We start from the raw sequence: 53,838 nt of genomic DNA, 5'->3' as shown, positions 1-53,838 counted from the left end.
GGGGGAGGGTTCAGCAGATACAGAGTAAGTCCTCTGACAGTATTGGGGGAGGGTTTTTTCAGGCAGATTACAGTAAGTCCTCTGACAGTATTGGGGGGTGAGGTTTTCAGCAGATACAGTAAGTTTCCTCTGACAGTATTGGGGGGAGGGTTTGTTGCAGCAGATACCGTAAGTCCTTCGACAGTATTGGGGATGAGGTTCAGGCAGATACAGTAAGGTCCTCTGACAGTATGGGGAGGGTTCAGCAAGATACAGTAAGTCATCTGACAGTATGGGGGGGGAGGGTTCAGCAGATACAGTAAGTCCTCTGACAGTATGGGGGGAGGGGTTCAGCAGATACAGTAAGTCCTCTGACAGTATGGGGGGGGAGGGTTCAGCAGATACAGTAAGTCCTCTGACAGTAGGGGGGGGTTCAGCAGATACAGTAAGTCCTCTGACAGTAGGGGGGGGTTCAGCAGATACAGTAAGTCCTCTGACAGTATGGGGGGGGGTTCAGCAGATACAGTAAGTCCTCTGACAGTATGGGGGGGGGTTCAGCAGATACAGTAAGTCCTCTGACAGTATGGGGGGGGGTTCAGCAGATACAGTAAGTCCTCTGACAGTATGGGGGGGGTTTCAGCAGATACAGTAAGTCCTCTGACAGTATGGGGGGGGTTCAGCAGATACAGTAAGTCCTCTGACAGTATGGGGGGGGTTCAGCAGATACAGTAAGTCCTCTGACAGTATGGGGGGGGTTCAGCAGATACAGTAAGTCCTCTGACAGTATGGGGGGGGTTCAGCAGATACAGTAAGTCCTCTGACAGTATGGGGGGGGGTTCAGCAGATACAGTAAGTCCTCTGACAGTATTGGGGGGGGGGGTTCAGCAGATACAGTAAGTCCTCTGACAGTATTGGGGGGGGGAGGGTTCAGCAGATACAGTAAGTCCTCTGACAGTATTGGGGGGGGAGGGTTTCAGCAGATACAGTAAGTCCTCTGACAGTATTGGGGGGGGGGGGGGGGGGTTCAGCAGATACAGTAAGTCCTCTGACAGTATTGGGGGGGGGGGGGGGGGGTTCAGCAGATACAGTAAGTCCTCTGACAGTATTGGGGGGGGGGGGGGGTTCAGCAGATACAGTAAGTCCTCTGACAGTATTGGGGGGGGGTTCAGCAGATACAGTAAGTCCTCTGACAGTATTGGGGGAGGGTTCAGCAGATACAGTAAGTCCTCTGACAGTATGGGGGGGAGGGTTCAGCAGATACAGTAAGTCCTCTGACAGTATGGGGGGGGAGGGTTCAGCAGATACAGTAAGTCCTCTGACAGTATGGGGGGGGAGGGTTCAGCAGATACAGTAAGTCCTCTGACAGTATGGGGGGGTTCAGCAGATACAGTAAGTCCTCTGACAGTATGGGGGGCTTCAGCAGATACAGTAAGTCCTCTGACAGTATGGGGGGGGGGTTCAGCAGATACAGTAAGTCCTCTGACAGTATGGGGGGGGTTCAGCAGATACAGTAAGTCCTCTGACAGTATGGGGGGGGTTCAGCAGATACAGTAAGTCCTCTGACAGTATTGGGGGGGTTCAGCAGATACAGTAAGTCCTCTGACAGTATGGGGGGGTTCAGCAGATACAGTAAGTCCTCTGACAGTATGGGGGGGGGGTTTCAGCAGATACAGTAAGTCCTCTGACAGTATGGGGGGGAGGGTTCAGCAGATACAGTAAGTCCTCTGACAGTAGGGGGGGGAGGGTTCAGCAGATACAGTAAGTCCTCTGACAGTATGGGGGGGAGGGTTCAGCAGATACAGTAAGTCCTCTGACAGTATGGGGGGGAGGGTTCAGCAGATACAGTAAGTCCTCTGACAGTATTGAGGGGGGGGGGGTTCAGCAGATACAGTAAGTCCTCTGACAGTATTGAGGGGGGGGGGGTTCAGCAGATACAGTAAGTCCTCTGACAGTATTGAGGGGGGGGGGGTTCAGCAGATACAGTAAGTCCTCTGACAGTATTGAGGGGGGGGGGGTTCAGCAGATACAGTAAGTCCTCTGACAGTATTGAGGGGGGGGGGGGGTTCAGCAGATACAGTAAGTCCTCTGACAGTATTGGGGGGGGGGGGGGGTTCAGCAGATACAGTAAGTCCTCTGACAGTATTGGGGGGGGGGGGGGTCAGCAGATACAGTAAGTCCTCTGACAGTATTGGGGGGGGGGGGGGGTTCAGCAGATACAGTAAGTCCTCTGACAGTATTGGGGGGGGGGGGGGGTTCAGCAGATACAGTAAGTCCTCTGACAGTATGGGGGGGGGGGGGGGGTTCAGCAGATACAGTAAGTCCTCTGACAGTATTGGGGGGGGGGGTTCAGCAGATACAGTAAGTCCTCTGACAGTATTGGGGGGGGGGGGTTCAGCAGATACAGTAAGTCCTCTGACAGTATGGGGGGGGGTTCAGCAGATACAGTAAGTCCTCTGACAGTATGGGGGGGGGGGGGGTTCAGCAGATACAGTAAGTCCTCTGACAGTATGGGGGGGAGGGTTCAGCAGATACAGTAAGTCCTCTGACAGTATGGGGGGGGTTCAGCAGATACAGTAAGTCCTCTGACAGTATGGGGGGGGGGTTCAGCAGATACAGTAAGTCCTCTGACAGTATGGGGGGGGGGGTTTCAGCAGATACAGTAAGTCCTCTGACAGTATGGGGGGGGGGGTTCAGCAGATACAGTAAGTCCTCTGACAGTATGGGGGGGGGGTTCAGCAGATACAGTAAGTCCTCTGACAGTATGGGGGGGGGGGGGTTCAGCAGATACAGTAAGTCCTCTGACAGTATGGGGGGGAGGGTTCAGCAGATACAGTAAGTCCTCTGACAGTATGGGGGGGAGGGTTCAGCAGATACAGTAAGTCCTCTGACAGTATGGGGGGGAGGGTTCAGCAGATACAGTAAGTCCTCTGACAGTATGGGGGGGAGGGTTCAGCAGATACAGTAAGTCCTCTGACAGTATGGGGGGGGGGGGGGTTCAGCAGATACAGTAAGTCCTCTGACAGTATGGGGGGGGGGGGGGTTCAGCAGATACAGTAAGTCCTCTGACAGTATGGGGGGGGGGGGTTCAGCAGATACAGTAAGTCCTCTGACAGTATGGGGGGGGGGGGTTCAGCAGATACAGTAAGTCCTCTGACAGTATGGGGGGGGTTCAGCAGATACAGTAAGTCCTCTGACAGTATGGGGGGGGGTTCAGCAGATACAGTAAGTCCTCTGACAGTATGGGGGGGGGGTTCAGCAGATACAGTAAGTCCTCTGACAGTATGGGGGGGGGGGTTCAGCAGATACAGTAAGTCCTCTGACAGTATGGGGGGGGGGGGTTCAGCAGATACAGTAAGTCCTCTGACAGTATGGGGGGGAGGGTTCAGCAGATACAGTAAGTCCTCTGACAGTATGGGGGGGAGGGTTCAGCAGATACAGTAAGTCCTCTGACAGTATGGGGGGGGTTCAGCAGATACAGTAAGTCCTCTGACAGTATGGGGGGGGGGGTTCAGCAGATACTGTAAGTCCTCTGACAGTATGGGGGGAGGGTTCAGCAGATACAGTAAGTCAAACACTCACTCACACATACAGGGCATTCGGAAAGTATTTAGACCCCTTGACTTATTCAACATTTTGTTACGTTACAGCCTTATTCTAAAATTGATTAAATAGATTTTTTTTCTCATCAATCTACACACAATGCCCCATAATGACGATGGCAAAAACAATTATTTATACATTTTTGCCAAAAAAAAACTGGAAATATCACATTTACATAAGTATTCAGACCCTTTACTCAGTACTTTGTTGAAGCACATTGGACAGCCTCGAGTCTTCTTGGGCATGACGCTACAAGCTTGGCACACCTGTATTTGGGGAGTTTCTCCCATTCTTCTCTGCAGATCCTCTCAAGCCCTATCAGGTTGGATGGGGAACGTCGCTGCACAGGTATTTTCAGGTCTCTCCAGAGATGTTGAATTGGGTTCAAGTCTGGGCTCTGGCTGGGCCCCTCAAGGACATTCAGAGACTGGTCCCGAAGCCACTCCTGCGTTGTCTTGGCTGTATGCTTAGGGTTGTTGTCCTGTTGGAAGGTGAACCTTCGCCCCAGTCTGAGGTTCTGAGCGCTCTGGAGCAGGTTTTCATCAAGGATCTCTCTGTACTTTGCTCCGTTCATCTTTCCCTCGATCCTGACTAGTCTCCCAGTCCCTGCCATTGAAAAACATCCCCACAGCATGATGCTGCCACCACCATGCTTCACCATAGGGATGGTGCCAGGTTTCCTCCAGACGTGACACTTGGCATTCAGGCCAAAGAGTTCAATATGTTATTTCTCATGGTCTGAGTCCTTTAGGTGCCTTTTGGCAAACTCCAAGCGGGCTGTCGTGCCTTTTACTGAGGAGTGGCTTCCGTCTGGCCACACTACCATAACGGTTTGAGTGCTGCAGAGATGGTTGTCCTTCTGGAAGGTTATCCCATCTCCACAGAGGAACTCTGGAGCTCTGTCAGAGTGACCATCGGGTTCTTGGTCACCTCTCTGACCAAGGCCCTTCTCCCCCCTTTGCTCAGTTTGGCCGGGTGGCCAGCTCTAGGAACTTCCATTTAAAAATGGAGGTCACTGTGTTCTTGGGGGACCTTCAATGCTGCAGAAATGTTTTGGTACCCTTCCCCAGATCTGTGCCTCGACACAATCCTGTATTGGAGCTCTACGGACAATTCCTTCGACTTCATGGCTTAGTTTTTGCTCTGACATGCACTGTACCTTTTTATATAGATGCGTGTGTGCCTTTCCAAATCCTGTCCAACCAGTTGAAATTAGCACAGGTGGACTCCAATCAAGTTGTAGAAACAGCTGAGTGGGTAGATTGATTTGAATGATTAAAAAATAAATGTGTAATCAATTTCAGCTGTAACAAAATGTGGAAAAAGTCAAGGGGTCTGAATACTTTCCGAATGCACTGTATACATTGGAGTGTCTTCTGATCTTATTGGCCTCTAACACAAAGTCACTATTCTCTCGCTCTTTCTCTTTGTCTATTACCCCCTCCCCCAGCAGGTGATCGGTATGACTCCAGCAGCTCTGGCGGTAATGAGGGAAGCAGCAGAGGGAAGTGGGATGAGGACTGGAAGAGAGACCAAGGCCAGTTCCCCTTCAGTGAGAAACTGGGGGAGATCAGTGATAAGATCGGCAGCACCATCGATGACACAATCAACAAGTTCAGGAAGCAGAGCAGAGATGATTCACCAGACCGATTCAGGTTAGGAAAGAGACGACACACCAGACAGATGATTCAGGTTAGGAAAGAGACGACACACCAGACAGATGATTCAGGTTAGGAAAGAGACGACACACCAGACAGATGATTCAGGTTAGGAGAGAGAAGAGTTCCACTTGGTGAGATTGAAAGAGGAAGGAAATTAATGACTCAAATAGAGAGGGGGGGGATACTGAGGTACAGGGATAAGTTAGAGCTACCCGCTGTCCTCTTCATATCATATTACAGTATGTTAGAGCTACCCGCTGTCATCTTCATATCATATTACAGTATGTTAGAGCTACCCGCTGTCCTCTTCATATCATATTACAGTATGTTAGAGCTACCCGCTGTCCTCTTCATATCATATTACAGTATGTTAGAGCTGTCCTCCTCGTATCATATTACAGTATGTCAGAGCTACCCGCTGTCTTCATATCATATTACAGTATGTTAGAGCTACCCGCTGTCTTCATATCATATTACAGTATGTTAGAGCTACCCGCTGTCCTCTTCATATCATATTACAGTATGTTAGAGCTACCCGCTGTCCTCTTCATATCATATTACAGTATGTTAGAGCTACCCGCTGTCCTCTTCATATCATATTACAGTATGTTAGAGCTACCCGCTGTCCTCTTCATATCATATTACAGTATGTTAGAGCTACCCGCTGTCGTCCTCATATCATATTACAGTATGTTAGAGCTACCCGCTGTCGTCCTCATATCATATTACAGTATGTTAGAGCTACCCGCTGTCGTCTTCATATCATATTACAGTATGTTAGAGCTACCCGCTGTCCTCTTCATATCATATTACAGTATGTTAGAGCTACCCGCTGTCCTCTTCATATCATATTACAGTATGTTAGAGCTGTCCTCCTCGTATCATATTACAGTATGTCAGAGCTACCCGCTGTCCTCTTCATATCATATTACAGTGTTAGAGCTACCCGCTGTCCTCTTCATATCATATTACAGTATGTTAGAGCTACCCGCTGTCCTCATATCATATTACAGTATGTTAGAGCTACCCGCTGTCCTCATGTCATATTACAGTATGTTAGAGCTACCCGCTGTCATATTACAGTATGTTAGAGCTACCCGCTGTCCTCTTCATATCATATTACAGTATGTTAGAGCTACCCGCTGTCCTCTTCATATCATATTACAGTATGTTAGAGCTACCCGCTGTCCTCTTTATATCATATTACAGTATGTTAGAGCTACCCGCTGTCCTCTTCATATCATATTACAGTATGTTAGAGCTACCCGCTGTCCTCATATCATATTACAGTATGTTAGAGCTGTCCTCGTATCATATTACAGTATGTCAGAGCTACCCGCTGTCCTCATATCATATTACAGTATGTTAGAGCTACCCGCTGTCCTCTTCATATCATATTACAGTATGTTAGAGCTACCTGGTGTCCTCATATCATATTACATTGTTAGAGCTACCCGCTGTCTTCATATCATATTACAGTATGTCAGAGCTACCTGCTGTCCTCATATCATATTACAGTATGTCAGAGCTACCTGCTGTCCTCATATCATATTACAGTGTGTCAGAGCTACCTGCTATCCTCATATCATATTACAGTATGTCAGAGCTACCTGCTGTCCTCATATCATATTACAGTATGTCAACATCCTGATGTTCTGTCACACTATTTGAATTGAATTGTCCCCAAAACATATTGTCATCTTTTTCACCCCGTTTGCGTCCTCTCTGGTCGCCGTAGTGACGAGGAGGAGCGAGGTCGCCCGTCACGGAACGGCCAGTCTGGAAGGTCGGTGTTCAAAGACGAGGAGGAAACCGTGACGACCAAGAGTGTCCAGATCGTTCAGGCAACAGAAACCACAGCAACCAGGAAGAGAGGCGGGGTTCCGTCCAAAACTGTGTCCCTGGGAGCCGCGGCCCACTACACAGGAGACAAAAGCCCCGATACCTCCACCAAACAGGTGTGTTTGCACGTGCGTCCGTGCACATTCAGTCCAAGCTGGTCCCCTCTAGCTTATTGCTGCTATCTGGTGTTAACAGTGGACAGTGCTGTCTCTCTACTCACATCTCTCCTCTCCTTCTCTCTGTTCCAGACTCTGTCTGCAGCAGCACCCCAGCCCTCCAGTAGTGGTCTGGCTGACCTATTCATGGTAGATACAGGACCCAGCCAGCCTGCAGCAGCCACCGGTAACTACACACTGAAAAGACCTCACGGAGGGTTGGGGGGAGGTAGTGTAGTTACGGGACATCACGGAGGGTTGGGGGGGAGGTAGTGTAGTTACGGGACATCTTGGGGGGAAGGTAGTGTAGTTACGGGACATCTTGGGGGGAAGGTAGTGTAGTTACGGGACATCTTGGGGGGAAGGTAGTGTAGTTACGGGACATCTTGGGGGAAGGTAGTGTAGTTACGGGACATCTTGGGGGAAGGTAGTGTAGTTACGGGACATCTTGGGGGAAGGTAGTGTAGTTACACCATGCTCTACCAACTGAGCCACAGGGAATGATCAACAAGCATGGGAAACAGTGTTTAAACGCTTTACAATGATGATCTGTGAAGTTATTTGGATTTTTACAAATTATCTTTGAAAGACAGGGTCATGAAAAGGGGACGTTTCTTTTTTTGCTGAGTTTATTCGAAAAATAACTAAGGTTACGTATTTAACCATTTATGTGGATCACTCTTATGTGTAATGCGTGTAACCACTTGTGTGGATCATGTGGATAACTCCAATATGGCATCCTTCCGCGCGGCAGGATACATTGCGTAATAATTTCCGATTAGTCCCATGTAGTGCTGCGGCTGACCCCCTTAAATGTGCTGACCCAACGCCGAACTACTTCCACCTTGTGTCCTTTGAAGCACTGTAGATCACATCTCAATCATTAAGTGTTTTATGGTTACTTTAAATGTTTACATACTGTTTTACTCATTTAATATCTATATACTGTATTCTTGTCAATGCCACTCCGACATTGCTCGTCCTACTATTTATATATTTCTTAATTATATTATACTTTTGGATTTGTGTGTGTGTTGTGAATTGTTAGATATTACTGCACTGTTGGAGCTAGAAACACAAGCTTTTAGCTACACCTGCAATAACATCTGTTAAATATGTGACCAATACAAATCAAATGGTATGTCTCTTTCCAGACCTGATAGGAGGATTTGCTGACTTTACTTCTCCTGCTGCCTCTGTCGGCCTCTCCACAGTACCTGGTGAGTTTAGAAAGCACTAGAATATTCCGAGAGATGGGGGGGGGGGGGGTCTGGCCATGTGGAGCCTGCTAACGTGTGTGGGAGATATAAGTCCACTATAACCTTATTCCTCTCTTTTCTCCTCCTCTCCAGCCTCTAGTGGGAACAGTGATTTTGGGGACTGGAATGCTTTCCCTGACGGCCAGGCCCCCGTCCCCACCCCCTTCGCCCAGCCTCTGGCCCCTAGCAACACTGACCTGTTTGGGACTCTGTCGGCCAGCTCTGCCCCGGCTCCAGCCTCAGCTGACCTGTTTGATCTGATGGGTCCGGTCCAGAATCAGTCTCTCTCTGCCTCTCAGAGCCTCACCTTCAATATGACCAGCACACAGAACATGACCAGTACTATGCCACAGTCCACGTCACTGGTAAGAATATAGGACAGACATGGTACACACAAACAGTAAATGAATTCACATTGTAAGTTGTTAATGAGAGGAGTGACAGTAACTGCTGTGGTTTAGAGGGACAGACACGAGAGAGCAACGGCCGAGAGCCAAGGTCTGCACATGCTCCTCCTTGCCTAGGGACAAAAATGCACACAATGAGAAGGAACCAGTTTGAGTCAGAAAACCATTCAATCTAATATGAGGTTGTGTTTACATAGATATTTGCATGTTAAAAACCTGACCTACTTTAAAAAAGACAAGCTTAGTTTTGCAGATGACTCAAACCTGCCCCTTCCCAACCGGTTCATTCTGGTTAGATGGGATGTGTTTTTATGTAGATTACTATAGACTGTAGTTCAACCTTCATATGTCACCATTATATAGGTACCTTAACATTACTATCTATTGGAACTTGCTACCAAATTCTCCCTCTCTCTCTCCCCCCTCAGCCCTTCCAGGTGATGGGCGGTCCGATGCAGCCCCAGCAGCAGCAAGTCATGCTGGGTACACAGAATTCCATGGGGTCAGCGATCCCCTCCACCTGGTCTGACTCCTCAGTTAACATCAGTCTGGACTTCCTGGCACCCGGTGTGCAGCCCCCCAAACCTGCCCAGCCCACCCTGAAAACACTCCAAGGTGAGCCTACAGGGTTGTACTATAGACTGGGATAGAAATAGTGCTGTGTTTATCTGGAGGGGGTTCAAAACGCTGCTGAATGTCTGTTGACCAAAACATTGGTTTGAGATCCATTCATCTGTTTGTGGAGTATCCAAGATCCCCAGCATGTGGGACTTTCTTCCTTTTACTCAGGATGGTCACAAGACAATTCAAAAGGCTTTAGGTTCAGTCAGAATGGAATAGAAGGATGCCTGGGACTACTTGTTCAGTGTGGAATAGACGGATGCCTGGGACTACTTGGTCAGTGTGGAATAGAAGGATGCCTGGGACTACTTGTTCAGTGTGGAATAGAAGGATGCCTGGGACTACTTGTTCAGTGTGGAATAGAAGGATGCCTGGGGCTACTTGTTCAGTGTGGAATAGAAGGATGCCTGGGGCTACTTGGTCAGTGTGGAATAGAAGGATGCCTGGGACTACTTGTTCAGTGTGGAATAGAAGGATGCCTGGGGCTACTTGGTCAGTGTGGAATAGAAGGATGCCTGGGACTACTTGTTCAGTGTGGAATAGAAGGATGCCTGGGGCTACTTGGTCAGTGTGGAATAGAAGGATGCCTGGGACTACTTGTTCAGTGTGGAATAGACGGATGCTTGGGGCTACTTGGTCAGTGTGGAATAGAAGGATGCCTGGGACTACTTGTTCAGTGTGGAATAGAAGGATGCCTGGGACTACTTGTTCAGTGTGGAATAGAAGGATGCCTTGGACTACTTGTTCAGTGTGGAATAGAAGGATGCCTGGGACTACTTGTTCAGTGTGGAATAGAAGGATGCCTTGGACTACTTGTTCAGTTTGGAATAGAAGGATGCCTGGGACTACTTGTTCAGTGTGGAATAGAAGGATGCCTGGGACTACTTGTTCAGTGTGGAATAGAAGGATGCTTGGGGCTACTTGGTCAGTGTGGAATAGAAGGATGCCTGGGACTACTTGTTCAGTGTGGAATAGAAGGATGCTTGGGGCTACTTGTTCAGTGTGGAATAGAAGGATGCTTGGGACTACTTGTTCAGTTTGGAATAGAAGGATGCCTGGGGCTACTTGTTCAGTGTGGAATAGAAGGATGCCTGGGGCTACTTGTTCAGTGTGGAATAGAAGGATGCTTGGGACTACTTGTTCAGTTTGGAATAGAAGGATGCCTGGGGCTACTTGTTCAGTTTGGAATAGAAGGATGCTTGGGGCTACTTGGTCAGTGTGGAATAGAAGGATGCCTGGGACTACTTGTTCAGTTTGGAATAGAAGGATGCTTGGGGCTACTTGTTCAGTGTGGAATAGAAGGATGCCTGGGACTACTTGTTCAGTGTGGAATAGACGGATGCTTGGGGCTACTTGTTCAGTGTGGAATAGAAGGATGCCTGGGACTACTTGGTCAGTGTGGAATAGAAGGATGCCTGGGGCTACTTGTTCAGTGTGGAATAGAAGGATTCCTGGGACTACTTGTTCAGTGTGGAATAGACGGATGCTTGGGGCTACTTGTTCAGTGTGGAATAGAAGGATGCCTGGGACTACTTGTTCAGTGTGCAATAGAAGGATGCTTGGGGCTACTTGTTCAGTGTGGAATAGAAGGATGCCTGGGACTACTTGTTCAGTGTGGAATAGAAGGATGCCTGGGGCTACTTGTTCAGTGTGGAATAGAAGGATGCCTGGGACTACTTGGTCAGTGTGGAATAGAAGGATTCCTGGGACTACTTGGTCAGTGTGGAATAGAAGGATGCCTGGGGCTACTTGTTCAGTGTGGAATAGAAGGATGCCTGGGACTACTTGTTCAGTGTGGAATAGAAGGATGCCTTGGACTACTTGTTCAGTGTGGAATAGAAGGATGCCTGGGACTACTTGTTCAGTGTGGAATAGAAGGATGCTTGGGGCTACTTGTTCAGTGTGGAATAGAAGGATGCTTGGGGCTACTTGGTCAGTGTGGAATAGAAGGATGCTTGGGGCTACTTGTTCAGTGTGGAATAGAAGGATGCTTGGGGCTACTTGATCAGTGTGGAATAGAAGGATGATTGGGGCTACTTGGTCAGTGTGGAATAGAAAGATGCTTGGGGCTACTTGGTCAGTGTGGAGTGTGTGTGAACCTGTGTGTGTGTGAGGTCATGCTGTCTTCTGACTCCACTTCTTCCTGTTTCTGTCTTCTAGGAGTCCAGCCCCTCCCACCTGTCAACATGCTCTCCCAGGGATTCGCCGGCATGGGCCTCGCCCCCTCCCCCATCAGAACCCCTACAACTCCCATGATGTACCCCGGTGCTGGGATGGGCATGGCCCCCAGCCAGGGCATGATGGGGATGGGCATGGCTCCCACCCAGGGCATGATGGGAATGGGCATGAACATGGGTGCTATGCCCCAGGCTAACATGACCATGGGGATGAGGATGCCAGCCATGTCTATGGGTTCTGGCATGGTACAGCAGCAGCCCAAGCAAGGAGTGGACGCCTTCGCGGATTTCGGCAACTTTAGGAAGTGAGGGAAGAGGAGGTGAAGTGAAGGAGAGGGGTGTTTGTTTTTCTCTCCATCCAACCGACTGTCCATGAAGGATTGTAAAGAGCTGCAAACAAAGAGTACTTGAATGTTGTCAAATATCAAATACTGACTGCCACCCCTCCATTTCCTGTTTCTTTCCTTTAAGTGATATATAGAGACATGAATATACATGATTGTATGTATCTTTTAATCAGTTGGAACTTGCAATCAAGTACCTTTTAGAGTGTATTAAATACAGTATGGTTGTGTGCTGTTCAGGTTTGATTCGGAGAGGACAACTAAGGGAGAGAGCGAAAAACACAGTGCCAGAATGATGTATTCCAAACAAAAACCAATGATCGCAAAGTTAAATAACCCATACAATTCTATGCACAAGGACGGCTTTTACACTTGTATGGTTTGTTTAACTTCTCAATAATAGTTTTTTGTTTGAATTGCATTTTAAAGCATCATTCTGTTACCATGGAATTGTCCAGATGAAACTTCAAGAGAACGTCAGTGGGGGTTTTGCTTTACTTAACCAATTAATTGTCCAGAGTAGAAAAAAAGTTTTATATGATAATCTCACCCCTATAACTCCCCATCCATCTCTTTAGAATGTCAGGTTATCTGGATCTGTTCCTTCCCTACAACTGTAAATATTACTGGTGCGACAGACAAATAAATTATTGGGTACTTGATTATGATATGATGCCGTGAAGAGGTGGGTGTCAATTGGACGGAACCAGATGTCAATCAAGACGTTGCTATGGCATGCTACATTGCCATGGAGCCGGTCTTTAATACCTACTTTATATAACAGCGTTCCACACTCCAAATGTGGAGTTTCTGTTCAATATTACATTTAACAAATCAATCAATCGTTTATTGATGGATGGATTTAATAAGTGAATGAGTGAGAAGTGATTGAAAGCTGTTAATTGAAGAAGCTGTGGTAATTATAAAACACAGATCTCCTTTGTGGCCTTTCTTATGGGTATATATATTTTTTAAAGAACTATAATTGTATTTTTTTTCTTGCATCCAAATAAGATGATCAGTAGATGTAGGAACAACCTGGTGGGTTGTGTTCTTTAAGTACTGCACATGGTGCCTGTAAGATGGAGGCCTTTTTCCTTCATTATAATTTACAGGAGACAGACGGAGAGACGATACAACTATAGTGTTCATGACAGTTACTGTTAGGAGTCTACAGCACAGTATGTATGTGTGGTTCTTACTACTCCCTCTGTCCCCTGGGACCCTCGTGGAATAGGGGGGAAGATGTTTCTAGATGCTGACCTTGGGTCAGTTTTGAGTTTCCCTCCACTAATGGTTTAGGTTGGGATTGGGGGTGGGGAAGCTGATCCTAGCTCTGTACTTGGGGGGGAAATTCACCCCGGAGTGGATCTCTGAAGGAGAGGTTTCTCAGACAGTGCCGGTCTAGGAGAGGATTTCTCTTGTTTTTTTGGGGGGGTACAACTCATATGGCACCCTATACACTTTATAATGCACTACTTCCGACCAGAGCCCATAGGACTCGGGTCAAAAGTAGTGCACTATATAGGAAATGGGTACATGTGGAAGTCATGACCATTTTTACAAGTTCAGCGAGTACCTCACATGTAAACTAGACTCCTCTGTTTCAGAGCTGTCTTCTTCCAGGAGTTAGGGTCAATTCCATTTCAATTCTGGAAGTACACTGAAATTCCAGTTTTCTTCAATGCTTTTCATAAAGAAAATGTTGAATATAGTTTACGTTCTAAATGGACTGAAATGGAATTGACCCCAACCCTGCACAGATAAACACACAGTAGCCTTCTGTCTGAGCTGAGGCATTACCTGCTGGAAACGACCAAAATGTAGCAACTCTTGTTTGTTTTTTCTAAGAGATGATGTCCTTAGGGGGTTGTTTTATTCTTTCGCTGGTTTAATTTTTTTCTACTTATTACAATTGTTCTGAGATCTTCTTTAATGTGGTATTGTTACATAAAATAAAAACACTAGTTTATGCAAATTAAGAAAGTGACGCATCACCAACGAAAAGAGCCTTGAGAAAATGTTTTCGTTTGATTTGACTGTCCCATGATCCTTTTATCTACGGCATTAAAACAGTTGATTACAGTTTTCTAATGAAGTGTTTATTTCACTTAATACTAATTTAGTGACTATTTTAGATGGCCTTGGAACCTGCTGAGACAGACACACACAGTGCAGCCCTACAGACACACAGTGCAGCCCTACAGACACACACAGTGCAGCCCTACAGACACACACAGTGCAGCCCTACAGACACACACACAGTGCAGCCCTACAGACACACACAGTGCAGCCCTACAGACACACACAGTGCAGCCCTACAGACACACACAGTGCAGCCCTACAGACACACACAGTGCAGCCCTACAGACACACACAGTGCAGCCCTACAGACACACACAGTGCAGCCCTACAGACACACACAGTGCAGCCCTACAGACACACACAGTGAGCCCTACAGACACACACAGTGCAGCCCTACAGACACACACAGTGCAGCCCTACAGACACACACACACACACACAGTGCAGCCCTACACACACACACAGTGCAGCCCTACAGACACACACAGTGCAGCCCTACAGACACACACAGTGCAGCCCTACAGACACACACAGTGCAGCCCTACAGACACACACACAGTGCAGCCCTACAGACACGCACACAGTGCAGCCCTACAGACACGCACACAGTGCAGCCCTACAGACACGCACACAGTGCAGCCCTACAGACACACACAGTGCAGCCCTACAGACACACACACACACAGTGCAGCCCTACACACACACAGTGCAGCCCTACACACACACACAGTGCAGCCCTACAGACACGCACACAGTGCAGCCCTACAGACACACACAGTGCAGCCCTACAGACACACACAGTGCAGCCCTACAGACACACACAGTGCAGCCCTACAGACACACACAGTGCAGCCCTACAGACACACACAGTGCAGCCCTACAGACACACACACACACACAGTGCAGCCCTACAGACACGCACACAGTGCAGCCCTACAGACACGCACACAGTGCAGCCCTACAGACACACACAGTGCAGCCCTACAGACACACACACACACAGTGCAGCCCTACACACACACAGTGCAGCCCTACAGACACGCACACAGTGCAGCCCTACAGACACGCACACAGTGCAGCCCTACAGACACGCACACAGTGCAGCCCTACAGACACGCACACAGTGCAGCCCTACAGACACACACAGTGCAGCCCTACAGACACACACAGTGAGCCCTACAGACACACACAGTGAGCCCTACAGACACACAGTGAGCCCTACAGACACACAGTGCAGCCCTACAGACACACACACACAGTGAGCCCTACAGACACACACAGTGCAGCCCTACAGACACACACAGTGAGCCCTACAGACACACACACAGTGCAGCCCTACAGACACACACAGTGCAGCCCTACAGACACACACAGTGAGCCCTACAGACACACACAGTGAGCCCTACAGACACACACACACACAGTGCAGCCCTACAGACACACAGTGCAGCCCTACAGACACACAGTGCAGCCCTACAGACACACACACAGTGCAGCCCTACAGACACACACAGTGCAGCCCTACAGACACACACAGTGTGCCCTACAGACACACACAGCCAGTGGGCTTGAATAGATCAGATTGAGGTATAAGAAGAGCAGAGAGTAATTTTAAACTCAAGTACTGTAGGACAATGGCTTGTCTCAGACAACGTTTGATCAATTTAACAGATCCTGCACGGCTCCAAAATATTATGGAAATTATGAAGGTTTATTGTCCTTCGGTAGCCTCTGTAGTTTAGAGACAGAAAGCAAAAACTACACAACAGCAATGACATGCACTTAAATCATGCTGTTTATGGCTAATGTGGGCATTAAAGAATAAAACGATCTGAAATGTCTAGACAAATAAGAGTTGTGCCATCTGCAATCTGAACCTTCCCCATCTCCATTATTCATAACACATATGAGGTCCTCTGAGATCAGACCACACTGCCATTTGTGCTCTAGCTGACAGAAAAGCAATATGATGGGACAAACAGTAGGCTTTCCTCTTTTTAGAAGCAATATGCCTCCATGTTACCTGGAGTTGGCAGGTCGGGCATAGCATGGATGACATGTGTTTTCTGCATTGATGCAGTTGTTTTGAGATTATACTCTGCATATTTATAAGAAAAATGTAACGACATTCATTGGGTTAGTCTATCATTTTGATCCTCACTATATCAGGATAATGTCAAATTAAATGTATCTTTAGTTATATGAATCCTTTTAGACTTGTTTTTCACTTCAAGTGACTCAAGATGTCTTAGAATGAGTCTACACTGCCCTCTGGTGGTTATTTACAGTGGTGCACCCCATGCCTGCATTTCAATACTGTGTTTCATATGACCCAGAGGCAAAGACCAGATGAGAAAAGACAGACAAGGGAAGACAGCTTGATCATTTATATTTTATTGATTATTGTATGCATAAAGCAGAGAATACATATCAATATGATATACAGTAGCAGTGAGACTTCATGGTTCACTGCTAGTTGGTCTAAACCAGTGTAGATACTGCAGTAGGTGTTGATGGGTCAGTCTTGGTAAAGCTTCAGCTTGTTGCACCTTGAGGTCAAGTAACTTTCCTGGAGATTTGCCACAAGCCCGGGTGCCAGTCTGTCTGCTTCTGCTCATGTATGGCATGGAAACTCCATAAGGAGTTGGCAAGAGAGCAGACTGGCTTCCAGTTCCAGGCTAGGTTGCCACCTCCGCTGGATAAAATACACAACAGGTTCAGAGTGGTTGTAGGTTGACTAGAAGCACGTTCTCTCCCCGTATGAAGAGCTTGTTGATGTGGTGCGTGTGAACTCTCCCATAGGGCTGGGACACTTCTTCTGGGACCGTCTTCTCTGGGGCCCCTCAGTCCCTGGTTCCTGACCTTTAACATTTGACCCCTGGGTCTTATTTTTTTTATTTAACCTTTATTTAACCAGGTAGGCCAGTTGAGAACAAGTTCTCATTTACAACTGCGACCTGGCCAATATAAAAGCAGTGTGACACAAACAACACAGAGTTACACATGGGATAAACAAGGGTACAGTCAATAACACAATAGAAAAATCTATATACAGTGTGTGCAAATGTAGTAAGATTAGAGAGCTAATGCAATAAATAAGCCATAGTGGTGAAATAATTACAATTTAGAATTAACACTGGAGTGATAGATGTGCAGAAGATGTGCAAGTAGAGACACTGGGATGCAAAGGAGTGTCGTGTCTGGGCACCATTAACTGAAGACATGTTTATCAAAATAACTCCCTGTTATTATTATTACGCGATAAAACTGATTAATCGTTTAACTGTAATTAACTAGGAGATCGGGGCACCAAGGAAAATATTCAGATTAGAAAGTTATAATTTTCCTAATATAACTTTCCTATATTATAACATATTATATTATAGTATCTGACCGATTATCTTCTGGTTTAAATGGTGTATTTTACCTCGCGTCCAGTCTCATTCCAAACATCGTAAATTGTTGTATCTGCACGAACTCAGTCTTTACTAAGTCATCCATACATCAACTGTCTTAAAATCATTTATTTACTACCCTAAGTAATTCACAGAAGGCATACAAACAGTAATTATCATTACAAAGAATTGGTAGAGTAATGTGCCCTAGTGGGCTAAACAGGCATGGCGGCTTTTTAAACAAAGGGTCATAAAGGGCAGCTGAGGAGGCACACAGTTCATTAATATTAACAATTGATATGCTAATCCCTTGCACATGAACGCTCACTCATTCGGAAACAATTGCAATCAATATATATTTACGCTCAGTGTGCCGTCGTGATCCTTGTTGGAGTTTCTCTCTCTCTCGGGTAGAATGGATCTTTCAAAGCGACATTAATTAATGTTTCGTCGGTCTTCGCATTCAATGATACCGAATTCTAGCTGCAGACTAGTACTTAATATCAAAGACTTGTTCTTATTCTGTATCGATAGTTTAGCCACGTGGTATGGTTAAAGTTCAGTAGAGGAATGTATGGTCAAAGCTATTGGCCAACTCGTAATGGAGTGGAGGCCTGGTCTGAAGAAAGTAACCCTGAGTGGGGGTTTTATTCGGAATGACAGAAAAAGGCTGTCTCATGACGCCAGGTCTTGTCTGTGTCCCTGGGGGCATGCCGATGACTGAGTTAAGCTTTGAACAGAAATACAATTCTATGACATTAACATCAGTACATAGCCTCTAAACATATTCCAAATAGCTTTAATCTTATTAAATCATTGTATACAGCCATTTAGATGCAAGTCCCATAGCTGAGGCTATTATATAAACCTTAGTATGGTAATATGGCACTATTGTCTCCAATGAGTATCACAAAATTGTACCAAGCGGACCAGTTCGTAGCTGGATTCTTCACCGATCTTTTATACCTTCTCCAGAACATAAATGTCGTTCGGTTCCCCAATTCTGTGAGTTGGAAGAATTTCCTTTGTCTCTCTATGAAATGAAACCCCTCTCTGTCTCAACTGGGCCATGCGGCAGGACATTCTCCTTTAGAATTTTACGACCCCTCTCACCACAGCTGTGTCAGAAGTATAGAGGTCGGGGGATGGTGCATAGAAAAGGCCTGGCGCAGAGGGAGGGGGTTCAACTGTGTTCTCTGTACCCAGAGAGAGGGCAATGTCATGACAGGAGCAACAACAAAAAAAACAATATGGGGATGAGGTAGTTGGGTGGGCTATTTAGAGATGGCTGTGTACAGGTGCAATGATTGGTAAGCTGCTCTGACAGCTGATGCTTAAAGTTAGGTGAGAGAGATATAAGTCTCCAGCTTCAGTGATTTTTGCAATTCGTTCCAGTCATTCGCAGCAGAGAACTGGAAGGAAAGGCGGCCAAAGGAGGAGATGGCTTTAGGGACGACCAGTGAAATATACCTGCTGGAGCACGTGCTAAGTGTGGGTGTTGCTATGGTGACCAGTGAGCTGAGATAAGGCGGGGCTTTACCTAGCAAAGACTTATAGATGACCTGGAGCCAGTGGGTTTGGTGACGAATATGAAGCGAGGGCCAGCCAACGAGAGCATACAGGTCGCAGTGGTAGGTAGTATATGGGGCTTTGGTGACAAAACGGATTGCACTGTGATAGACTGCATCCAATTTGCTGAGCAGAGTTTCCTAGCCTCAGTGCAGTGGACAAATGGCATGACTCCTTGCTGTCCCCAGTCCACCTGGCCGTGCTGCTGCTCCAGTTTCAACTGTTCTGCCTGCGGCTATGGAACCCTGACCTGTTCACCGGACGTGCTTGTTGCACCCTCGACAACTACTATGATTATTATTATTTGACCATGCTGGTCATTTATGAACATTTTAACATCTTGACCATGTTCTGTTATAATATCCACCCGGCACAGCCAGAAGAGGACTGGCCACCCCTCATAGCCTGGTTCCTCTCTAGGTTTCTTCCTAGGTTTTTGGCCTTTCTAGGGAGTTTTTCCTAGGGAGTTTTTCCTAGCCACCGTGCTTCTTTCACATGCATTGCTTGCTGTTTGGGGTTTTAGGCTGGGTTTCTGTACAGCACTTTGAGATATCAGCTGATGTACGAAGGGCTATATAAATAAATTTGATTTGATTTGATTAGAGAGAGGCATAAAGCAATCACAGGTGTTGATCAGGAGAGCTAAGACAACAATGGGGAAATAGCGATGAATGGGCAGAGCGGGTCAGTTAGGTACATGCAGGACCTGAGTTCGAGGCTGGGGCCGACAGATAAACAAAATGAGGTACCGTGTTATTGAAACAGTCCAGGGGGCATCAGCTGTGTAGCCGAGTGATCGTATGGTCAAAAGAGCAGCAATAGGTGAGTTAGGGTGCTGTTCGGTAGTCATTACTACGCTAGGCGAGCAGGGGACACAGCGTTCAGAAAGGAAGCGGGCCGGGGCTAGCAAATGATTCTTCGGTGATATTGTAACAGAATAACCTGTTGAGGCCACATCGGACGATCACGTCGGCAGTCCAATCGCGATGGATCAGCGGGCTCCGTGTCGACAATAAAGGGTCCAGGCCAATTGGCAAAAGAGGTTTCGTAGCCCTAGAATTAGCTGGTATATGGGCCTGGCTCGAGGCTAGCTCAAGGCTAACTGGTGCTTGCTTCGGGACAAAGGCGTTAGCTAACAGTAGCCACTCGTTTGCAGCTAGCTAGCTGCGATGATCCGGTGTAATGATCCAGAGCGGCAGGATTCCGGTGATGTGGTAGAGATAAGCAGTCCGATATGCTCTGGGTTGATATCGTATTGTCCAAGCTAAGGCTGGCTGGTGACCGAGCTAAAGGTGAAGACCGCTAGCCATGGCTAACAAAGACTAGTAGCTAGTTAGCTGACCAGCTCCTAATGCAGGTTCCAGTTATAAGGAATAAAATAGCAGATTCGTACCACATTTGGTGAGGTGGGTTGCAGGAAAGTATATTTAGTTTGTAGATAGAAAGTGAGAATAAGATATATACGAGAAAAAAACTGCTATTTACACGGGATAAGACAAAGACAAACGTCTGACTTCTACACCATCTTGGGATGACCTGTGGCCCCTGGGTCATCACCCACTGGGGGCCCCACTGTGGTCCTCGCAAGTTGGGGATCCACTGCCCTAGGGTCCCCTCTATTGGGGTCCCCTCGTCTGCTGTCTCTGATTTGAGTTTGGAGGGTATGGGTCCCTCCATACCCTGGGGAGGTTCAGCTTTTCTCTTGTCTATCTGCTTCTTCTTCTCACATTCTCTTAGAGCAGCACTCTCCTGGAGTTTCAGCTTGTCAGAGAGCTACAGAAGGAGAGGGGGGACAAAGGGGTTAAAAGAGTCTTTGCGATAGCTAATGAGTTGGTTTTCTGATTGCAGAGAATGAAAATGGCTGTACCTTTTTTAGTGAGTGGCACATGATCTGGATATGTCTCAGCCTGCATCCAAAACAACACCCTACTCTCTAGAATGCACCACTAGACTAGAGGATCAGAGCCCTTCGTTGGCAGCCAGACCTACCCGTGTGACAGTGAGGGCCTTCTCGTGGTAGAGAGCTTCACCCAGCAGAGGTTCCCTGTAGGTCTCATCTACCATCGCCGGGCAGAGAGAGAGAGAGGAGAGGGTTGATAGTGAGGACAGTGATGTGTGCAACGTCTTACATCAGACTACAGTCTAGTCTGCAAGCCACCTGTCAAGAGGCTGTGGAGGGCATGGGTAAGGGAAGGAAGGGTAAGGGTGAGGGAAGGAAGGGTAAGGGTGAGGGAAGGAAGGGTAAGGGTGAGGGAAGGAAGGGTAAGGGCGAGGGAAGGAAGGGTAAGGGCGAGGGAAGGAAGGGTAAGGGTGAGGGAAGGAAGGGTAAGGGCGAGGGAAGGAAGGGTAAGGGCGAGGGAAGGAAGGGTAAGGGTGAGGGAAGGAAGGGTAAGGGTGAGGGAAGGAAGGGTAAGGGTGAGGGAAGGAAGGGTAAGGGTGAGGGAAGGAAGGGTAAGGGCGAGGGAAGGAAGGAAGGGTAAGGGCGAGGGAAGGAAGGAAGGGTAAGGGCGAGGGAAGGAAGGAAGGGTAAGGGCGAGGGAAGGAAGGAAGGGTAAGGGCGAGGGAAGGAAGGAAGGGTAAGGGCGAGGGAAGGAAGGGTAAGGGCGAGGGAAGGAAGGGTAAGGGCGAGGGAAGGAAGGAAGGGTAAGGGCGAGGGAAGGAAGGGTAAGGGCGAGGGAAGGAAGGAAGGGTAAGGGCGAGGGAAGGAAGGGTAAGGGCGAGGGAAGGAAGGAAGGGTAAGGGCGAGGGAAGTAAGGAAGGGTAAGGGCGAGGGAAGGAAGGGTAAGGGCGAGGGAAGGAAGGGTAAGGGCGAGGGAAGGAAGGAAGGGTAAGGGCGAGGGAAGGAAGGGTAAGGGCGAGGGAAGGAAGGAAGGGTAAGGGCGAGGGAAGTAAGGAAGGAAGGGTAAGGGCGAGGGAAGGAAGGAAGGGTAAGGGCGAGGGAAGGAAGGAAGGGTAAGGGCGAGGGAAGGAAGGGTAAGGGCGAGGGAAGGAAGGAAGGGTAAGGGCGAGGGAAGGAAGGAAGGGTAAGGGCGAGGGAAGGGGGTGAGCTCTCACCAAGTTCCAGAACTTGTCGAAGGCCACTATGAAGCCAGAACACACACCACGGAGCCCCTTAAAGGTTCTGATGTGAACTTTCACCCTTATCCTCTCCTCCACGCAGCAGTACAGCTCCCCAGAGGGCTTCCTGTATGGACTGTATAAACAGGAAGTAGACATGAAATAGAATTCCCCTGGCTATCAAGCACATCTCCTCTTCTTTCCCTCTCCTCCATGTTTGAAACAATCTGAGACGTGCACGACGCTAAGAATCATGGGAAACTTAGTCTTCTTCCGCTGCATTTCTCAATTTTCACCGGGAGAGGGCGTTGTAGTACTATGAAGCAGATTTGCATATTAGACGGCTGTAATATTTGTTTTTATTGTTTTTTTAAAATGAAATTATGTCCAGGAACCCAGCTAAAAGACAATCAACAACTACAACAAAAACAATTTATGTTCGTTAGTTGTTGTTTTTTTTGTTTGTTTTTGGTGAGATCGTAGATGAGATACTGTCCCGGAACTGAAATACGCAGTATCTGTTCTAGTAGGACTTATTTGGTGGACGGACTGGGTTGCACCCATTGGCGAAAACAACATGTGTTCTGTTCTTTTCCAGATACATTCTCACAGTAAAATTAAAATAAAAACGTAAAGCCTTGCCTCGACAATAGCGTCACTTACATAGTTTAAACTAAAGTAAACTAAGATATAGCATTGTTTTAAGGAAGTATTCATCATGAACCGAAGATGATGCCAATAATTTGTAAGTAGCTAGCTAGCCTGTCAGCCTGGTCTTATAGACTAAACGTAACATCAGGGATGGTCAAATTAGTATGACAGGTTAAATAAAACAGAAGACTACTTAATGCAAAAACGGAATGAGGTTGGTTGGTCAGGGTGGATGGGTATCAACCTAAAAAATGCATGTTCGAATCTCGAATGGATAATTTTAGCTAATTGTGGCGCAGCTATCAAAGGCACTGCGTCTCAGTGCTAGAGGCATCACTACAGACCCTGGTTCGATTCCAGGCTGTTTCAGAACCGGCCGTGATTGGCAGTCCCATGGGCGGCGCACAATTGGCCTAGCGTCGTCAGGGTTTGGTGGGGTAGGCCGTCATTGTAAATAAGAATTTGTTCTTAACTCACTTGCCTAGTTAAATAAAGGTGTTTTATATATATATACACTTTGCAACTACTTACTAATTTTAACTACTTAGCATGTTCGCCCACCCTTCCCCTAACCTTAACCCTTTAACCTTAACCCCTAGCCTGGCTATAGTTAGCGTTAGCCTCCTAGCTAATGTTAGCCACAACAAATTGTAATTTGTAACATATTGTATCTTACAAATTCGTAGCATATTGTATTAATTGCAATTTGTGAAATGTTATACAAATTGTAATTTGTAACATATATGAAATGGATGATGGACAGATTAATACATACCAAACTAAATTTAACATCATAGTAAATGGAGTGTCTTGAATTTTCGTACAGAATAATAAGAAATGCTCAGAGTCTAAAAGAGAGCAGAATTTCAGACATGAAGACCACAGCCAACCTTGTGCTGCTGCTTCTTCTTTTCCCACAGAACCTACTTTGATTTGATCTGGTCTGTCCTTTCTCACAGAACCCTCATGTTTGGTCCAGTGCCGTGTAGATTACCAGGAGGCATCAAGACGTGCATCCTTCGGCCTGTAGCCTGTGTTTTCACCAGCAGCTCCAGAATGGCCAAGAGCAAGTTTGAGTATGTCCGTAACTTCGAGACAGACGACACCTGTCTGAAAAACTGTTACATCGTGGTGCGGTTGGATGGAAGGAACTTCCACAAGTAAGTAGCTCCAGAGTAGAGGTCGACCGATTATGATTTTTCGACGCCGATGCCGATTATTGGAGGACCGAAAAAGCCGATACCGATTAATCGGCCGGTTTTTATTTTTTATTTATTTGTAATAATGTCAATTACAACAATGCTGAATGAACACTTATTTTAACTTAATATAATACATCAATAAAATCAATTCAGCCTCAAATAAATAATGAAACATGTTCAATTTGGTTTAAATAATGCAAAAACAAAGTGTTGGAGAAGAAAGTAAAAGTGCAATATGTGCCATGTAAAAAAAGCTAACATTTAAGTGCCTTGCTCAGAACATGAGAACATATGAAAGCTGGTGGTTCCTTTTAACATGAGTCTTCAATATTCCCAGGTAAGAAGTTTTAGGTTGTAGTTATTATAGGAATTATAGGACTATTTCTCTCTATACGATTTGTATTTCATATACCTTTGACTATTGGATGTTCTTATAGGCACTTTAGTATTGCCAGTGTAACAGTATAGCTTCCGTTCCTCTCCTCGCTCCTACCTGGGCTCGAACCAGGAACACATTGGCAACAGCCACCCGCGAAGCAGCGTTACCCATGCACAGCAAGGGGAACAACTACTCCAAGTCTCAGAGCGAGTGACGTTTGAAACGCTATTAGCGCACACCCCGCTAACTAGCTAGCCTTTTTACATCGGTTACACCAGCCTAATCTTAGGAGTTGATAGGCTTGAAGTCATAAACAGCACAATGCTTGAAGCATTGCGAAGAGCTGCTGGCAAATGGACGAAAGTGCTGTTTGAATGAATGCTTACGAGCCTGCTGGTGCCTACCATTGCTCAGTCAAGACTGCTCTATCAAATCATAGACTTAATTATAACATAATAACACACAGAAATACTGGCAAATGTACGAAAGTGCTGTTTGAATGAATGCTTACGAGCCTGCTGGTGCCTACCATTGCTCAGTCAAGACTGCTCTATCAAATCATAGACTTAATTATAACATAATAACACACAGAAATACGAGCCTTTGGTCATTAAAATGGTTGAATCCGGAAACTATCATTTAGAAAACAAAACATTTATTCTTTCAGTGAAATATGGAACTGTTCCGTATTTTATCTAACGGATGGCATCCCTAAGTCTAAATATTGCTGTTACATTGTACAACCTTCAATGTTATGTCATAATTATGTACAATTCTGGCAAATAAATTACGGCCTTTGTTAGGAATAAATGGACTTCACACAGTTCGCAATGAGCCAGGCGGCCCAAACTGCTGCATATACCCTGACTGCTTGCACGGAACGCAAGAGAAGGGACACAATTTCCCTAGTTATAAGAAATTCATGTTAGCAGGTAATATTAACTAAATATGCAGGTTTAAAAATATATACTTATGTATTGATTTTAAAGAAAGGCATTGATGTTTATGGTTAGGTACATTGGTGCAACGACAGTGCTTTTTTCGCAAATGCGCTTGTTAAATCATCACCAGTTTGTCGAAGTAGGCTGTGATTCAATAAGAAATGAACAGGCACCGCATCGATTATATGCAACGCAGGACAGGCTAGATAAACTAGTAATATCATCAACCATGTGTAGTTAACTAGTGATTGTTAAGATTGATTGTTTTTTATAAGATAAGTTTAAGGCTAGCTAGCAACTTACCTTGGCTTCTTGCCGCCCTCGCGTAACAGGTAGTCAGCCTGCCATGCAGGCTCCTCGTGGAGTGCAATGTAAGGCAGGTGGTTAGAGCATTGGACTAGTAACCGGAAGGTTGCAAAAACAAATCCCCGAGCTGACAAGGTAAAAATCTGTCGTTCTGCCCCTGAACAAGGCAGTTAACCCACCGTTCCTAGGCTGTCATTGAAAATAAGAATGTGTTCTTAACTGACTTGCCTAGTTAAATAAAATTAAAATCTGCAAATCAGTGTCCAAAAATACCGATTACCGATTGTTATGAAAACTTGAAATTGGCCCTAATTAATTGGCCATTCCGATTAATCGGTCGACCTCTACTCCAGAGAGTAGCTGGGGGTGTATCTGTAACTCCAGAGAGTAGCTGGGGGGGTGTATCTGTAACTCCAGAGAGTAGCTGGGGGGTGTATCTGTAACTCCAGAGAGTAGCTGGGGGGGTGTATCTGTAACTCCAGAGAGTAGCTGGGGGGGTGTATCTGTAACTCCAGAGAGTAGCTGGGGGGGTGTATCTGTAACTCCAGAGAGTAGCTGGGAGGGTGTATCTGTAACTCCAGAGAGTAGCTGGGGGGGTGTATCTGTAACTCCAGAGAGTAGCTGGGAGGGTGTATCTGTAACTCCAGAGAGTAGCTGGGGGTGTATCTGTAACTCCAGAGAATAGCTGGGGGTGTATCTGTAACTCCATAGAGTAGCTGGGGGTGTATCTGTAACTCCAGAGAATAGCTGGGGGTGTATCTGTAACTCCATAGAGTAGCTGGGGGTGTATCTGTAACTCCAGAGAATAGCTGGGGGTGTATCTGCAGTGGCATCCTCTCCTCTCTTCTGCACTGAATGATCTGTGCAGATTAAATATGTGGAGAAAATCGTTACCATCCTGTCGCATTTCGCAGTCAATTGCTTAGTGACCAAGCAGGACGGGAACAATGTATTTTATTATTGATACGCACCCTTGAAGTGGACTGGGGGAAGTATCTGTAGCTCGACCCACTGACTGATTGACTGACCCACCCACACACTGACTGACTGACTGACCCACCCACACACTGACTGACTGACTGACCCACCCACCCACCCACACACTGACTGACTGACTGACCCACTCACTCACCCACCCACCCACTGACTGACCCACTGACTGACTGACCCACTGACTGACCCACTGACTGACTGACTGACCCACTGACTGACTGACCGACCCACTGACTGACTGACTGACCCACTCACCCACCCACCCACCCACTGACTGACCCACTGACTGACTGACCCACTGACTGACCCACTGACTGACTGACTGACCCACTGACTGACTGACCGACCCACTGACTGACTGACTGACCCACTCACCCACCCACCCACTGACTGACCCACTGACTGACTGACTGACCCACTGACTGACTGACCCACTGACTGACTGACCCACTGACTGACCCTGTGTTGCTGTAGGTTTGCAGAGCAGCACAACTTCATGAAGCCCAACGACGACAGAGCTCTGGGTCTGATGACGTGCAGCGCCAGGTCTGTCATGGAGGATCTGGATGACATCATCATCTCGTACGGACAGAGTGACGAGTTCAGCTTCGTCTTCAAGAGGACCTCCAACTGGTTCAAGAGGAGAGCCAGGTAATAACGCACACGTACAGAGACACACACGTACAGAGACACACACGTACAGAGAGACACACGTACAGAGAGACACACGTACAGAGAGACACACGTACAGAGAGACACGCGTACAGAGACACACGCGTACAGAGAGACACGCGTACAGAGAGACACGCGTACAGAGAGACACGCGTACAGAGAGACACGCGTACAGAGAGACACGCGTACAGAGAGACACGCGTACAGAGACACACGCGTACAGAGACACACGCGTACAGAGACACACGCGTACAGAGACACACGCGTACAGAGAGACACACGCGTACAGAGAGACACACGCGTACAGAGAGACACACGCGTACAGAGAGACACACGCGTACAGAGAGACACACACGTACAGAGAGACACACACGTACAGAGAGACACACACGTACAGAGAGACACACACGTACAGAGAGACACACACGTACAGAGAGACACACACGTACAGAGACACACACGTACAGACACACACGTACAGAGACACAGACACTCCCCAACCACACAGACACACACAATAAATGTTTATTGCATTTGAGTGACCCCCTCACTTTTCTCCTCCCTCTCTCTTCCCTCTCCCCTTCCACCCCCCCTCCTCCCCCCTCCAGTAAGCTGATGACCCATGTAGCGTCCCAGTTCTCCTCTTCCTACGTGTTCTACTGGAGGGACTACTTCAGAGACCAGCCCCTCCTTTACCCCCCGGGGTTTGACGGGCGGGTGGTTTTGTATCCTACCAACCGCAACCTCCGGGACTACCTCAGCTGGAGGCAGGCTGACTGTAAATATACACACACACACACTCCTATCCCCCAATACGTTATCCTGTGTGTGTGTGTGTGTGCTTTGAATACAGTAGATTTTCTTCCACATTTCTGGTTCTCTTTCGTAATGGTGTGTGTGTTCGCTAGGTCACGTCAACAACCTGTATAACACAGTGTTTTGGACGTTGGTGCAGAAAGGCGGACTCACCACTACACAGGCAGAGGACAGACTAAAGGTGGGAGTTACTCCAGTGAGATTAGCATAATTACAGGTGTGGAGGTGTCACAGTCTTCAAATATCTGTTGTTTTTCAGGTGTGTCATTTGCTAAGGGGCATCTGCTTGTTAGTCATAACTATAATTATTATGATAATAGTTTTCGAATGGATGACTACTTCATGTTGTTTACTTTCACTGAAAACTACCTCACAGTTGACCGTTCAATTTACAAAGACCTTTAGATACATAATCAAATCTCTGTGATGTCTCTCTCTCTCCCAGGGAACGTTGGCAGCAGATAAGAATGAGATCCTGTTTTCTGAGTTTGATATCAATTACAACAAGGAGCCTCTGGTCCACAGGAAAGGAACCACCCTCATCTGGGAGAAGGTGAGAACTCCGGTTGTCCTTAATGCACCCTATTCCCTATATAGAGCCTCTGAGGTAGTGCACTATATAGACACTATATAGACAATTGGGTGCCATTTCAGATACATTCATAAAAAATACAGGCTTGTGTGTGTGAGGGCAATAGGTAGCCTAGCGGTTAAGAGTGTTGGGCCAGTAACTGAAATGTTGCTGGTTCCAATCACCAAGATGACTTGGTGAAAATCTGTCGACGTGCCCTTGAGCATGGCACTTAACCCTAATTGCTCCAGGGTCACCTTCAATAATGGCTCACTCCAAGGGTGTCTGTGGGAGTGGGATATGAAGGGTTAGGGTTATACAATTCACACCTGTATATTACGTGTGAAATAGGGTTAACCATCATAATACATAATAATAATTAGGTAGGTGCTTACATTTGTCCTATCCTTCGCTTCTCTCACTCTCAAATTCTTAACCCCCTTCCTTTATCCCTCTGTCCCAGCTGGAAGAAACAGTGACCAAGAGCGTGAAGCTCCCCAACGAGGCGGGGGAGGAGGTGCTAGTGACACGCACCAGGAGGCGTGTCGGTGCCCACCACTGTGACGTCATAGGGAACCAGTTCTGGGAGGAACACCCCAACATTCTAGAAGACGACAACTGTTGAGCTGACGGGGAACAGAACTTTTCCTAGAGGAGTAGAAACCAGCAGACACCGGCCCTTCGTGGATAACGTTGAACATGGACAGAGTCTATGGGGAGTTTGTCGTGCTCCCAAATGCTCCTGCTGTGGGATGGAGAGGGTTGACAGCTCTGCATGGACAGATACTGTTAATCACAAACTCTCGATTGGAACAAACTGTCGACGGTGGCAGTAAAACAAGAGGTCTTTCATAACTCCACACCATCATTCTCTTTGCTCATGTACTGTATACCAATATTTTACTGTGATTAAATACGGCCGCTCTTTTTATGTCTGGAACCATTAAACCAAGAGAATGTGTACTGTTGATTGTTTTTCCTGAGAAGCATCTGTCTGCTTCTCTATATATATATATATATATCACACACACACCCTGGTTTACATTGGCTGATGAATGTATACTAGTTGGGCCGACCATGTTATTGCTTTTGGTGGGACAGAGCAAGAACGAGATGGAATCTATTTTCTCAGGTTTGGTATCATCATACACAACGCTGGTACAGTAGGCCTACATAAACCAGATTGCCCTCCACTACAATCCCTGCCCAGAAATGGTGCCAACCCCAGCATGGTCATGGCATGCTGTACTGTACACTACCTGCCGCTCTGCCCAGAAACCACCTGCGCTGGCAATAACTATCACCCTGGGTGCCCACAGCCATATGGCCCTGGTCAAAGGCAGTGCACCAGTGTTGTACTCGGTCTCGAGACCACATATTGAATGTGTCGGGTATTGAAGACTCATAATTTCTTCCCCAGACCAGTGGAGTAAAAAACTCAGAATTATCCGCTTCCATTCAGTCTGCCATAAAAGCACTTCGCCAGGCCAAATATATACACTCCTTTTTGAAATATTGATACCCTATGACCTATTGAAACCTGGGATTCCGACTTTACTGGTAACATTACTGTCTTTTACTTTCACTGAAAAATATCCTCAAATGAATTTCCTTGACTCGCAGGTAGGGAAGAGTGAGGGAAATTGGTGGAAAGTTGCACGCTCACTATTAGTAAAGGGGAGATAGGGTGAAATTCTAAGTCTTTATATCTATTATAGACATTGTGGCGAACCTATTGAACATGGGCCTTCAGGCTCGGGATGCTGAAAGGACAGAAACCATAGTACCAGCGCACTCATGTATGAAAGTGCACTTTTTGTAAAAAAAAATAAAGTGCCAGTGGTGTAGTGGAGGCTATATGCAGGTCTACCGTCCTATACCCACTTTTTGACATCGGTAGCCAGTAGTCTGGTAGGTAGGAAAGACGTTTCAACTTATGATACACTATATATACAAAAGTATGTAGGCATCCCTTCAAATTAGTGGATTCGGCTAATTCAGCCACACCTGACAGGTGTATAAAATCGAGCACACAGCCATGCAATCTCCATAGACAAATATTGTCAGTAGAATGGCCTTACTGAAGAGCTAAGTGACTTTCAACTTGGCACTGTCATAGGATGCCACCTTTCCAACAAGTCAGTTTGTCAAATTTCTGCCCTGCTAGAGCTGCCCTGGTCAACGGTAAGTGCTGTTATTGTGAAGTGGAAACGTCTAGGAGCAACAATGACTTAGCTGTAAAAAGGTAAGCCACACAAGCTCACCGAACTGGACTGCAGAGTGCAGAAGCGCATAGTGCATATAAATCGTCTGTCCTCGGTTGCAACACTCACTACCGAGTTCCAAACTGCCTCTGGAAGCAATGTCAGCACAATAACTGTTAGTCGGGAGATTAAGGAAATGGTTTCCATGGCCAAGCAGCCGCACACAAGCCTAAGATCACCATGTGCAAATCCAAGCGTCGGCTGGAGTGGTGTAAAGCTTGCCGCCATTGGACTCTGGAGCAGTGGAAACGTGTTCTCTGGAGTGATGAATCATGTTTCACCTTCTGGATCTGGGTTTGGCGGATGCCTGGAGAACGCTACCTGCCCCAATGCATAGTGCCAACTGTGAAGTTTGGTGGAGGATTAATAATGGTCTGGGGCTGTTTTTCATGGTTCAGGCCCCATGTTCCAGTGAAAGGAAATCTTAACGGTACAGCATACAATGACATTCTAGACGATTCTGTGCTTCCAGCTTTGTGGCAACAGTTTGGGGAAGGCCCTTTCCTGATTCGGCATGACAATGCCCCTGTGCGCTCGTTGAGGTCCATACAGAAATGGTTTGTCAAGATCGGTGTGGAAGAACTTGACCGGCCTGCACAGAGCCCTGACCTCAACCACATCAAACACCTTTGGGATGTTGGAACACCGACTGCGAGCCAAGACTAATCGCCCAACATTAGTGCCTGACTTCACTAATGCTCTTGTGGCTGAATGGAAGCAAGTCCCCGCAGCAATGTCCCAACATCTAGTGGAAAGCCTTCCAAGAAGAGTGGAGGCTGTTGTAGCAGCAAAGGGGGGGACCAACTCCATATTAATGCCCATGATTTTGGAAAGAGATGTTCAACGAGCAGGTGTCCACATACCTTTGGTCATGTAGTGTATCTACCAGTAAATGCTAACTAAGGCAACAATGGGTGGTGAAAACGTTTGGTCCTTAGTCTTTTCTTTTAGGGGGTGGATCAGCTTTAAAATTGCAGATAGATTGGGGCATCCATCAATGTGATTTTCTACATCATTTCAAATCCCCCATATATATATTTTGTACATTTTTACAGTACCAGTCAAAAATTGTACGTTGTATAATAATAGTGAAGACATCAACACTATGAAATAACACATATGGAATCATGTAGTAACCAAAGAAGTGTTAAACAAATCAAAATATATTATATAGTATATTTGCCTTGACGACAGCTTTGCACACTCTTGGCATTCTCTCAACCAGCTTCATGAGGTTGTAGACATGAAATTATACTAGATTACTTTAGAAAAAAAATTGCCGTTGGCTGATCAGATCAAATGATTGACATAAAGAGCCGTTGTGTTGAACACTGTGCGATGTTTAACAGTGAGAATGGCAGAATGGTGAACTTACTAAATGACTGAGAGTTTGACTGTGTGATATTAGGTTGTTTCTTGTGTAATAATTTCCATCTGGATTTTAATGATTTGTATGTGGAATGCATTTCAATTAACAGGTGTGCCTTGTTAAAAGTTCATTTGTGGACTTTCTTTCCTTCTAAATGCGTTTGAGCATATAATTTGTGTTGTGACAAGGTAAGGGTGGTATTCAGAAGATAGCCCTATTTGTTAAAGACCAAGTCCATATTATGTCAAGAACAGCTCAAATAAGCAAAGAGAAATGACAGTCCATCATTACTTTAAGACTTTAAAAGATTGAAAGTTTCTTCAAAACTATCAAGTGCTATGATGAAATTGGCTCCCATGAGAACCGCCACAGGAAAGGAAGACCCAGAGTTACCTCTGCTGCAGAGGATAAGTTCATTAGAGTTAACTGCACCTCAGATTGCAGCCCAAATAAATGCTTCACAGAGTTCAAGTAACAGACACATCAACATCAACTGTTCAGAGGAGACTGCGCGAATCAGGCCTTCTAGGTCGAATTGCTGCAAAGAAACCATGACTAAAGGACACCAATAATAAGAAGAGGCTTGCTTGGGCCAAGAAACACAAGCAACATTAGACCAGTGGAAATCTGTCCTTTAGTCTGATGAGTCCAAGTTTGAGATTTTTGGTTCCAACCTCCGTGTCTTTGTGAGATGCAGAGTAGGTGAACGGATGATCTCCGCATGTGTGGTTCCCACCATGAAGTATGGAGGAGGAGGTGTGATGGTGTGGGGGTGCTTTGCTGGTGACACTGTCTGTGATTTATTTAGAATTCAAGGCACACTTAACCATCAAGGCACACTTAACCACACTTAACACAGCATTCTGCAGTGATACGCCATCCCATCTGGTTTGCGCTTACTGGGACTATACATTTCTTTTTAACAGGACAATGACCCAACATACCTTCAGGCTGTGTAAGGGCTATTTGACAAAGAAGGAGAGTGATGGAGTGTTGCATCAGATGACCTGGCCTCCACAATCACCTGACCTCAACCCAATTGAGATGGTTTGTGGTGACTTATACTGCAGAGTGAAGGAAAAGCAGCCATCAAGTGCTCAGCATATGTGGGAACTCCTTAAAGACTGTTGGAAAAGCCTTCCTTATGAAGCTGGTTGAGAGAATGCAAAGAGTGTGCAAAGCTGTCATCAAGGCAAAGGGTGGCTACTTTGAAGAATCTCAAATATAAAATACATTCTGATTTGTTTAACATTTCTTTGGTTACTACATGATTCCATATGTATTATTTCATAGCTTTGATATCTTCACTATTATTCTACAATGTAGAAAATAGTCAAAATAAAGAAAACCCCTTGAATGAGTAGGTGTGTCCAAACTTTTGACTGGTACTCTATAGATAATATATTTATTATTTTAAACTAATTTTTGTTTATTATTTACCCCTAACCCTACCACCCCTCCCCTAATTGGATTAAACTAATGGACAACAACACTTAGGCTTATACTTTATACATACCATAAGCATTTTACGGACACAGTATATTTTATAATAATTATATTTTGTTTGTTTTTAGTCCCATTCTTCAGCATCACTCAACCTCTCCCATCTATCTTTGAACACCATCCAGTTTGATTTATATTTGCCAATTATTTTCAACTGTGCTGTGATGTTTCACAAAAGTTCTGAACATTTCTATTCTCATAGTTTCTACAGTGGTCCTTAGTCTTGGTTAGTAGGTTATTTGCAATGTGTAATCCAGTCATCAAGCGCTGTTGCATCAATATTTCTAAAGGCCTCCCCAAAAAACCTTCCCAATGAAATGTTGACTGCAATGTTAGCCTACCTGACAGAATGATTTTATGCTGATTTGTATCTATGGGGAGGGAATTTTGTTTCGCTCAATTGAATTAAAGGGCAACTACACCCTCCAAAAAATCTTTTTTTTCCAGACCTAAAAAATGGTCTCCTGATGAGGTTTAAGAATGACTGTGGACTTTTAACATCACATTTTTGTCTTTTAATTTATTTTTTATTTTTTTAGAGGGAAAATCTGAAAATCTATATGAAAACATAGGATTTTCACACGGGGCCTTTCCATCATACAGGACCTACTTCTCCAGGCATCACTACACCACTGCATATGGATGGAAAGACAGCAGTCCATTCACTCTGACATTATAAGCCAGTAGGTCCCAATCATAAGAATACAAAAACACAATCATTAGGCTAAGCATTTTCCAATCGCAATTTACAACTATTACCTCCCATTGCAAAAAAAAAACATTTCATGTTTAGCACACAAAGTAATGGGTGATCTAAAGTTTAAATGCAACAATGTTTCACACACATCAGTTATTTTAACTTCTTGGTGAAAGTTATTCTTGAAAAGGGAGAAGCTAACAAATTAGCCATAACATCCTCTTCGATAACACCTGCTGCAGCAGCTGCAAACTAGCCTACAACAAAAGTTAGCTTAGATCATGGGGAAACTACTGCTCACTGCTGCACAGTGACCTGTTGGCCTTCGACCTGTTGGTCATTACAAGTCAATGTGATTGGTTGATTCCACTATCACTCCAAAATGTTACCCTAATACAGTTGAATGGCAGATGCTTTCTATCAAGCTTCTGATGGCCTAGCCAATGGCTGATTTAGCTAGCTAGATTTATCAAAAAATATATATTCAGCGTTAAACTTATCCTCTCTAACAAAAATTGAAGAGATGAAATCAGAACATCATTGAAAATAATAATATAATTATTATTATTTTGCTATAAATCCTTTGCATTTTTTCTGAAAGCGTAGAAGGCTCTCAAATCAAATTGTATTGGTCACATAATCATATTTAGCAGATGTTATTGTGGGTGTAGTGAAATGCTTGTGTTCCTAGCTCCTCATTGTTCCCAACTGTGTTTGGGTTAGTAATAATGTGTAGAGTGGCTCTATTTGCCCTCAGCATGTATTTCTTTCACCATTCTGAATGCCTAAAAATCCATATGTTGTCCTGAAATATGAACACAGAAATATTGGACATTTTGAACTCTTATTATAGTGACGATTTGATAAAATTACAGTCATGGTCTTGAATTACCCTCGCATTTTTCTGGTCTCGGTCTTGACTTGTTCTCGGACCTCTCATCCCCCACTCCGGTCTCGGTCTTGGACTAGATTCCCTCCGGTCCTTGTCTTGAATCGGTCTCGCTTTCTGTGGTCTCGAACACAACACTGCCGTGCACTATATAGGAAATATTATGTCTTTAGTACAGAGCCTGAGCTGTATAACATAATTCATCTTTAGTAGATATGTTTTACAGTAGACTATTGCCATGAGACGTTCTGTATTTCAGAAATTCACATTCACCTATCATATTACATACTGTAGGAATTTTTGAAAAATAGAATAGAATGTATTATTTTATACGCGTAAGTGTTAGGGCTCTGATAAAACAATGTCTAGTCTTCAAACGTTTTCAAAATCACAGAAATCGATTGTCCGGGTGCACGCGCGCCCAGTTGTGGGTAAAGGGGAGGGGCTGAAAATGAAAGGAAGAACTGGAAACAGAGAAGCGCTCTCCTTCTGTGGAAGCATCCGAGGCAGACACAGCGATACAGTGCTATTGTTGCCTACACATTTATCCGCTTCATAGGATATGTCGACAGGCAGCTATTATTTATATTTTGCCTATTCATTTATTTTTCATTTTTTTGCGATTATATTGTGGTGTTTAAATTCTAACCCTTTATTTTAGCATGAGTCCACGAGAACGGTTAACCCGCTTTAATTGGTGTTTTGCATATTCCCTTCTGAGTCTGTGTCTGTATTTGACAGTCGTTATCTGCTGTGTTGGGTCTGTTGTATCCGGTCACGTAGATGCTGCCGGTAAGTCTGTGCATTCATTACAATAGCTAATCAGTAAGTTAATGCATGGACATTTTCTGGATGGCTGCTAAATATTTCAAGATAATTTATTTTGAACTGTGCATAATGTTGGTTCATTCAGTCCATAGCTAGGTTTATTTAGTCTTTCATAGGCTATTGTGAATGTTTGAAATAATCCATTTTCTTATTCATTCATAACATAAGCAAGTTTTCTATAAATTGCAGCCTAAATTATTTTTTAAGAATGTACTGAGGTCAGTTTTAAATTCAGTAATCTAAAGAACTTCCTGTTGGCTACCTCATGATAAACTGAAGACCATAATATGTACCAAGCAAGTTTTCATCTATATTTTTCATAGCTTTCTATTTACCACCACAAACCAAGACTACGCCAGCTGTATAGAGCCCCACAGTAGAGGTGTCATAATACCCATAAAGCCTAGCGGTCAAACAGGGAAACGGTTCCAATCATTTTTCCACCATTCATTTTTCCCATAAGGAATTTTAGAAACACTTAAAATAAGGTCTGTGTTTTGTGTAGGCTTACCCTGGAGTGACGTTTTGATAACCATATAAATCAATATCAATATATTCAAATCTATTTTCTCTCAGATTAGAAAATGCTAATTAGCATCAAAGTAGACATCATGCAAGACTACAAATCCATGCAAGCTCCTTGCATGTCATCTCTAGCTGACACCTTTGCTAACAGGTATTGTGTCAATTTAAAACTTGCACAAGGCAGTTCACAGAATTGTCCATTTAAAGAAATGTTGTCAATTTTTTCATTACTAAATTTAGATAACATTAGATAGCTAATCCAGAGATTTTTGCCTCAATTCGGCAGTCTCGTCCAGATCATCATGGAATTTGTAATTCTTTGTGAAAGCCACATTAGCAGCTAAATAGCGTTTCATTTTTGTATGGTAAATACCAGCAAATATATTGATAAAAGTCCCCTTGTCCTAGAGAGATTTACACTATTATCAAAACCTCACGCCAGGGTAAGCCTACACAAAACACAGCCCTTATTTTAAGTGTTTCTAAAAATGAACAGTGAAAAATGATTGGAACCATTTCCTTGTTTGATTGCTAGGTTCTATGGGTATTATGACTCATACTGTGGTATTCTATAGGGCTATAATCAAACAAGAAAATGGTCATCCAGAGGCGGCGCACCTAGTGGCCTGTGATTTTAATGCAGGAATACTGAAATCTACCAGCATGTCACAAATGCAACTAGAGATGAAATAACTCTAGATCACCTTTACTCCACCCACAGAAAACACATACAAAGCTCTCCCTCGCCCTCCATTAGGCAAATCTGACCATAATTCTACCCTCCTGATTTCTGCTTACAAGCAAAAATTCAAACAGGATGTACCATAGACACACCCAAATATGGAAGTGGTCCTAATTAAGTGAATAATAAGCTACATGACTGTTTTGCTAGCGCAGACTGGAATATGTGGCATTGAGGAGTTTACCGCATCAGTCACCAGCTTCATTAATAAGTTCATCAACGACATTGTCCCCACAGTGACCGTACGTACATATCCCAAGCAGAAGCCATGGATTACAGGCAACATCCGTATTGAGCTAAAGGTGCTTTCAAAGAGCGTGACACTAATCTGGACGCTTATAAGAAGTCCCGCTATGCCCTCCGACAAACCATCAAACAGGCAAGCGCCAATACAGGACTAAGATAGAATCCTACTACACCGGCTCTGATGCTCATTAGATGTGGCAGGGCTTGTAAATGATCATGGATTACAAAAGGAAATCCAGCCGCGAGCTGTCCAGTGATGCGAGCCTACCAGATGAGCTAAATGGCTTCTGTGCTTACTTCAAGGCAAGCAACACTGAACCTTGCATGAGAGCCCTAGCTGTTCTGGATGACTGTGTGGTCATTCTCTACATAGCAGATGTGGGTAAGACCTTTAAACAGGTTAACATTCAAACAGATTACCAGGATGCATACTCAGTGCATGCGCTGACCAGCTGGCAAATGTGTTCACTGACATTTTAAACCTCTACCTGACCCAGTCTGTAATATCTACATCTTTCAAACAGACCACCATAGTCCCTGTGCCAAGGTAACCTGTCTAAATGACTAGCACTCACATCTGTAGCCATGAAATGCTTTGAAAGTTTGTTCATGGCTCACATCAACACCATCATCCCAGACACCCTGGACCCACTCCAATTCACATACCGCCCCAAAAGATCTACAGATGACACAATCTCTATTGCACTCCACACTGCCCTTTTCCCACCTGGACAAAAGGAGCTCCTATGTGAGAATGCTGTTCATTGACTACAGCTCAGCATTCAACACCATAGTGCCCTCCAAGCTCATCACTAAGCTACAGAGGGTAGTGCAAACATCAGTGGGGCCAAGCTCCCCACCATCCAGGACCTCTGTAGTAGGCGGTGTCAGAGGAAGGCCCTACAAATGGTCAAAGACTCCAGCCACCCAAGTCATAGACTGTTCTCTCTGCTACTGGAAGTCTGGAACCAACAGGACCCGGAACAGCTTCTAGACCCAAGCTACAAGACTGCTATATAGTTAGTTAATTAGTTAAAACTGCATTATGTAACTTTTTGGGTGATCTGACCAAATTTACATAGAAATGTTAGTTATAGAACTGTCATTTGCGTTGAAAGCAAGTCTAAGAAGCGGCTGATCTGTTCTATGTGCGCTATTTCTATGCTTCCCGTTTCATTTTTGTCTATTTTACTTCCGGTTTTGTACATTAGTTTCAAACAGCTGAAAATACAATATATTTGGTTATTGAAAATATATTTCACAGTGGTTTAGATGGTAAATGATTATCTGCACTTGTCTATACTATTGCTTGTTTTGTCACATAAACTGAAGTTAGGCGAACTATTGGAATTTTAGCAATCAGGAAATGGCGGAAAGATTTCTGCATATTGCGTCTTTAACCAAATAGCTACCCGGACTATCTGCATTGACCCTTTTTGCACCAACTTTTTTGACTCATCACATACGCTGCTGTTACTGTTAATTATCTGTCACTCAATTCCTAGTTATATGTTCATATCTACCTCAATTACCTCGTACCCCTGCACATCGACTTGGTACTGGTACCCATATAGCCAAGTTATCATTACTCATTATTGTCATTACTCATTATTGTCTTTCTCTCTGCATTGTTGGGAAGGGCCCGTAAGTAAGCATTTCACTGTTGGTCTATACCTGCTGTTTTACGAAGCATGTGACAGACATTTATTTGAGTTGATTTTACAATGACTACACAAGCTTGTTTTGTTATATTTTATCAGGAGACATCATATTCAAACCTGTCTAAGAAAATGAAGTGCACTGGTTTAATTGAGAAATCAATCAACCAACGAATCTGTCAATAAACTGTTACCTTCTACTGTCACCTTTGTTGACATGCTTGTAAATCCTTTGTGTAGAGGAGCAGAGACCGAGCCCTCAGGAGAACAGCCACAGAATAGAACACAGAGAGAGCTATGAGATTACCTATCCACACTGGTTGCAGCCTGCAAGACACAGGAGGTCCATCCATGGAGAGAAGGTGAGATCCTATCTTATCACTGACATTACCTACTAACTCAGAGAGACATGGTTGTCCTCTAAAATAGCGCAACACATTTCACATGTTACATATTAGAGAGGTATCATGTTAGATATAATGTTAGAGAGATATAGAGTACATTCAAAAAGTATTCAGACCCCTTGACTTTTTCCACATTTTGTTACATTACAGCCTTATTCTAAAGTGGATTTAAAAAAATCCTTCTTAATCTACACACAATACCCCATAATGAAAAGCAAAACAGGTTTTTATAAAATTTTGCAAAAAAAAAAGAACAAATACCTTACTTACATAAGTATTCAGATCCTTTGCTATGAGACTGGAACTAGTGTATCCTGTTTCCATTGATCATCCTTGAGATGTTTCTTCAACTTGATTGGAGTCCACCAGTGGTAAATTCAATTGATTGGACATGATTTGGAAAGGCATCAACCTTTCTATATAAGGTCCCACAGTTGACAGTGCATGTCAGTGCAAAAACCAAACCGTGAGGTCTAAGGAATTGTCTGTAGAGCTCTGAGACAGGATTGTGTAGAGGCACAGATCTGGGGAAGGGTTTCAACAAATTTCTGCAACATTGAAGGTCCCCAAGAACACAATGGCTTCCATCATTCTTAAATGGAAGAAGTTTGGAACCACCAAGACTCTTCCTAGAGCTGGCTACCTGGCCAAACTGAGCAATCAGGGCAGAAGGGCCTTGGTCAGGGAGGTGACCAAGAACCCGATGGTCTATCTGACAGAGCTCCAGAGTTCTTCTGATGAGATGGGATAACCTTCCAGAAGGACAACCATCTTGCAGCACTTCACCAATCAGGCCTTTATGTTAGAGGGGCCAGACGGAAGCCACTCCTCAGTAAAAGGCACATGACAGCCCACTTGGAGTTTGCCAAAATGCACCTAAAGGACTCTCACACCATGAGAAACAAGATTCTCTGGTCGGATGAAACCAAGATTGAACTCTTTGGGCTGAATTCCAAGCCTCACATCTGGAGGAAAACTGGCGCCATCTCTACAGTGAAGCATGGTGGTGGCAGCATCATGGTGTGGGTTGTTTTTCAGCGACAGGGACTGGGAGACTAGTCAGGATTGAGGAAAAGAGCAAAGTACAGAGAGATCCTTGATGAAAACCTGCTCCAAAGCACTCAGGATCTCAGACTGGGGCGATGGTTCACCTTCCAACAGGACAACGACACTAAGCACACAACCAAAACAAAGCAGGAGTGGCTTCGGGACAAGTCTCTGAATGTCCTTGAGTGGCCCAGCCAAAGCCCGGACTTGAACCCGATCGAACATCTCTGGAGAGAACTGAAAATAGCTGTGCAGCGACGCTCCCCATCTAACCTGACAGAGCTTGAGAGGATCTGCAGAGAAGAATGGGAGAAACTCCCCAAATACAGTTGTGCCAAACTTGTAGCATCATACCCAATAAGACTCAAGGCTGTAATCGCTGCCAAAGGCGCTTCAACAAAGTACTGAGTAAAGGGTCTGAATGCTTATGTAAATGTGATATTTCCGTTTTTTATTTTTAATACATTTGCCAAAAATGTTTAAAAACTGTTTTTGCTTTGTCATTGTGGGGTATTGTGTGTAGATTTATGAGGTGGAACATTGTATTTAATCCATTTTAGAATAAGGCTGTAACGTAAAATGTGGAGAAAAAAAGTCTGAATTCTTTCCGAATGCACTGTATAATGCTATAATGCTAATAATAATGCTAGAGAGGGGACCAAAGCACAGCGTGTTGATTGCTCATGATGAAATTTATTTAAACTCAGAACACTAAAGAAAAAAATAACAAAGAGAAAACGAAAGGGCACAGTTCTGTCAGGTACTTAAACTAAACAGAAGACAACTACCCACAAACACAGGTGGGAAAAAAAAACCTACTTAAGTATGATCTCCAATTAGAGACAACGAGGACCAGCTGCCTCTAATTGGAGAACATCCCCCCAAAAAACAACATAGAAATAGAAAAACTAGAACCTAAACATAGATATACAAAACATAAAAAAACACAAAACACCCCCTGTCACACCCTGACCTACTCTACCATAGAAAATAACATCTTACTATGGTCAGGACGTGACATAGAGAGATATAATGCTGGAGAGATATAATGTTAGAGGGATATAATTCTGGTGAGATATTATGTTAGAGAGATATAATGTTAGATATGTTAGAGAGATATAATGTTTTAGATATAATGCTGGAGATATATAATGTTAGAGAGATATAATGTTAGATATAATGTTAGATAGATATAATGTTAGAGAGATATAATGCTAGAGAAACAATGCTAGAGATATATAATATTAGAGAGATATAATGTTAGAGAGATATAATGTTAGAGAGAGATATAATGCTAGAGAGATAATGCTAGAGAGATATAATGTTAGATATAATGTTGAAGAGATATAATGTTAGAGAGAGATATGTTAGAGAGATATAATGCTAGAGAGATATAATGTTAGAGAGAGATATAATGTTAGATATAATGTTAGATATAATGTTAGAGAGATATAATGTTAGAGAGAGAGATAATGCTAGAGAGATAATGCTAAAGAAATATAATGTTAGATATAATGTTAGATATAATGTTAGAGAGATATAATGCTAGAGAGATATAATGTTAGACATAATGCTAGAGAGATATAATGTTAGATATAATGTTAGATATAATGCTAGAGAGATATAATGCTAGAGAGATATAATGTTAGATATAATGTTAGAGAGATATAATGCTAGAGAGATATAATGTTAGAGAGATATAATGCTAGAGAGATATAATGCTAGATAGATATAATGTTAGAGAGATATAATGTTAGAGAGATATAATGTTAGATATATTGTTAGATATAATGTTAGAGAGATATAATGTTAGAGAGAGATATAATGCTAGAGAGATAATGCTAGAGAGATATAATGTTAGATATAATGTTAGAGAGAGATATGTTAGATATAATGTTAGAGAGATATAATGTTAGATATAATGTTAGAGAGATATAATGCTAGAGAGATATAATGTTAGATATAATGTTGAAGAGATATGATGTTAGAGAGATATAATGTTAGATATAATGTTAGAGAGATATAATGCTAGAGAGATATAATGTTAGACATAATGCTAGAGAGATATAATGTTAGATATAATGTTAGATATAATGCTAGAGAGATATAATGCTAGAGAGATATAATGTTAGATATAATGTTAGAGAGATATAATGCTAGAGAGATATAATGTTAGAGAGATATAATGCTAGAGAGATATAATGCTAGATAGATATAATGTTAGAGAGATATAATGTTAGAGAGATATAATGTTAGATATATTGTTAGATATAATGTTAGAGAGATATAATGTTAGAGAGAGATATAATGCTAGAGAGATAATGCTAGAGAGATATAATGTTAGATATAATGTTAGAGAGAGATATGTTAGATATAATGTTAGAGAGATATAATGTTAGATATAATGTTAGAGAGATATAATGCTAGAGAGATATAATGTTAGATATAATGTTGAAGAGATATGATGTTAGAGAGATATAATGTTAGATATAATGTTAGAGAGATATAATGCTAGAGAGATATAATGTTAGAGAGATATAATGTTAGAGAGATATAATGCTAGAGAGATATAATGTTAGAGAGATATAATGTTAGAGAGATATAATGTTAGATATAATGTTAGATATAATGTTAGAGAGATATAATGCTAGAGAGATATAATGTTAGATATAATGTTAGAGAGATATAATGTTAGATATAATGTTAGATATAATGCTAGAGAGATATAATGCTAGATAGATATAATGCTAGATAGATATAATGTTAGAGAGATATAATGTTAGATATAATGTTAGATATAATGTTAGAGAGATATAATGCTAGAGAGATATAATGTTAGATATAATGTTGAAGAGATATAATGTTAGAGAGATATAATGTTAGATATAATGTTAGAGAGATATAATGCTAGAGAGATATAATGCTAGAGAGATATAATGTTAGAGAGATATAATGTTAGATATAATGTTAGAGAGATATAATGCTAGAGAGATAAAATGCTAGAGAGATATAATGCTAGAGGGATATAATGCTAGAGAGATATAATGTTAGAGAGATATAATGTTAGATATAATGTTAGATATAATGTTAGAGAGATATAATGCTAGAGAGATATAATGTTAGATATAATGTTAGAGAGATATAATGTTAGAGAGATATAATGATATAGAGATATAATTTTAGATATAATGTTAGAGAGATATAATGTTAGAGAGATATAATGTTAGAGAGATATGTCAGATATATATAATGTTAGATATAATGTTAGACAGATATAATGTTAGATATATATAATGTTAGAGAGATATAATGTCAGATATATATAATGTTAGATATAATGCTAGAGAGATGTAATGCTAGAGAGATATAATGTTAGAGAGATATAATGTCAGATATATATAATGTTAGATATAATGTTAGAGAGATGTAATGCTAGAGAGATATAATGTTAGAGAGATATAATGTTAGATATAATGTTAGAGAGATATAATGTTAGATATATATATATATATGATGCTAGAGAGATATTATTCTATTTCTCTGCTTTTCCACCCAGCAGCACCCGTCTGAGGCAGAGGTCCTCATCACAGCTGAGGGAGAGGAGATGACACTCCGTCTGCACAGGAATAAGTAAGAACCTTACTGTACCAAACCATACCTTACTGTATTATTCCATAACATACTGTACAATACCATAAAATACTGTACTATACCATACCTTACTGTATTATTCCATAACATACTGTACTATTCCATAACATACTGTACTATACCATAAAATACTGTACTATACCATAACATGCTGTACTATACCATAACATACTGTACTATACCATAACATGCTGTACTATACCACACACACACACACGCACGCACACACACAGAGAGAGTCTCAGACCTCATCCTTCAGGCTATCCCATATGTTTGAGTTTAGTTAGACAGATGTCAAAGTGAACATATGTTTTACATAGGGATGGAGGGAGGGAGACGGGGTTGGAGTAGAGAAAGATAGAGGGACGTCACCCGAGGGGAAACAGGAAGTGACTATCTCCTCCATCTGTTGAAAGTAGTGATGGACAGATGAATACTGGTGATTAGAGGAAAAGAAAATGACTTAGAAGAAGGATGTTTTTCTGTCAACATTGATGCTGTAATGTCTAACGACACATTGACCCCGCGTCACAGTCTCTCAGATCATCTGGCTAACAACACAGTGACTCTGAGTCCCTATGGCCACAATACAGGGCGAGGGGTTACATTAACTTCCAGGGAGCAGCAGACTTCCACCTTTAGGATAGGAATGTCACACATGGAATGGTATGGGATGTATTTCTATTAACAAACATAATGGAAAGACAACCCGTTTTGACAGTGGACAATATCAGTTAAAAATGAGGGGTGGGGAGTAGGATAAAGTTATGGTGGTGACCGGTGACAGACACACACACACACACACACACACACACACACACACAGAGAAAGAGGGTGACTCCGCTGTGTCTGGCTGACCCTCCCCTCAGGGAGAAATCCCCAGCAGGTGGTCACATTACAGCTGGGGGAGTGATTAACATCAGGGTGTGTGTGTGTTTGTGTGTCTATGTCATTAGCAGACATTCTTTGAAATGAGATAAGAGAGGTACTATTTTACTGAGGTTGTGCTTTAGTAATCTGACTGCTCAGCATCCTCAGAGGAACCTTTAGTAATCTGACTGCTCAACATCCTCAGAGGAACCTTTAGTAATCTGACTGCTCAGCATCCTCAGAGGAACCTTTAGTAATCTGACTGCTCAGCATCCTCAGAGGAACCTTTAGTAATCTGACTGCTCAGCATCCTCAGAGGAACCTTTAGTAATCTGACTGCTCAGCATCCTCAGAGGAACCTTTAGTAATCTGACTGCTCAGCATCCTCAGAGGAACCTTTAGTAATCTGACTGCTCAGCATCCTCAGAGGAACCTTTAGTAATCTGACTGCTCAACATCCTCAGATGAACCTTTAGTAATCTGACTGCTCAGCATCCTCAGAGGAACGTTGAGTAATCTGACTGCTCAACATCCTCAGAGGAACCTTTAGTAATCTGACTGCTCAACATCCTCAGAGGAACCTTTAGTAATCTGACTGCTCAGCATCCTCAGAGGAACCTTTAGTAATCTGACTGCTCAGCATCCTCAGAGGAACCTTTAGTAATCTGACTGCTCAGCATCCTCAGAGGAACCTTTAGTAATCTGACTGCTCAACATCCTCAGAGGAACCTTTAGTAATCTGACTGCTCAGCATCCTCAGAGGAACCTTTAGTAATCTGACTGCTCAGCATCCTCAGAGTAACCTTTAGTAATCTGACTGCTCAGCATCCTCAGAGGAACCTTTAGTAATCTGACTGCTCAGCATCCTCAGAGGAACCTTTAGTAATCTGACTGCTCAGCATCCTCAGAGGAACCTTTAGTAATCTGACTGCTCAGCATCCTCAGAGGAACCTTTAGTAATCTGACTGCTCAGCATCCTCAGAGGAACCTTGAGTAATCTGACTGCTCAACATCCTCAGAGGAACCTTTAGTAATCTGACTGCTCAACATCCTCAGAGGAACCTTTAGTAATCTGACTGCTCAGCATCCTCAGAGGAACCTTTAGTAATCTGACTGCTCAGCATCCTCAGAGGAACCTTTAGTAATCTGACTGCTCAGCATCCTCAGAGGAACCTTTAGTAATCTGACTGCTCAGCATCCTCAGAGGAACCTTTAGTAATCTGACTGCTCAGCATCCTCAGAGGAACCTTTAGTAATCTGACTGCTCAGCATCCTCAGAGGAACCTTTAGTAATCTGACTGCTCAACATCCTCAGAGGAACCTTTAGTAATCTGACTGCTCAGCATCCTCAGAGGAACCTTTAGTAATCTGACTGCTCAGCATCCTCAGAGGAACCTTTAGTAATCTGACTGCTCAGCATCCTCAGAGGAACCTTTAGTAATCTGACTGCTCAACATCCTCAGAGGAACCTTTAGTAATCTGACTGCTCAACATCCTCAGAGGAACCTTTAGTAATCTGACTGCTCAGCATCCTCAGAGGAACCTTGAGTAATCTGACTGCTCAGCATCCTCAGAGGAACCTTTAGTAATCTGACTGCTCAGCATCCTCAGAGGAACCTTTAGTAATCTGACTGCTCAGCATCCTCAGAGGAACCTTTAGTAATCTGACTGCTCAACATCCTCAGAGGAACCTTTAGTAATCTGACTGCTCAGCATCCTCAGAGGAACCTTGAGTAATCTGACTGCTCAACATCCTCAGAGGAACCTTTAGTAATCTGACTGCTCAACATCCTCAGGGGAACCTTTAGTAATCTGACTGCTCAGCATCCTCAGAGGAACCTTTAGTAATCTGACTGCTCGACATCCTTGTACCCCTGCCTCAGCACCTACCCCAGTCCTCTACCCAAAGATCTCTTTACCCCAGTCCTTTATACACCCGTCCTCTACCCCAGTCCTCTTTACCCCAGTCCTCTACCCAAAGATCTCTTTACCCCAGTCCTTTACTCCAGTCCTCTACCCCTCTACCCCAGTCCTCTACAGCAGTCCTCTACCCAAAGATCTCTTTACCCTAGTCCTTTTTAACCCAGTCTTCTACCCCAGTCCTTTAACCCAGTCCTCTTTACCCCAGTCCTGTTTACCCCAGTCCTCTTTAACCCAGTCCTCTTTACCCCAGTCCTTTACCCCAGTACGGTTTACCCCAGTCCTCTTTACCCCAGTCCTCTTTACCCCAGTCCTGTTTACCCCAGTCCTCTTTAACCCAGTCCTCTTTACCCCAGTCCTTTACCCCAGTACGGTTTACCCCAGTCCTCTTTAACCCAGTCCTCTTTACCCCAGTCCTCTTTAACCCAGTCCTCTTTACCCAAGTCCTCTTTAACACAGTCCTTTACACCAGTCCTCTACCCCAGTACTTTTTAACCCAGTTATCTACCCGAGTCATTTACCCCAGTCCACTACCCAGTCCTGTACACCAGTCCCCTTTTCCTCAGCTCTCTTTCCTTGTCCCTGAACTTTCTTCTCCTACAGTCCTCTACACCAGCCCTCTACCCCAGTCCTGTACACCAGTCCTCCTTGCCTCAGCTCTCTTTCCTTGTCCCTGAACTCTCCTCTCCTACAGTCCTCTACACCAGCCCTCTAACCTAGACCTCACCAGCCTTATCCCCTGCCTCAGTCCTAGACCTCACCAGGCTTTTCCCCTGCCTCAGTCCTAGACCTCACCGGCCTTATCCCCTGCCTCAGTCCTAGACCTCACCAGCCTTTTCCCCTGCCCCAGTCCTAGACCTCACCAGCCTTATCCCCTGCCCCAGTCCTAGACCTCACCAGGCTTTTCCCCTGCCTCAGTCCTAGACCTCACCGGCCTTATCCCCTGCCTCAGTCCTAGACCTCACCAGCCTTATCCCCTGCCCCAGTCCTAGACCTCACCAGCCTTTTCCCCTGCCTCAGTCCTAGACCTCACCAGCCTTTTCCCCTGCCTCAGTCCTAGACCTCACCAGGCTTTTCCCCTGCCCCAGTCCTAGACCTCACCAGCCTTATCCCCTGCCTCAGTCCTAGACCTCACCAGGCTTTTCCCCTGCCCCAGTCCTAGACCTCACCAGCCTTATCCCCTGCCTCAGTCCTAGACCTCACCAGTCTTATCCCCTGCCCCAGTCCTAGACCTCACCAGCCTTATCCCCTGCCTCAGTCCTAGACCTCACCAGCCTTATCCCCTGCCTCAGTCCTAGACCTCACCAGGCTTTTCCCCTGCCTCAGTCCTAGACCTCACCAGCCTTATCCCCTGCCTCAGTCCTAGACCTCACCAGCCTCCAGTCAATGGATGTTTATCATCAGGTTGAGGGAATAAAGGAGATTAAGTTTTATCTCCTTCTTTCTACCTTGATCATTCTTTCCTTTCATCTCCTTTCCTGTTGTCCGGCTGTCCTTCTCTCTCTCTTCCCCTCCTGCTCTAATTCTCTCTCTCTTCCCCTCTCTATCACCTTATGTCTCCCCCTCTCTCCTTCTCTCGCTCCTTCCCTCTCTCCTCTATTTCAGTCTGTCTCATTTGCTCTTGTCTTTGAATCACTTAATCATAAACCTGCTGTGAATTTGCGTGTGTGTGTGTGTGTGTGTGTGTGTGTGTGTGTGTGTGTGTGTGTGTGTGTGTGTGTGTGTGTGTGTGTGTGTGTGTGTGTGTGTGTGTGTGTGTGTGAGTGTCGCAGGGCTTTTAGTCTAATGAAAGGCTGTGGTGGGGCCAGAGATGGTGATTTGGTTAAGAGTCAGGCGGGGCTGTGCTGCTGACTCAGAGAGAGACAGAGAGAGAAGCAGAGAGAGAAAAATGGAAAGATGGAGAGGGAGAAAGAGAGACATGGAAGGAAAAGGGTAGAGGTCAGGAAAGACAGGGGGAGTTAAGGAACGAGAGGGGGAGTTAAGGAACGAGAGGGGGAGTTAAGGAACGAGAGGGGGAGTTAAGGAACGAGAGGGGGAGTTAAGGAACGAGAGGGGGAGTTAAGGAACGAGAGGGGGAGTTAAGGAACGAGAGGGGGAGTTAAGGAACGAGAGGGGGAGTTAAGGAACGAGAGGGGGAGTTAAGGAACGAGAGGGGGAGTTAAGGAACGAGAGGGGAGTTAAGGAACGAGAGGGGGAGTTAAGGAACGAGAGGGGGAGTTAAGGAACGAGAGGCGGAGTTAAGGAACGAGAGGGGGAGTTAGGCGGAGGTTAAGGAACGAGAGGGGGAGTTAAGGAACGAGAGGGGGAGTTAAGGAACGAGAGGGGAGTTAAGGAACGAGAGGGGGAGTTAAGGAACGAGAGGCGGAGTTAAGGAACGAGAGGGGGAGTTAAGGAACGAGAGGGGGAGTTAAGGAACGATAGGGGGAGTTAAGGAACGAGAGGGGGAGTTAAGGAACGAGAGGGGGAGTTAAGGAACGAGAGGGGAGTTAAGGAACGATAGGGGGAGTTAAGGAACGAGAGGGGGAGTTAAGGAAAGAGAGGGGGAGTTAAGGAACGAGAGGGGGGTTAAGGAACGAGAGGGGGAGTTAAGGAACGAGAGGGGGAGTTAAGGAACGGGAGGGGGAGTTAAGGAACGAGAGGGGGAGTTAAGGAACGAGAGGCAGAGTTAAGGAACGAGAGGCAGAGTTAAGGAACGAGAGGGGGAGTTAAGGAACGAGAGGGGGAGTTAAGGAACGAGAGGGGGAGTTAAGGAACGAGAGGGGGGGTTAAGGAACGAGAGGCAGAGTTAAGGAACGAGAGGGGGGGTTAAGGAACGAGAGGGGGAGTTAAGGAACGATAGGGGGAGTTAAGGAACGAGAGGGGAGTTAAGGAACGAGAGGGGGAGTTAAGGAACGAGAGGGGGAGTTAAGGAACGGGAGGGGGAGTTAAGGAACGAGAGGGGGAGTTAAGGAACGAGAGGCAGAGTTAAGGAACGAGAGGCAGAGTTAAGGAACGAGAGGGGGAGTTAAGGAACGAGAGGGGGAGTTAAGGAACGAGAGGGGGAGTTAAGGAACGAGAGGGGGGGTTAAGGAACGAGAGGCAGAGTTAAGGAACGAGAGGGGGGGTTAAGGAACGAGAGGGGGAGTTAAGGAACGATAGGGGGAGTTAAGGAACGAGAGGGGAGTTAAGGAACGAGAGGGGGAGTTAAGGAACGAGAGGGGGAGTTAAGGAACGAGAGGCGGAGTTAAGGAACGATAGGGGGAGTTAAGGAACGAGAGGGGAGTTAAGGAACGAGAGGGGGAGTTAAGGAACGAGAGGGGGAGTTAAGGAACTAGAGGGGGAGTTAAGGAACTAGAGGGGGAGTTAAGGAACGAGAGGGGGAGTTAAGGAACGAGAGGGGGAGTTGAGGAACGATAGGGGGAGTTGAGGAACGATAGGGGGAGTTAAGGAACGATAGGGGGAGTTAAGGAACGATAGGGGGAGTTAAGGAACGACGGGGAGTTGAGGAACGAGAGGGGGAGTTAAGGAACGACGGGGAGTTGAGGAACGATAGGGGGAGTTAAGGAACGATAGGGGGAGTTAAGGAACGACGGGGAGTTGAGGAACGAGAGGAGACATTTGGTCGGACGCGGGGGGAGGTTATGTGGTGTTCAAATCTGTTTATTGTCCTGTTCCCCACTGCACCTCGCCTCCCTCCCTACTCCATTCTTAAAGTACATTAACCCTCTGCCTTGACTATAGAACTCCTCTGTCCACCCCTCTCCTCTCCTCTGTCCAGCCCTCTCCTCTCCTCTGTCCACCCCTCTCCTCTGTCCACCCCTCTCCTTTCCTCTGTCCACCCCCCTCCTCTGTCCACCCCTCTCCTCTCCTCTGTCCACCCCTCTCCTCTCCTCTGTCCACCCCTCTCCTCTCCTCTGTCCACCCCCCTCCTCTGTCCACCCCTCTCCTCTGTCCACCCCCCTCCTATGTCCACCCCTCTCCTCTGTCCACCCCTCTCCTCTGTCCACCCCCCTCCTCTGTCCACCCCTCTCCTCTGTCCACCCCCCTCCTATGTCCACCCCTCTCCTCTGTCCACCCCCCTCCTATGTCCACCCCTCTCCTCTGTCCACCCCTCTCCTCTGTCCAGCCCTCTCCTTTCCTCTGTCCACCCCTCTCCTCTGTCCACCCCTCTCCTCTGTCCACCCCCCTCCTATGTCCACCCCTCTCCTATGTCCACCCCTCTCCTCTGTCCACCCCCCTCCTATGTCCACCCCTCTCCTCTGTCCACCCCCCTCCTATGTCCACCCCTCTCCTCTGTCCACCCCTCTCCTATGTCCACACCTCTCCTCTGTCCACCCCCCTCCTATGTCCACCCCTCTCCTCTGTCCACCCCTCTCCTCTGTCCACCCCCCTCCTATGTCCACCCCTCTCCTCTGTCCACCCCTCTCCTCTGTCCACCCCTCTCCTCTGTCCACCCCTCTCCTCTGTCCAGCCCTCTCCTCTGTCCACCCCCCTCCTATGTCCACCCCTCTCATCTGTCCACCCCTCTCCTCTGTCCAGCCCTCTCCTCTGTCCACCCCCCTCCTATGTCCACTCCTCTCCTCTGTCCACCCCTCTCCTCTCCTCTGTCCACCCCTCTACTCTGTCCACCCCCCTCCTATGTCCACCCCTCTCCTCTGTCCAGCCCTCTCCTTTCCTCTGTCCACCCATTTTCTCTGTCCACCCCTCTCCTATGTCCACCCCTCTCCTCTATCCAGCCCTCTCCTTTCCTCTGTCCACCCATTTTCTCTGTCCACCCCTCTCCTATGTCCACCCCTCTCCTCTGTCCAGCCCTCTCCTTTCCTCTGTCCACCCATTTCTCTGTCCACCCCTCTCCTCCGTCCAGCCCTCTCCTCTGTCCAGCCCTCTCCTTTCCTCTGTCCACCCCTCTCCTCTGTCCACCCCTCTCCTCTGTCCAGCCCTCTCCTTTCGTCTGTCCACCCATTTCCTCTGTCCAGCCCTCTCCTCTGTCCACCCATTTTCTCTGTCCACACCTGTTCTCTGTCCACCACTCTTCTCTGTCCACCACTCTCCTCTGTCCACTCCTTTCCACTCCTATCCTCTCCACCCCACTCCTCCATCCTCCCCTCTCCTCTCCTCCCTCTCCTCCCCTCCCCTCTCATCTCCACTCCTCCCTCTCCTCCCCTCTCCACCCCTCTCCTCGCCTCTCCTCACATCCTTTTCCCAGTAGAGTAGTTTAAGCTTCAGGTCAACACAAGTCCCCCACTGTACAGTCAGGATGTAGAGAATGATGACCACACATAGAGACAGACACCAGACAGACAGACACCAGACTAACAGACACCAGACCAGACAGACACCAGACCAGACAGACACCAGACCAGACAGACACCAGACCAGATAGACACCAGACAGACACCAGATAGACACCACACCAAACAGACACCAGACCAGACAGACACCAGATAGACACCATACCAGACAGACACCATACAGACACCAGACCAGATAGACACAACACCAGACAGACAGACACCTCCTCTAGGACCATCGCTGTGTCAGGCAGTAACCTCCCTTAGGACCATCACTGTGTCAGGCTGTAACCTCCCCTAGCACCATCACTGTGCCAGGCTGTAACCTCCCCTAGGACCATCACTGTGTCAGGCTGTAACCTCCCCTAGGACCATCACTGTGTCAGGCTGTAACCTCCCCTAGGACCATCACTGTGTCAGGCTGTAACCTCCTCTAGGACCATCACTGTGTCAGGCTGTAACCTCCCCTAGGACCATCACTGTGTCAGGCTGTGACCTCCTCTAGGACCATCGCTGTGTCAGGCAGTAACCTACTCTAGGACCATCACTGTGTCAGGCTGTAACCTCCTCTAGGACCATCACTGTGTCAGGCTGTAACCTCCCCTAGGACCATCACTGTGTCAGGCTGTAACCTACCTTGGACCAGCACTGTGTCAGGCAGTAACCTCCCCTAGGACCATCACTGTGTCAGGCTGTAACCTCCCCTAGTACCATCACTGTGTCAGGCTGTAACCTCCTCTAAGACCATCACTGTGTCAGGCTGTAACCTCCTCTAGGACCATCACTGTGTCAGGCTGTAACCTCCTCTAGGACCATCACTGTGTCAGGCTGTAACCTCCCCTAGGACCACCACTGTTTCAGGCTGTAACCTCCTCTAGGACCACCACTGTTTCAGGCTGTAACCTCCTCTAGGACCATCACTGTGTCAGGCTGTAACCTCCTCTAGGACCATCGCTGTGTCAGGCTGTAACATCCTCTAGGACCATCACTGTGTCAGGCTGTTTCCTCCTCTAGGCCATCACTGTGTCAGGCTGTAACCTCCTCTAGGACCATCACTGTGTCAGGCTGTAACCTCCTCTAGGACCATCACTGTGTCAGGCTGTAACCTCCCCTAGGACCATCACTGTGTCAGGCTGTAACCTCCTCTAGGACCATCACTGTGTCAGGCTGTAACTTCCTCTAGGACCATCACTGTGTCAGGCTGTAACCTCCCCTAGGACCATCACTGTGTCAGGCAGTAACCTCCCCTTGGACCATCACTCCATTCACTGTG

The 53,838-nt window shown here is 45.3% G+C and overlaps 2 protein-coding genes and 1 long non-coding RNA gene across 3 annotated transcripts; 2 read left to right on the top strand and 1 right to left on the bottom strand.

The window, feature by feature from the left end:
* Positions 1 to 5,055: 5,055 nt before the first annotated feature.
* Positions 5,056 to 14,133, top strand: LOC115189509 (clathrin interactor 1; the record flags this gene model as incomplete). The annotated part of the gene is given in 7 exon segments (XM_029748120.1): positions 5,056 to 5,234; positions 6,979 to 7,198; positions 7,331 to 7,424; positions 8,392 to 8,457; positions 8,590 to 8,861; positions 9,332 to 9,518; positions 11,685 to 14,133. Coding segments are annotated over 7 exon segments (1,344 nt in total), but the record flags the coding sequence as incomplete, so codon positions are not given.
* Positions 14,134 to 20,491: 6,358 nt separating this feature from the next.
* On the bottom strand, positions 20,492 to 23,813 carry LOC115189508 (uncharacterized). Its single transcript, XR_003876929.1, has 4 exons — positions 23,730 to 23,813; positions 22,149 to 22,287; positions 21,084 to 21,151; positions 20,492 to 20,867 (listed from the first exon to the last, which is right to left on the bottom strand). It is a non-coding gene; the product is annotated as an uncharacterized LOC115189508 (long non-coding RNA).
* Positions 22,675 to 29,643, top strand: thg1l (tRNA-histidine guanylyltransferase 1-like). Its single transcript, XM_029748117.1, has 7 exons — positions 22,675 to 22,896; positions 23,762 to 23,962; positions 27,098 to 27,274; positions 27,904 to 28,073; positions 28,204 to 28,292; positions 28,557 to 28,664; positions 29,146 to 29,643. Exons 2-7 carry the CDS (start codon positions 23,769 to 23,771, stop codon positions 29,305 to 29,307), a joined length of 900 nt encoding a protein of 299 aa, XP_029603977.1. The 5' UTR covers positions 22,675 to 22,896; positions 23,762 to 23,768; the 3' UTR covers positions 29,308 to 29,643.
* Positions 29,644 to 53,838: the final 24,195 nt, after the last annotated feature.

The sequence above is a fragment of the Salmo trutta genome, unplaced genomic scaffold (genome assembly GCF_901001165.1).
Source record: "Salmo trutta unplaced genomic scaffold, fSalTru1.1, whole genome shotgun sequence".
NCBI classification, from domain to species: domain Eukaryota; kingdom Metazoa; phylum Chordata; class Actinopteri; order Salmoniformes; family Salmonidae; genus Salmo; species Salmo trutta.
Note: the sequence above shows the minus strand (reverse complement) of the source record. Positions and strands in the feature narration are given on the sequence as shown.

Bases quoted from the DNA above. Each gene is read 5' to 3' on its own strand.
- thg1l (XM_029748117.1), top strand. From the start codon at position 23,769: ATGTTTGGTCCAGTGCCGTGTAGATTACCAGGAGGCATCAAGACGTGC. The intron at 27,275-27,903 runs GTAATAACGCAC...TCCCCCCTCCAG, and splicing joins TGGTTCAAGAGGAGAGCCAG to TAAGCTGATGACCCATGTAG. The intron at 28,665-29,145 runs GTGAGAACTCCG...CCTCTGTCCCAG, and splicing joins CCACCCTCATCTGGGAGAAG to CTGGAAGAAACAGTGACCAA.